General features: G+C 43.5%; 1 protein-coding gene across 3 annotated transcripts; it reads left to right on the forward strand.

Moving 5' to 3' along the window:
* The first annotated feature begins 8,203 nt into the window (after nt 1-8,203).
* lmo3 (LIM domain only 3) lies at nt 8,204-58,748 on the forward strand. Of its 3 annotated transcripts, none has more exons than XM_085251928.1 (4): nt 8,204-8,658; nt 13,039-13,252; nt 47,967-48,092; nt 57,228-58,748. In XM_085251928.1, the coding sequence occupies exons 2-4, from the start codon at nt 13,047-13,049 to the stop codon at nt 57,331-57,333; spliced, it is 438 nt and encodes a 145-aa protein (XP_085108054.1). In that variant the 5' UTR covers nt 8,204-8,658; nt 13,039-13,046; the 3' UTR covers nt 57,334-58,748. The 3 variants fall into 3 exon arrangements, with proteins under 3 accessions (XP_085108054.1, XP_085108055.1, XP_085108053.1); XM_085251929.1 differs by lacking the exon at nt 8,204-8,658 and adding an exon at nt 10,004-10,238; XM_085251927.1 differs by lacking the exon at nt 8,204-8,658 and adding an exon at nt 10,253-10,748.
* The last annotated feature ends 2,200 nt before the right edge of the window (nt 58,749-60,948 follow it).

The raw sequence follows: 60,948 nt of genomic DNA on the forward strand, positions 1-60,948 counted from the left end.
GCTACTCATTGAGCTTTTATTGATAATCTATAGGGTTTAATACGATGCTAGCCGATAATTTTTGACTACTCCTCTAGAACCAGATTTGTGAGGTTACATACTGATGTTGGACGAGAAGGCCTGGCAGGCCATCTCCACTCTAATAAACCCTAAAAGTGTTGTGTGGAGCTGCAGTCAGGGGTCTGTGCACATCAGTTAAGTTCTTCCACTCCAAACTCGCTCATCCATGTCTCTATGGACTTTGCTTTGTGCACTTATACACTGATGCACACATTGTGGAAGGCACCTCCTGTTCCAAACTGCTCCCACAATGTTAGGAGCATGAAAGTGTCCAAAATGTGTCGGTAAGCTGAAATATTAAGAGTTCCTTTCACTGGAACTAAGAGTCTGAAAAACAACTGCACACCATAATCCTCCCTCCACCAAACTTTACACTTGGCACAATGCAGTCCGACAAGTACTATTGTCCTGGAAATCTCCAGACCCAGATGCATCCATCAGATTGCCAAATGGAGAATTGTGAATCATCCCTGCTGGAAACAATGGGTGTGTGTGGGTGAATTAACCACACGCTTTTAGAGGCAGCTCTTTCACCTGCTCCTGCCTGTCAGTTTATGCACCTGATATGATTAACCCACCTATGAATAATTATAACTGCTTCCTAGTTAAGCTGGACGAAGACATCCATTCAATGCCTAATCATGAAACTGGAAAAAGTTAGTGGAATTGGCTCTAGTTTATCCGCTTTTTTATCTGCTTTGGCAAATAAATTACCTGACTCACTAGACTTGTCGGTAGCCATGTGTCTCTGGATGGACAATAACATTTGGGAACACGGATAACCTCGAGACTCGAGTTCATTTGATTCTGCTGGAAGTGGCTGGAGAAAGTTCCTGAAACGTTACGGTTTAGGCACTGGGTGGAACGTGACACCAGAAAATCACTCACTGCACCAAACCAGTATCTCTCTCTCAGGTAATCACTCAGATCAAACAGTGCTATACCTTTTTAAAACTCCAAACACACTTTTGGTTCTCGGTCACCCCTGGTTAAGCAACATAATCCCCAGATTGACTGACTGAAGTATGACTACCTGATCCTCAACAGGTAACGAGCTGATGAGCATTCAAACTAGCAGACTCCGTTCTAAAGTCCAATCACTGCGCAGCTGATTTTTAACTTTTGCTTTGTGTTCATATGTAAACACTAAAGAAAGATTGTTTGTGTGTCTTTGATAGCGTGCAGATTTGTGTTGGTGTGTGAGACTGTAGCCTAAAGTTTTATTGTTAACTGGTATTTACCAAACATACTCCTTTACTTTTAAGAAAAATAATAAATAATGTGTAATACATGATGTTTTTGAGTAATGTCTCGAAGACTGCTTTAAAAAATGAATTCGAGTCTTATAACCTTTAGCAACAATTAGCCTTTGAAGTAAAGATGAAAAAATGAAAGAAGAGTTTCCAGTTTACAGGACGCGTGTCTCTGTTGGCTTGTAACAGCTCATCTTGCACTGTGATAAACACATTTTTAGTTCCTGTTTGAGTTTTCTAACTAGTAATGCTAAAAGTTTCATTTTCAAGGGCAACAAGGGTACATACTGAAAATTAAAGAGTACATAGTATTTATATAAAATACTAAAAATTATGACTACAACAAACAAAACTAGCCAGTCCTGTTTGTTGTAGCCAGTTAAACGTCTCTAGTGCTCTATGTGCTGCTGATGTGCGCGTAGTTAGAGCAGGATTTGGGTTTTGCTCATAATAACAACACAACAAAACAAAGATTACAACACGGGACAGTCACACCATGTCATCATTTATGCAATGCAAAAGCAATGTGTGAAAAACTGAAACTTTCCAACATTGCTTCAGATCACTGACGTTTGCAGGCTTGTGTTTGTGCAGAGCTCTTTTAAAGTCCCATCACAGCGTCAGTCAGGCCGAGGTCCGGACTTTTACTGGGCTGCTGCAACCTTGATCATTCATTCTGTTGTCTGCTGGTGTGCTTGGGATCGAACAGAACAATAGAAATTGGGAAAAGAACAAAAACACTATTCACCTGACCAATAATGACACCACCCCCGTCTGAAACAACACAGTACGACCAACGAGGGTTACCCTGTGTCATCTCCAGCATAGGGTGATTATTCTTCCCAGTTCCCACACAGACCCTCTGTTTCTTCATCATTTCTATTCATATTTTCAGTAATATTGTTAAGAATAATACTAATTATTATTGCTATTATTATTCCCATAGTGAAATAATGCACATTGACATGACCAGGCAGTTTGTTCATACACAAGCTTTACACACAAACGTCGAGCTACATGTTCCACAATAAATAACTGATCGGTGTAGTTTTTTAGTCTTTTATTAGCATGTTTTTCTAATAACTTGGTTGAAAAAGAACAAACAAATTATTTCTGGTGTAATATTTGAGATACAAGACACGGGCTACTGGAAACATATCTGTAATAATTAAACATCAGAATCTTAAATAAATAAATAAATGAGCACAGATTACTGAAATATTGTCAGGCATGCTTGTTTTTCTCTCTTCTGCTGCAGGTGAAGCAGGTAACCACGCCCTGGGTGGAGCCAGACCTCCAGCTGGCTCTTTGCATACATTGTGATCATCAGCTGTGTATTTACCTCCAGCTATGCCTGAGAATCTCTGCCAGTTTTGCCCAGCGACTCAGTGTTTGTTGTTCTGGTTTCCAGTGAACTGACCTGCTCTACTCACCACCTGATTCAGTCCCACTTTGGATGCCAGCCTCTGGGAGTGTTGGGTTTTTGGACGGTTATGCACAATTGCATTACCATAGCATCCACATTTCTATAATTCACATAATCTTTATTTTTGCATAAGAAAAAAACATTCAAACATAAAAAGAATTATAAATCGTCCTTCAGTCTCATAATAAGATCAAAAATAAATCAGTCAGCTGATTCTGGGTCTGAATAATCAGCTGGTCTGAATCTACTTTACATGGTCCTTTGGACAAATGACTCCAACACAACTCAGTGTTTTTAAGTGTATTAACTTTGGCTTTTGCCTGATTTTAACCGCTGCCTCCTTTAGTGTTTAGTCTTAATTTATATCAGCAAGCAAAATTTCTTATATTAATGTTTTTTAACGACTTGCTTAAACAGGTTTACACAACAATAAACAAATATTTTTGGTTTAATATTTGAATATCAGAAGAAAAATTAATGTACAAAAATATTGGGATGAGAAGTTTTTTTAACCTGATGTTTGTTTTTATTGTAAAATTTAAATTTTATATTTGCAAATCCGTCCATATGCAGCGTGTTCAGAGTATTTCTACTTACAGGACAGTTAGAAACAAACGCCTACAGTGTGTGTGTGTGTGTGCGCGTGTGCGTGTGTGTGCGTGTGTGTGCGTGTGCGTGTGTGTGTGTGTGCGTGTGTGTGCGTGTGTGTGTGTGTGCGTCAGAGGTGGGACCAAGTCATTGTTTTGCAAGTCTCAAGTAAGTCTCAAGTCTTTATCCTCAAGTCTCAAGTCAAGTCTCAAGTAATGTCAGGCAAGTCAGAGTCGAGTCTCAAGTCACTGGTGTAAAAGTCCGAGTCAAGTCACAAGTCTGAAACTTTGAATTTCAAGTCCTTTCGAGTCTTTAAAAAAAACAAACGAAAAAATAATGTTGCAGTTATGCTAAATGTAAATATTAGACCATGTAATTTTAAAATCTGTGTTTTTCTCAACACATACAAAATAGTGAACTTAGAAAATATACACAAATTGTGAAATTGCACCTCTTTAAAATGCAGCTCAATTAAACCTAGCTCCAAGAATAATTTTCACCGACAGTTCTGAGATAAGCTGCATGTTATTCTTGGATGCGGTTGTAGGACCAGCTTTAAAATCGCATGACAAAAATATCATACACATTTAAAAAAAACTGCATCACCAACGTAGCCTGGACAACATTTGCTAGTTAGATGAAGTCAGCTATCTCATTGTAGCATATTTATATGCATATTTATAATCATACGGTTCTTGGAGTGAGTGCATACACTCATGAAGTTTAGTAACTTCAGGTCACTGCAACAAGCCCAGGTACAGTTTACCGACGGATGGGTGCAGGACCTTGAAATGCACCGTGTAGAAAGTAAAGACCATCGTATGTATCATAAGTTTACCAGTCTCACAAATCGTCGTCATAAATACACATTCATTAACCGTTTATTAATATAACCTTTGAGATCAACGGTAATTAATTAGTAGTGGAAATAATTTCTGGTAGCATCACAGAAATGTAGCAGTGACAATAATATTGTATGCTGTAATCGTACTGGGCAATTAGTGATACAAAAAACCTGTTTTATCCTGTGAATAAAAGTATATGTTTTTGTCAATGTACCATAATAACAGAAGCGAAACGCAATATTGTGTCAGGACAATTCACTATTTATGCACAATAAATAAAGGAGCATAGGGCGACAATTTCTGTTCAGCGCCAGACTTGCTTGTAACCTATATCACCAATTATGTTAAGAAAAATGACGCATTAACTACAACAGCAGACTGACCTTCGTGTAAATGCTTGGAGCAGACTAACCTGTGAGCTGGAGTGTTCTGGGACGTTATATTTGGTCTTTGAATGGCTGCAATCCAGGCCACCCGTCGCGTCTTTGTTACTTCGGAAACATGGCTCGAACAATTTCTCTTCAACGACGTAATCCGATAACAACCGATCTCTTTACCCGTCGGCTTCCCGTGGCTGTCATGCGACCGGCTATTGCAGTTAATAATACAACAGCTTCTTGACATTTTTGTGTTTCTTTTTATCGCTGTGTGACTGATTTCAATTGAAAGCCTGCGTGTGCTAGTACCGCTTGCCACGAGTTCCCAGAATCCTTTGCGGTTCTACCCGTGAATGACGTCACATTTTCAATCTCTATATAATATGCATGTTAGATTTTATATTTGGGGTAAAATATCAAGTCTTTTCAAGTAAACCGGTTCAAGTCCAATTCAAGTCCCAAGTCATTGGTGTAAAAGTCCAAGTCAAGTCACAAGTCTTAGAACATTTTTTCAAGTCAAGTCTAAAGTCATAAAATTAATGACTCGAGTCCACACCTCTGGTGTGTGCGTGTGCGTGTGTGTGTGTGTGTGTGTGTGTGTGTGTGCGTGTGTGTGTGCGTGTGTGTGTGTGTCTATAATGGCACATGTCTCTAACATGAACACTGAAGGTCACTGACACAGACTAATAACATGTGCTGAGTGTCAGGTTACCAAATTTTCTCGACTTGAACAGAATCGGCCAGCAAGGATTGGGATATGGCCCCTGCATGGCTTTGAAAAATATGAAGGCAGCCATGCTTTTAATTGGTTTTCTTTATAAATTTTAACAGCTTTTCCTGCTGATACCGAGCTCCTCCACAGTCCTTACATTAATTCATTACAATTAATAGATAAAGAATTAAAGGAAAGGTTCTGTTTTTCACTGTCTACTATAGAAATGTCCATCCATCCATTTTCTTCAGTTTTATCCGGGGCCGGGTCGCGGGGGCAGCAGCCTAAGCAAAGAGGCCCAGACCTCCCTCTCCCCAGCCACCTCCTCCAGCTTATCCGGGGGAATACCAAGGCGTTCCCAGGCCAGCCAAGAGATTTAATCTCTCCAGCGTGTCCTGGGTCTGCCCCGGGGCCTCCTCCTGGTGGGACATGACCGGAACACCTCACCCAGGAGGTGTCCAGGGGGCATCCTTGTCAGATGCCCGAACCACCATCGACCAGTAAATTGAGAGCTTCGCTTTTACACTCAGCTCCCTCTTCACCACAACAGACCGGTGCACCGTCCGCATCAATGCAGCCGCTGCACCAATCCGTCTGTCAATCTCCGGCTCTCTTCTCCCATCACTCCAAGATACTTAAACTCCTCCACTTGGGGCAGGCTCTCGTCCCTGACCCGGAGTGGGCACTCCACCCTTTTCCAGCTGAGGACCGTGGCCTCAGATTTGGAGGTGCTGATTGTCATTCCCACCACTTCACACTCGGCTGCGAACCGTTCCAGTGCGAGCTGGAGGCCATCACCTGATGAAGCCAACAGGACCACATCATCTGCAAAAAGCAGAGATGAGATCCTGAGACCACCCAAGTGGAAGCCTTCCGCCGCTTGGCTACGCCTAGAAATCCTGTCCAAACAAATATGAACAGAATCGGTGACAAAGGTCAGCCCTGACAGAGCCAGTATCTGAGGTTCGACTAACGGGCGGACTCTCCTCTCCAGCACCCTGCCATAGTGTGATCCCCCTGTAGTTGGAACACACCCTCCGGTCCCCTTCTTAAAGATGGGGACCACCACCCCGGTCTGCCAGTCCAGGGGTACTGCCCCTGATCTCCACGCAACAGCGGATGCTGTCCAAGATAAAGACAATGTTGGATAACACCTCCCACCCACTCCATGACATGCTGGTCAGTCACAGGAGCTCGTTCAGTGAGAGACTGAGATTACCGAAAAGCACCACTGAACGACACAGGAAATCATTCCTGCCTGTGGCCATCTCCCTGTACAACGCATCCACTTAACACACTGTTTGCTGCTACAGCTACTCATGTTTCTTTTCCAGCTTTTTATTAATGAGTGACTTATGTATGTATATATATGTATATATTGTACTATTCTTAGTTAGCGTATTGTCTGTCTTGTCTTAATGTTGGTTTATAATGGAGCACTGTAACAAAAAATAATTTCCCCCAGGGATCAATAAAGTATTCTGATTCTGAACGTTACAGAGGCGTGTCAACCAGGACAGCCCTACAACGTCCAGAGCCTTCAGGAACTCGGGGCGGACCTCGTGGACCCCAGGGGCTCTGCCACCAGGGAGTTGTTTAACTGCCTCAGTGACCTCGCCCCCAGAGATTGGCGGGTCTCTCCCCTCGTCCCCAGATGAAGAAGACGTGTCAGTGGGATTAAGGAGGTCCTCGAAGTATTCCTTCCACCGCCTGACGATTTTCTCAGCCGACGTCAGCAGCGCTCCGCCAGCACTACACACAGTGCAGGTAGAGCACCGCTTTCCCCTCCTGAGACGCCTGTCGGTTTGCCAGAATCTCTTCGAGGCAGTCCGAAAGTCTTTTTCCATGGCCTCTCCAAACTCCTCCCACACCCGAATTTTTGCTTCCGCCACCGCCCGCGTCGCGTTCTGCTTGGCCTGTCGATACCTGTCAGCTGCCTCCGGAGTCCCACAGGCTAACCAAGCCCAGTGGGACTCTTTCTTCAGCCTGGTGGCTGGAAATAGAAATGTTAGTTTTTAAATTTCATCAAATTTTTTTGAATATATATAAAACAATAAACATCAAAGTTTTTACTTAGACACATTTATCATGTAGAAAAATGAATGCATGTGTTTGAAACTGCACTTCTTTAGCTTACGTTGAGATCAGGGATTGAGTTTGATCAGTTAGGACCAAAGTGGACTCGATGTAAAATGAGTATGTGTCCCGTTTCCTGACATCCTGAAAAACTATTTTGTTACATTTGTGAAAACTTAAAGATCTGGGAACAATATTTTATTACTTTTCATCATAAACTGTTTTTTACGTGATGCAAAAGTAGGACATTCTACTCGACCGCTTTCTGTTTCAACATTGGGGCTACAGGAGTGACACTGACTGGCACTATTAAGCTACATTATCACGACTCTGTAGCTCCTGGCATCTCCACCCAACACCTTTTCTATTCCAAGTTGGCATCAGAGGAATTATTTGAGGTAAAAGATGAAGACAAATATTACCATTAGGATGTTTTATGGCGTATGCCGACTCAGTTTCCCCCCTCGCTCGCTCTCCCTTTCCTCCATCTGTGCCACTCACTTTCTCTCTGTCTCCCAACGGGGATGAAAAGGCAAGGAGAGAGAAAGGAGGAATAGAAAACTGAGTGAGCGCTGTCAATAGCAGTGAGTTCACTGCTAATCTGGCTACACTACAAAGGTTAGCAGATCTGACTGTCAATAGTGTCTTGTGGGGAGGAGGGAGGAGACACGGAGGTGAGGTGGTGTAGGGAGGGGTGGTCGCTTTGAGAGAAAGAGATACTTTGATATTTCGGAATGTTAGAAGGGTGAATGTGGAGAACTGGAGGTTGGGGATCTAATTACCGGGCCATAATTGGGGGCTGGGGAATAGGTTGCCGTCCTCTCAACTCGCTGCAGATCAATTATGTTAAGAGAACATCTGTAAGTAGAGCTTAATGAGGTCCATTAGAGCAACATGCGCTGCCTTCCCTAACGGTGCTTGTCAGCTTCTTGGATGAGCTGGAGTGTGCTGCTGACTGGGGACCTGGTGGAGGGGCTTAAATAGGAGAGGAGGCTCGACTGTGCGCTGCTTTTCCCTGTCAGAGAAACAGAGAGACACACAGAGATACAAGCAGGGAAGGAGAAGGGGGAAAGGGATGCTCTGTGACAGAGCTGCAGGAGCCACAGAGCAGCGAGGGGAGCAGAGTTTAGGGTCAAAGCTCAGCTATTAACAGTTATCAAACCATAAAACTTTGGCGGCAAAGTTTTCTTTAGAAAAGCGGGAGCTGGCCGAGCTCTCACAAAGTTACCTTCTGGAGATTTTCATTCAAAGTCAAGAGAACACAGAAGACGAAACCACGGCAGTATTTGTTTTGGGCATCCCTGGCTGTAGCTCCTTCAAGGTATGTGTTATCAGTGCTCTGCTTCTCTTGGTTCAAAGCTTAGCCCCAGCGAGGGCTGCGTGTAAAGAGCTGGTTGAGCTCCCAGGGAAGAGTTCGGATGGAAATGTAGCAGATTTGCTTCCTGCTGAAATGTCATGTATGCAAGGCTGTTCAGAGCGTGTCTGGTGTTGGTGCACGTTCGTTTGTGTCTTCATTACAGGCTGATGGTTGGGGTCATAGTGTGTAGCAGAAGTCCCCTTTCTCCGGTTTTGCGTTTGGCAGAGTGGTGCATGACAAGACCCGGCTAGCCGCGCGATGCTCACCGCTCCCCCCGCTCTCCACATACACTCCTGCTTTCTGTCTTCATCTTATATTCATACGGAGAATGAATAATTGGCTGAACACAGCAAGTGAAAGGAGGGTGGAAGGGCACCAGGAGAGGGGTGGAAGCCTCACACACACTGCAGCAGATTGCATGATTACCGAGATAGGCCTCCTTGAAATAATTCAATCCATGACAAAACCTAATTACTGGCAGGTAATACCCTGTCAGCTTTAATGCATCTCATCACTCATAATGGCGCGGAGAGCATTTTATGACCCAACTCATTATTGCTGCATTTTTGGCTGGAGTTGCATGCCAACTATTGACTTGTGTCTCCTCCTTCAGTGCCTTCCACACTTTCATTTGTCTATCATCATATTTATATGACACATCTGTGTGTGTGATAGGGAGCAGTGGTGCGGTGGGGAGGAAGGTATGGGGTAACCATACCGTGACACTCGGGCCTCCTCGCTGCCTCGTCTCATCTAAACTAGGTCGCTAATTGATGCACGACTTGACACGGAAACCTGGCGAATGCATTTGTCCTTTAATACAAGAATGATTAAAAGCAACTATGGCGAGATGATAATCAGAGTTGTTGATGTTAACCCAGCTGGAGACCTCCCTTTGCCACAGGCTGGTGTAATCACAGAGCCATTATATGCACTGTGATGTTTGCATTTTCTCACACTAGTCTTTTACCAAACAAAAGTGCAAGCAGTAGACAGTGCTTTCTTTCTCTTTTGGGGGCTTAAACTCGGACTGATCTTTTTAAATGTTAATAATTAGAACCCTGTGCAGATGTACTGTAGGCTGAAATAAACAATGCAAGGAGTTACCTCTGTGACTCTCTGAGAGCTGCTCATCTCAATATTAGTGTCAGTGTTAGGAGTAAACTGCTCTACCTACACGTGGACTATTGCATTTGCTTCTGTATCTATAATGTAGACCCTCCAAAATCAAAGAAAGTGGGCGTGTACGGGAGGCATCCTTTAACCAAACAGCTGCTAATAACTGATCATATCGTGTCACTGCTGAGAAGACTGGAGGTGGGAGAATACTAAGAGAAACTTCAGTCTCTGACAGACCCGAGCTCCCTGCAGCTTCCACCTGTAGCTAGCTGCTGACACACCAAGCAGTCGCTCCTGGAAGTCTTTGTTTCCAAGCTCCAGGTCAATGTGGCGACCTGCGCTGCCAGTTGCTCCAACTCTGGCAATCTGTAGCTGCTTCAATTCGCTGCTTTAGTTTAGGCTTCGGTTGAAACTTGCTGAGAGAGGTGAGTGATCAGAAGAATGAGCCTCACTGAAAACAAAGGTGGCAGAAATAGCGTCGAAAACAAGGCTTCATACGTGTAAGAGTTTGGGAAGAGCGCGCTTACTGCTCGGTGAGGGAGCCGCTGTGCGTAACCTCTGCTCTGCCTGCTGATGAGCCAAGCAGCATGCAGCAGGAGCCGCTGTGATGAGGTTGCCAGTGTCGTGGAGGGGAAGCATCTCTTTGTCGTTCTGTCATTCGCTGCCTGCCTCTCTCTGCGCACCGATAAACGTGCTCTCACACACTGTGCGACGCCCGACGGGAGCAAACGCATCCGCCTGCGTTTTATTAGCCGGCGTTTCTCCTTCTCTTCATTCCACTTTGGCCGCCGTGCTGGATTGTTCCCTCTCTAACAAAGCCTGATCTCAGTCTGCCTGCAGACAGCTGATCTCCGGTCCAGGCGGTTCCGGGTTGCATGGTGGTGCTTCGGCTGCTCCAGCGGCTCAACAAATGCAGAAAAGGGAGAAAAGTTTCGGTAAGACGCTTTCTTTGGCTTCGGCTTGTATGAACGGAACGTTTTCTGTGTGTTTGGAGTGTTCTGCGACGACAAGTTACAGCATCTCTGCGTCGAAGGCGACGCGTTCACATCTGACCTGCTTTTGCTAGAAACGATCCATTATCTAACTTGCCTCATTTTATCGAGATCGCCTCACGAATGCGTGAGAGCGGTGTGCGTTTGTCGGTAATTAAACGGCAGACAGGTCCACACGGTGCTGTTCCATGTGTTTGTGCGAGGTGCGTGGAAATGCGAGTCTGTGAAATCCGTCATTGGCCTCTAACGATAATGCGCTCCCACGACAACAGTGATTAAACTCGGGGTGAAAACGCGAGCATCAGCTCGCACTGGAACACCGTTGTTGTCTCTGTTCGCCGTCCTCCATTCGTTCGGGATTCACACGATGATGCTGCGGACGCGCAGCAGCAGCAGCTTAGAAGCCCACAATGAAGGGGGGAAAGGGAGGCTACGAGCCAGCAGCAAGTGAACAGATATGATTAGTACTCCGAGCTTTCTTTGGGAGCTTTTGTTCAGCACTTCCCCGGCAATCGAAAAAGCGAAGCGGCCACATTCCTGCCGTGCTTCCCCTCCTCTCTGCCGAGTTTATGGCACAGTAAAAGGGCTGTGGAAACTCTTGCTTCTTTTGGTTTGGTAATGAGTCGCGGGGACTTTGTAGTGTTAACGAGGCCGGACGGATCAGTGCCGCTGAGCGGGCGCGGGGGAGCAGCCATGCGCTCCGTTCTCTAAATCCAGCCAATTAACAAATCGGCAGCCCCAACACAACACAAACGAGCTGAGCCGCCTCCCGCACCGCGGCCAGAAAAACTAACTTTTTACAGAATTTGTGGGAGATTAAAAGGACGCACATCTGTTTTTACAGATTATTAATAGTTTGTAAACACATGTCATTCAAACTGCATCGTTTCCTGCTGCTGAACACATTCAACGCAGTTTTCATGTGACATTTAAACACGATAGAGGACGCTGTGTTTATTCCAGTGAACAGCAGGTTCAAGTTATCTGGTAATAAATACTGATCAGTCTGCACTTACAACTAAGCCAACTAACATAATAAAACTATGTTAGTAACCTCAAAGGACAAACGACTACAGCGACACGGTGCAGCCCTCAAACTCTGACAGGTTTTAATATTTAAAGATGACCCGAGCTAAACATGCAGCTTAAACACTGTGGTCTGTGTGTGTGGGCGGGGGTGGGGGACAAAGGGGAGTGGGACCGTGCCACTCCTCGGAGAATGGCAGGAGAATACTAATTCCAGCCTCATGCAAAAACTCAGTGACCCCCACCTTCTCACCGCCTCAACGGCCCAACAAAGGCTTCCCATAGTTAGCTCAGGCCAAACAATACAGGCCACTGCAAACCTCCTCGGCTCTAACCACACCCCCAAAGACTAAGGTGCAAAAGAGCTGGGAAACTGTGGCGTGGGGTCTGTGTGGGCATGCACTGAAACTCAGTGTTTTCATTCATGGTTGTGTAAAAGCTGCTCTGCCTGGACATAATCAAATGTAAGGCAAACATGTGTGCTAAGGTCAGAAAAGTGTCGGGTTCCTGTAAGAAGTGTTTCTTTAATCAGACAATGCACCACATCCTGCTCTGACTGATGTGCTAATCAGGGAAACTGTTGTTTCAGTCTGAATTATAAATGTTGCACAGCTCGTCTTTACTGTAACACCTTTATGGAAGCTGCTGCAGTCTTTGCACTAAACCTCATTCTGGATCTACTTTGAACTGCTCCCTGATTCACAGCAGCTTTGCATGTTTGATTTACCAGATTTTTCTTACAACAGGTGCAAAAGCCCAAAGGTATTTATGTCTTCTCTGGACGGGGCCGATCTGTAAACCACTACACTACGGAGCTCTTATTGTAAATATTCCCAAATAAAGGAAAACACCACACACACATACCTACAACATACATACATGTAGTAAATGTCATCACAGTTCCCAATTAAAAAACAAATCTGTAACTCTGAGCATTTTGTGATAACACTGACTGTACAAACACAACAGTGTAAGACTGAGGGCTGCATTAAAATCAAAGCACATTATCCCTGATTTTATGTCTTATTTCACTTTTCTTGTCAATGTTCTTAATTGCCATGATTTTAAACAGTGCATTACATGTATGTAACTTGAGGTCTAGTTCTCTGTTTATCCAGGTTTTGATTTTTTTTCATTTAATCGTTCTGTGATCCTTCATGTGTTTACCTGCTCGATGATTTTAAAGCTTTGTTTGTGCTTCTCCCAGGTATACAAATGCTTTCCGTCCAGCCGGACACCAAGCCTAAAGGCTGTGCCGGCTGTAACCGGAAGATCAAGGACCGCTACCTGCTGAAGGCTCTCGATAAGTACTGGCACGAGGACTGCCTCAAGTGTGCCTGCTGTGATTGCAGACTGGGCGAGGTGGGATCCACTCTGTACACCAAAGCCAATCTCATCCTGTGTCGAAGAGACTACCTACGGTAAGAGAGACCGCTGACGTTTTGGCAGTAAGCGAACGCAGCACACCAAGTGTTAAATGTTCGATTGTATTTTCAATGTGTATTTTATTTTTATCTTCTTAGTATTTTGTTTCATATATAATCTTTTTAAACAGGCACTAGTAACCATCACAGGAGTGTGAGCCAATCTTCCTAAATTGGTTCCAGGTAGTAACTGCATCGGTGTATCGGAATAACAAGGGTCAGTTATGTACATAATTCTTTAAAAAAAGACTGACAGCATGATGTTACAATATTAATGTATCTACTCGCTGAAATGTGATGATTTTATTGGAAATGGCAGCAACTCTGATATTGAAACATTATCATGATTAATAAAGTTAAAAGGTAATAAAGTGCCTGAAGAACTTTTACTTGATTTTCCGCGCAGTCCGACCCATAAATAGAAACGTTATTTCACATTAGCAGTGACACGTCCTTTATAGCTTCTCTCGCCTACAAACTGGGACATGGTGGAGTATTTTACTACTGTGACGGCAACTGCAACATAAGAACTGTTGTTACTAAATTTTAAAAAGGAAACTTATTCGTTTGTATCTAAAAATGTGAATATTTTATTTTCATTTTCAGACTCTGTCTCTGTGGGCACGTGTGTGATAAGTACAAAAACAGCAGAAAATAAATAAGTTAGTGATTCTGTAACAACAGTCACAAAGAGTCAAAGCACCGGAAACAATAAACCTCGTCACAGTAATTCATTATCTCTCGAACCTAATTGGTGCACAGCAACATTTCATTATGACCAAACGATTCATGCTCTCTTTTTGTGTAATATTTTATCTATTTATCAGTGTGTGCGTTTCAGTAGTACTGTGTAACCAAGTGTGTTCACGTGGTCTGCATATTCACTGGAACAGACTGTAGTTTCGATACGTACAAATAGAAATAGAAGATTTTATTTGGCAGAAATCGAGTGTTTCTGTGCTCCTGTATAGAAACACAATCGTTGGTATATTTGTAAGTATAACTGATAATAAAACACTGGATCATTTAACTTCTTTAAATGGGAATAAAATCTGGAACTAATCATTTTTTAATTTTACAGACAAGGTTTTAATTATTTATTTATTTTAACACTGCAATGAATTGTTTTTTCATCCACTGTAATGCAGTAAACATTAGCAACAGTAAGTGTTTCCCTTCTAACAATCATCTTTGTTAGAAGCTTTTGAATAAATCAAACATTAATTATCCATCAGGGTCGTGGGTGGCTGGAGCCAATAAAAATGAATTATTTCCAATTAAAATCTTTTTAAAGAATGTAACTATTATTATTATTAAAATTTCAAATATATCCATTTCTGACTTTATGTCATCACAAAGACGATTCTGAAGATACTGAAACACTTTAAGTTCGATCCTTTCTGTGTTGTCGTGGCCTCCTGTGGGCTGATGTCAGGAAACAGCTGCTGTTGTTTTTGAAGTTACGTTCATGTTAAATCAGCTTGTAGTTTATGGCGAGCCGCCATTACAACCTTGAAGTTTAATCTGCATGCGGTTTGTGAAATTGTTAAATTTTTGGATTTGTGAGAATTAAAGTTTTGTAATTTCACATCGATGCTTAGCGCTGTGATGAGGTCACTCTTCTGTTTTAGCTAAATGTTTTAATGGAGTTCGAGTAGGATATGAAGACATGAAGGTTTCTGACAGCGTTACGTTTCTTCTTTGCAGCTCTTCCATCAAAGTCGACTGAATGAGACTTCAGTCTCAGCTGATGCAGGTTTATAAACGGCACATTTGCATAATGACTGAAAGCAGCACCTCTGACTAACGGTGAGCCGCAACGTCAGTTTCATGGTCATTAATACGGAAATTATCATGACCATTGATCAACAGCCACACTGATCAATGGTCATTGTTAATCAGCGGTGCTGGTTTCAGATGAACAGATTCAACTTTTGGGACTGACAATAAACCGTTCATGGAAGCTGTAGCAGAGTTCATGCTGTCATAGCATCACAGGGGTAAAATGAGCATGTTGTGGGTGTTGTCCTCAGTAGTGTTAGAGTTTAACACCTGAGAGAGCATGCCCGGACCGAATCAGCATCACGTCCCACAAAACCTGATGTTAGCGGGTTTTGTTTGCAGAGAAGTGGCTGCAGTATGCTGCACTGTGATCATGTTCTCACATCCTCGGCCAGTTTGACAGCTATGGACAAATTTATTAATAATAGTAAACGGATTGTTCCTTATGCAGCGTTTTGGTTTGGGGTTTTTGTCCTGTCCAAGCAGAATTATGGTCTGAATCCTTTGTTGTGTCAAACATATTTGCTCTCCCGGGAGGAGCACCGTAGCCTCGCTGTAGGCTCCTCTTGTTAACGTTTTTGTTTTATTTATTTACTTTATTATTCATATTGTCTTGTGGATGTTATGCTGCATCAGTCGGGGGGCGAACACCAGACTGAACAATAAGCAAAGAAATAGAAAAAGGAGAATCCCCCAGAACAGATCCCAGGCCCCCAGGAGGCTGCTAGACTTACGCAGACCCCCAGCAAGAGACACGGGGAGCTGGGGCTGCAGCTGAGCACCACCAGCCACGTGATGGAAGTGATCAGTGCGGACCAGAGAGAAATACACTCGTCCAACCACTGAGTAATATACAAACTGGGCATAGGGCAGTGAGGACTGTATGTGTGATGTATTTGTTTCCATGTTAGCTTTGGCTACGATGCACAGCTTGGCTGAGGCTGGGATACACGTGTGGACAGCTGCTATTCAACAAACCTGCTGTTGTTCATTCCAGATTTTGAAAATGTTGTATTCACTTCTCATGCCATGACAGAACATTTAGTTGATTTAACCTGTGATATCATCTTCTGCCATATTTAGTAGAGGAATATAGTTCAATAGTGTTACGTTCTTTGTCTGGGCGTGTATTGAACGCAACAAGAAATTGGCCCACTCCCACTCCCACTCCACCAAAGCAAGAAAACAAACAGTATCTTTTAAAGTGCTAAGCAGCCATTTATTTGCTTCAGCAGTGAGCAGTGTTAAAAATAACAAACAGAACTCCCTGATGGTCCCTATGCTTTCCTACACAAATGAAAAACAAGACAATTCATTTACCAAAGTTTCTAAATGACAAACAGGAGAAAACTCAATCAACAAAAATGGCTCCTCACGCCTACCAGGCTGCTGCAGTGAAGGATATATACAAGGGGAACAAAATACACAACTGCTGCTTTACAAATCTATTACAGCTATTTACAAAATTAAGATACTAACAACACATACACACACACACACACACACACACACATACTGGAGGTGATCAACCAATTATCCAATCCCAGGACAGGAAGAGACTCCGCCCAGGTGTCCACCTCCTAAGAGAAGAAGGGGAAAAACCCACAGCCATCCTCTGGTGGGAGGAGTCACATAAACAAACACTGACAACATTGGATCATAACAATAGCTGGTGGAAAAATGTATACATAAATTTGTAATGTTACCCAGCTGCAGTGGGGTGGTGGAGGTGATCACACCGGTTGATTTACTCCAGCTAACAGAGTATTCTGATACTGATGAGAACTTATCAGTGTGATCGTTTTAAGAAGACAAGTTTATTTGTTCCAAAGGAAAAGCAGCACATTGTCAGCATGCAGGCTTATCTTATGGTCTGTAGTTTCATTTTGAATTTCTTTAACATCTACGTTTTTCCATACAAACACCCAAAAGTGAGGAGGGAAGTGTGCAGCCCCGTCTGGTGGCCCTCCTGACATTGAAGGTTTGGGAAGTAAGATCATTTATCCTAACACTGCATTTAGATTCAATGTATGAAGACTGAACCATCCAAATTTGTGCAGATTCTAATGAAAACTCCCAGTTTACCTGTTCAAAAGCTTTCTCTGCATCTAAAGACACAGCCATGGCTCCTAATTTGCTGATGAAGCAGTAATCTGTTACATTAATTAGTCTGTGTGTATTATTGGCTGAGTGTCGACCACTGATAAAACCTGTTTGGTCAGATGAATTATGAATGGAGAGATTGTTTTCATCTTTGCAGTGAGAGTGGGTGACAGCTGGGTGGGACTGTAGGATCTATGCCTGCTGTAAGAGTTCATGTTTGGATGCTGTCGTTGGCCAATGTTCTGTAAAACTCTGCTTTTCCTGCTCTGCTACAATTTTACAAAATCAAACTCTGAAAAGTGATACATACAACATGCATTTTTGCACTGCGTCATGTTTGTTGCATTCAGCACACAGTAACGAGTGTGTGTGTGTCTGCTGTGTTGCCCTGCTAGATGTTGCAAAGTAACAGACCAGAGGAGAGAGTAAGATGAGATGTACTTTATTAAACCCGAATTGGGAATTATTTTGTTATTGCAGTTAATACGACCAGTACTACTACTACTAATAATAATAATAATAATAAGTGCCTGGTGCGTGTATAGACACACACAGATATATGCAGATGCACATGTGTGTGTGCTATACAGTGTGTTATGAAAAGCACTATTGATTAGTCAAATCGGACTCAATTATTATTCGTAATTGAAACAAAAGTTTAAAAAGTATTTTAGTTTCTTTAAATTCAAATCGTCTTCCCTGATAGCAGTGGGCAACATCCTGTCCCACGATAGACACAGACATTGTAGTTGTCTTCCATCTTCCATCGATCATTTCTAATAAACCTGCTGTTCAGCTCGACTTTTCTTCCTCCTGTAGGATCGTTTGTTTCTGTTTGGGCTCCAAAACGTTGGACTCGTCCCCCTCTTCAGATTCGACCAGCAGCTCCAACAGGAAACATGTTCTCGACAGCGTTCTCACCGTCAAACTAGTTTGAACTCACTGTATTATTTTTCCCACTCTACCTTTGTGTCCACATCGAGTCCCGTGCTTCTAGAGTTTCTACTTTTAACATTACACTTAAAACTTGTGGATCACATGACCCTGAAAACTCCTTAGTTACAGCCTTTGCTCAGCCTGCTGTGAAACACAATGACTCTACAGCAGGTTCAGTGCTCTGTGGTTTCTACTGGGACAACTGACAGACTGCACTCCTGGAATTCCCTCGTGGTCTTGAGTAGCATTCCCACCTTATTGCTGAAAGACGTCTGATTGCCCAGGATGAGACTGTTCATATTTCCTCCCTTTTGCTCTTTAGCTCCAGCTCTCAGCTGTTTCCTCTGTAGATCATTCAGGACAGCAGGTTTGGTTCAGTCCAGTCACAGAGGTATATTCAGTGCCATCAGCTGTTCAGTGTAAACAATGCAGCTCACAGAAAAACAACCACATGAAAAGTGTGTGTAATACATTTCTTACTTATTAAAAGTAACTCAGAATGTGATGAAGGAAAAAACACAGGAGCTGCCTCGACTGTACTCAGAGTATTTATGCCTAAAACACTTGTTAACACAGTACAATGTAAATGTTGTTTTTTGATTACTTTAAGTTACATTTATATAAGCGCATGCAGATACTAAATTGCCCATAGGTGTGAATGGTTGTCTGTCTCTGTGTGTTGGTCCTGCGACAGACTGGCGACCTGTCCAGGGTGGACCCCGCCTCTCGCCCTGCGACAGCTGGGATAGGCTCCAGCGCCCTCGCGACCCTGAAAAGGAGAAGCAGAAGCAGATGGATGGAGTTAAATCTATGACAGTTTTTAGAGCAGGGCTCCGTGATGTGAATGACCCTGAATATGTGGAGTGTTTCGTGTCCACTTTGATAAGTGAAATATTACCCAAACCACAGCTTCAGGTTAGGTGGAGCCACTGTTTCATCTTTTAAAAACATTAAAGCTTAAGCTAAAAGCTGCAGTAGACTAAAGTACATTTCCATGTGACATGCAGTGGAGTGGTGTATGAAGTAGTGAGATATACTCAAGTACAAAACATGTACGTTACTTAAATGCATTCGACCGTCGATCATAAAAACGAGGACACACTAACGTTTTTTTCAAATCTTTCTCGTGTCCTTTCGGTGAGTTTCACCCTTAGCCAGCACAAATGAATCAACCATCATGTTAGTAACAATACTCATGTACTGATTGTTAGTGTTACTGTGCTGTTACTGTTCGGGACATTCTTCGTACCAGTGTGTGGAGTTATTGATGCTTGTGATCATGCAGAGGCGTCATTTCCATCCGGACGGTATTCTTGTCAGTTTATGGTCTTATTCCAGAATCAGTTGATTTGGTTTCTGGTCCTTTGGGGGCCTTTTGGAAAACTCCAGGTGTCACGTGGCTTTTACTTAGGAGTGGGTTCCCCCACACAGGCCTGATTGGTGTTGTGCTGTTTGCCCTTCCAGAAGGTTCTCCTCTGTCCACAGAGCCGTGCTGCAGCTCCGTCAGACTCATCGTTCTGAATTTAACAGAATTCACAAGAATTTCAAGCAAACTTTTTTCTTTTTAAACTTTGTCATGATGAGTTTTTGTGTGAAGGGTTGAGGTTACAGGGAAGCCCAGCTGTCACAGGAGGAGAGGGTATGGACAGGTCGCCAGTCTGTCACAGGGCTAACAAGCACAGACATTCACACTCACATTGACACTTACACTAACGTAGCCCTGCTGTGGGAGGAAGCCATAGCACCCGGAGAGAACCCACACAGGAAGCCCCGGCCTGGTGGATCTGTGACCTCCTGTGAGACAACAGTGCTAATCACAGCACCACTGTACTGTGTTTGAAGATCAATTTAATTCATTCTGGAATAATAACATGACAAAGTGTGAACTTGACCTCTGACCTTGAGGTCATTGAGATTGAAACTTGTCAGAGTTTCAGTAGATACAGCTGTGGTATCAGTTTCAAACATCTGCCTCGTTCCTGAGTTATCACTTTCGAAACGCCGCCTGCCTTGTGATGACGATCAACCTTTGAGGGTTAAACTCGACACTCGGGCGGGCGACTATGTGAACAGTGCAGTAACTGAGTTCAATGAGCAAACAGGACAAACCTCCTGTTTATTTAAATATTATATATAATATCATTGAAATATAAACTTTGCTCTTTCAAGCTGAATTCCAGCAAAGCACAAAAAGTGAGGAACAAAGAAGATTGTTGGTCAAGTCGAGGAGCAACAGCGAGTTTAGCAGCACAAGCCAAGCAGGCTCTGCCTCTAGTATCAGATCTCCAATTAATAACTGGAGCAACCTTAATAAATTCCCATTTTCATGGACATTACCTCCGATGGTCCTTACAGAGCTGTAGGTGGTACAGAGTGAGGTTTATTCGTTCTGTCTCTGCATTTATATAAAAGGTCAGAAGTAGTTTGTTAAGAATGTCAAGAGACAGTTTTTATAAACGAGTACATCAAGACTGGAATAATACCCAAGTCACGAACAGTGTCGGGAGGGTAGCCCTGAGTAACATGAAGATCAGATCGATTCTCATTACTACAAGTTCTCCGTGGCAGGTAGGACATGTATGTTATGCAAGTCTTCTGTTTGAGGGTTAGAATGATGGCAGGATGCTGTAAACGGACCAAACTTCAGTCAGGAGAACAACTGAGATAATCCATCCACATTACGAGGTTAGTCATTAATATACTGCAACAACATGGGAATTTTTTTTAATTCCTTACTTAGTTTACTTAAAGATTCCTTTATATTTTCTAAGAAAAGCAAAGACAGGTTACGGGGATTACTGGGAGCACAAGAGCTCACTGCGGCTCAAGACTGGCATTGAAAGATGCTCAAACACAATACTGTTCAAGCTGAGGACCAGTCCTGCTGACATCTGTCAGAGAACAAAAGTCCTTGACTGACTTGATGTGAACGGTTTGTGATCAACAGCAATCCAGACTGTAACACGGGGGGAGTATTTTGGAGCAGGAATGACGGCGAAGAATGAGATTAGTTACTCTTTCATCTTCAAAGTTCAAGGTGACTGAATTGATTGGATGTCTAGTGTCATGTGAGGTCCCTGCCTTTGGATTAATGAATGGCAAATATAGCAAACTGCAGCATCCACCATCCAACAAAGAGACCCAGGGCCCGCCACACCCAGGGCAATCAGTGACTGCACTATCACACACACACACACACACCAACCTTAACTATTTTATTTCTACTTATTTAGTTTATCTCAATCTGTCCACTCAGGTTAGCAACATCACAAGAAGATTTCTATAATCCGCTGGCTTTGTCGAGTGCATGATGCACCCACATCCTTCTCCACGTGAACCCCACTCTATTTAGCAGGGTGACACGTTATTAGGCCTGACATAATCAAGGTTAATAGAATTCTTCAGGCGTCTGGAACCCAGAACGATGTAGTCCCACCAGCAGAGAAATAGTAATCCTCCAGCACAACACCTGCAATAAAAACTAAAAACAACAATAATAAACACACCAGGGGAAACCTGAAGAATCAGCACAAATGCAAACACAGTCAAAGCTATGATCTTTGTGCTTCACTCTCTCTCTGAATGTGGGAAAATACAACAAGATTATTTTATGACCCCTGTGAAACCAGAGCTTACACTGGTGATACTGGTAATAGCATGACAACACTGTTTATGCTGATATTTGATTTCCACAGTACAGAGGGATGAAAGCTCGGAGGATGGAGAGCAGACAGACTGACACATGTGAGTTTAAAAATGTGCAGAAAAGGAAGACTGTGGCGTGCGTGTCGGTGCTAATGTGAGGAGTCCAAGGTTGGATGCAGGAGTGGAAAGGCGATTGGGCATCTGTTAATGGAAAACTGTAAATTGTAGGCATCCGTTTTAAAGGCAGCACCAGGAAAACACTCATTTATCTATCTGTTCATTCATTTTTTAATCCAACTTCAATTTTCCTCTACAGTGGTTTTAGTAAGATTGTAACTGCCAGCAAATGCACAGCACCATCAACACTGCTGGATTTATTAATGTTTGGAAAAGCTGGCTATCAGTGAGGGATAAGCCTCCATGTACATGATGGGTCAGTTTAATCGTTCACATTTTCTCCTCACTGAGATCAACTTTCTACTCCACAGTCACTGTGTAACCCTGTGTGTAAATACAAATGAAAAATGCATCATGCTTTTATCTGGCTCATGACGCATTGTCAGTTTCCATATCAGTGTCAGGCCTGACTGTGACATCAAGTCAAGCTTTATCTGCAGGGGCGGGCAGACGGCGAATAGAAAAGCCTCTCGCCTCTAACATTCATGTATTTTAAATCTCATTCGGATCAAATTGTTTCCATCATTACATTTATAATAATAATGTAACAAGCAGTTTAGTGTGTGATTACTTGTTTTTTAAAGAACAGGATATTCAAGTGAATAATTGAAGGTCGTAATCGACATTCTGAAATATTCAGTCTTTTTAGACCAACTCCACTGATTCATGGCTCCATCAACATCCATTCTGTCTCCCTTCTTAATGTGAGCATGTGGATGTAGGCCACATGTTGCAGTGAGTCGGCACTGATGGCCTTCTGCCCTGGACAAGCTGGATGTAAGCCTTAAGTGGCCCAAATGCAAAAAAGTAATTAGGAACCAAATATGACAAATGTGTAGTAAATATTAGGGGTGCTACGGTACGCAAAATTCACGGTTCGGTTCGATACTTTGGTGTCACGGTTCGATATTTTTTCGATACAAAAAAATGTTCATGCTTTTTTAATTTGTCATTTATTCAAATTATAAATATATATTTTAACACAAAAGTACAGTTTTTAATATTTAATGTTGCTGAAACAACAAAGGGATAAAAAACTAAATCTAACTGATTGAAGAATCACTCATCTTTGGAAAAGAGAGTTTATTACAGAGAAATGGCTCTTTCAAAATAAAAGCTCTACTATACGCTTCTTCTGGGCTATATTCTCAGCAGCATATTAAACATATCAGGTCCCCATAAGGAGAATCCTGTGCTAACGGCTGTCTAAATGACTCGGGTAAAGTTTGTAGCATGCGTGCTTGTTGTTTTTGTCTGCTTCCACTTGTCTTTGCACTAGGATGCTGTCGGAGTAAATGTGCAGTCATATTCGTTGTGTTCCCACTAGTGCTGTCAGCGTTAATCTGAAATGACGTTAACGCCACAACACGGCAAATCTCCGTTAACGAGCTACCGCGGATCGCCCCGTGCGTGGGGCTGGACGGTGTCAACACGTTAACGAGCTAACTGCGCTAACACACTAGTTCCCACCCATGTAATTGAGCATTGCGTGGCACATCCAACATACTGTTTTACTTTAGTCCATGACGCGCTTACCTTCAGGGTCATACGTCACATGAAAACCAAAATAATTCCAAACGCCAGATCTGAATGAGGGTGGGGGAGGTTCAATTTGCCATGTTGCAACGGGCTTAGCTTCTGTCTTGCTAGCTTGCGCTGCGCTCAGTGGATCTGCGCTGGACAGTGCAGCCTAGGCGGAGTAGTCGAACGCAGATCCACTGAGCGCTCAACACAGACAGCATCGTCAGAAGGAAAGTTGATAAAATAAATTTAAAATGCGACTGGTTCCTATACAGCACTTTGCTACTCTGAGCATTCAAAGCGCACAACTTGCCTTAGTCACACATTCACACAAGCTCTATTGTCTACAGTCACACTCTGATGGACGTATCAGAGTGCAGCTTTGAGTTTGTGTCTTGCCCGAGGATATTTGGGCTGCAGCCAGGGATCGAACTACCAACCTTCCAATGAGGAAATGACCTGCTACAGCCACCCCACCCGTGCAAAGCCATCTGTAAAACACGGTGGAGGCCACGTCGTGGTTCGGCACTGCAGACAGTAGTGTGGGGGATTGATTGACAGCGGCTTCGTTTTTCAGGATGACAGTGATCCCAAACATACTGCTGTGGCGTGGGTGTGGTCTCTGGCCGGCTGCAGAGGGGTGACGCAGTGAGCTCGGGGCGGCGCAGGGGCGGGGTGAACAGGTGTGCTGGGACATGAGTGTGATTATGTCTCTTTATATGTTCACAGTGACAGTCAGAGGGGCAGAGACGTGAGAGCGGAACAGGAGTGTCTGTGTCCCAGTGACAACAAAAACCACAGTGTGATCACATTCGAAAATAAAGTAGTGCTATCATCACGTCCGCGTCCTGTCTATGCTTAACGGGTCCAGCGTTACAACTGCCAGTGAGGTCAAAGCATACCTGGGTAGAAAAACAGGAAATGGGTTAGACATGGGCACCCCTGAGCCCAGACCCCACATTACTGAAGCAGTGTAGGATCAACTTATGAGAGCCATTTATGAACTACTGCATTTATATTGGAAAGGTTAGTATATTCAGGTGCCCACTGAGGAAACAGGGGAATGGCCTTTGACCACATTCTCTGTCGCAGGAATGCCACTAGTGAAAAAATGAAGTGTTGTGTAAGTGATGTTCAACCGGGAGAGGAATTGCAATTCATGTCCACTGAACAATAAAGAGGAAGTGGAGGCAAAGATGTTTGGACTTTGAGTCTTTGTAGCGCACAGCTGTGCAACACATGACTGCTGCGGTCATGTGGCACCAAGTACCAGTTTAATGGAAAGCCCTGGACCAGGCTTTGGAAAGTCCTTCAAGAAGCCTGGAGAAATAATCCTGAGTAGTACCTTAATTAATTACAAGAAACCTTGAGAAAGGGTCAAGTCTGGATTGGAGAATAAAGTGGTAATGGTGGAACTGGCAGTGAATTGGAAATACTGTGTTTTTCTTGTACACTGTATGTTTCAATACATTGCTGCACTTGTTTCCAAGTATAGAATAAGTATGGAATAAATAGGTGGCTGAGCCTTATACAGTATTGTATGGTTTGTCCTACGTCCTAAATATTCTATATCTACAGACACAAACATGGATGTCAAACCTCAACATTGAAGTTTACCTGAAGCCCACACACACAGGGACCAGTACCTCCTCCTTCACTCCCACCACCCTCTGGAACACAAACTTGGAGTAATCAGGTTCCCTCTGAAACATGCAGTCATCCTAGTTGGGCTTACCCCAGAGAAACTCAGGAGAGTTTTCTCCAAGCACGACATCCCAGTTTACTTCAGACCCAGCAACACGCTCAGAAACTGGTTCATCCCAAAGACAAAACTCCAAAACACAAACTTAACAATGTGGTGTATCCCAGACCTCTACATCGGAGAGACCAAACAGCCACTTCACAAACGCACAACACAGAAGAGCCACCTCCACAGGACAAGACTCAGCAGTCCATCTGTATCTAAAGGTCAAAGGTCACTCTTTGAGGATGCCAATGTTCACATGTTGGACAGAGAAGACAGATGGTTTGAGAGAGGAGTGAAAGAAGCATCTATGTCCACTGTGAGCGACCATCTTTGAACAGAGGCGGGGCTTACAACACCAACTGTCTTCCCAGACGCCTTAACGCCCACTCGCATCCTGGGCCATCTGACCTCAGGAAATCACATGATAGGGTGGGGCCAGGTTTCACAATGAGCTCACCTGAAACCCTGGCTTATTGTGACCCTCACCCAGTTTCACACCTTGGCTCATGTGATTAGGTAGAGGGTCAATAGGGGGTCCAAGACCCACTTAGGGACACTCCCATAGGGCTTCAAATCTGGGACTGTCCACCAGTTGCTCTTAGAGCTGAAGAAGCTTCCACGTCCTCATTTTAGGTTTGAAGGCGTTTTAGTAGATGAAGGTGAAAGGCTTCAACATGAACCGAGCTGCGGTCTGGGGAAGGCATCGAAGGGGGCTGGCAGCGGTTCCCGGGCCTGGCAGGCAGGGAGGGTGGGGCACGAGAACGAACAGCTTGTAGAACTGGGGGAACATATGTAGATGAGAACCGGGAAGCCATTCATGTGTCTGAAACTGGGTTCCACTCTTGTCATCGACACCAGACTGTCAGCTGCTCTACCTTCTGACACGACTCAAGCTCAGTTGAACTAAGTTGCCAGTGGTAGCTTATGTGGTTTTTACTCTCATCCCATTTATTTGATATCCTCTGTCCTTCCAGACTGACCTTTATGGTCTTAATAAAATGGTCTATATTGACATTAAAGGAATAGAAAGATGGTGCTATGGCTTATGGGCAGGTACAGGCTCAGCTCACCTTTTCACTGAACAGTGAATGTGCCCGTCCACTACAAAATTCTAATTCAAAATGCACTTCTGTCTTTTTAATTAAACTCTAGTGCAGTTTGGAGGCTATTTGACCTTTACTGCCCTATCTTTATGGGGAATGCCACAGGTCATTTCTATGCATATATTACTGGATTACCTGCCTCCCTTTTCCTCTTGATGATCCTTGAGGCTTTACAGATTAAGGACAGGTTTGGGTCTTAAGTATAGCCTATTTTTAATCTGCTATGTGGGGAGTATTTTAAGGCAGGAGAGCTCTAATATTTAAGGCTTTAGTTAAGACAATTAGGGAGAGTTGGGTTTTTTTTAATGTCATGATAGTAACATAAAAATGCAGTGCTTAAAAAATATCAACATCAGCAGCCACCAGAGCCAATAGTTTTTTAAAGAGTTTTTAAATTATTATTAAATATTTCAGATCTCTGCCTTTTTCTGGTGGCGCAGGCCTCAATCCAAATCACCACATCAAGTCAATCACTGCATTCCCTGAAGGACTTGACTGGCTTCCAAAAAATGCTGAGTAAAAAATTTTTCTTTGCAAAACGAAGTCAAAGTTACTAATTCAATTCAATGCAACTTTATTTATAGAGAAGCAAATCACAACAACAGTCGCTTTATGTTGTAAGGTACGTTATTACAGCAAAATAAGAAAATCAAAAATAAGATTTGTTCAGTTATTCACTGGAAAACTTTTCATAGAAACAAAAAGAAAAATTGATGTTATGCATTAATACAGAAAAACACACATACAGGTCAGTTTAGTATGAGAGTAACTGTGTAAACCGACACCAGGGATGCTGACACACATTTATCTGTGCACGATGTACAAATTTGTGATTATTTTTTTCCTTTGTTGAATCAGAATATTTCATTAATCCCTAAGAAAATGTGTGGTTACAATCGCTCCAAGACAATAAGAGCAGTAACAAACTGAAATAAATTATAGACAATCCTGAGCATCGTCCGACAGATGTTCAAAGATCTCAGACGCCTCCAAAAATAGAGACGAGTCTGGGCCTTCCTGTAGAGGGCAGTGGTCAGTCCAGTTTACTGTCAAAGTGTACTCTAAGGTATTAATACTCCTCCACATCGCCCCCCTCGACTGAAACAGGCGTCCTCCTAATGTCCACAATCAAATCTTTGGTATTTGTCACGTTGAACTATAGATGATTCTGCTTGTACCACATGACACAGCAGCCAACCACAGCCCGGTACTCTAGCTCATCACCCTCACTGATGCATCCGTCCACTGCAGAGAAGTAAAGAAACCAAAACTAAACTCAAAAGTCATTCGCGGTTACAGGATTAGACTTGGTAACCTGTGATGTGATGGACTCGCATTTTCCAAAACTGTTTCTTGACATCTTTTATTAAATTCAAGGATCACTTGGTCTTAACACCCGTTGGTTTGACACTGATTGAAGAACGACACAAAGGGCTGTGTGCCTTTACGTTGCAGGAGGCCTTGTAGCTGTAGCTTAGAGCAATTTTTGTTAGTTGGTTTTGTTTGTTGGGTTTTTTGTCATGTTTAATGTTGTGTATGAATAAAGTGCCCTGTATGGACACTGTGTAAGCCTGGGCTCCATGTCTTGCCTGGCTACAGTCAATGCTGGCTGCAGCACATTTGGCTGCCATTTCTCCTCTACAGGCATGTGAGAGTACGATAACACACTGCTGTTTAACACATGATGACATGCAGCATGGACCCTACTGCAAGCCCCTCACGTTCTGGCACAGGTGGTTTTTGTACTGTGGTGGAGAATCATCCACAGTTTTCATCCTGTATGCACGTTACACACACACATCACAAATGTTTTTCCCTCACTTCTGGAAAGTGAAGCGTCACATAGAGAGAAACTTCCACGTGGACCTGTACTTCTCACACTCTTTAGCTTTTAGTGTTTAATAGCTGCAGGTGACAGGAGGTTATTGTGACATCAATGCATCTGCATGATTCATGTGGCTTGCATGAATGTCCAGCAACAGGAGGATTGAAGAACTATGGAACAGATTGGGGATGTAGAGAGTTCCAGGACAAAGAAAGATTGACCCCTGTTAGCTAGCCATTCTGTATCAAGAGTATTTTGACTAACAGCTCAGTGAGGATCTGTGCAGATGTAGTTGTCGAGCTGTGGTTTGAGATTAGCTGGAGCTGGTTCGGTTCAGTGTGATGAGCACTGCTGCTGTGTGTTACTGATGCATCCCATAGCCTGTTTGTGTCTGATGAAAGCGATCACCTCATGGTAATAGAATTGATCAAACCTAGAATCTGCATGTGTTACAAATGAACATAAGATACAGACGTGGAAGCAGATCTGGCTACAGGTGTTAGAGGAGGTCGGTTTGGTTGGTGGCAGTCCCACCTACAGACAGTATGTGGGTAGCATAGGCATTGCTATGAGATCTGTACTGAACCTCTGAGTTCTCAGTTACTAGCTGGTCAGACACCACTGTAACCCTCCCCCAGCTCCAGGCTGTTCCCAGTGCACATGCCAGTGAGGTGTTTCAGATAATCAGCACTGCTCAAATGTATTCTGTGCTGACTTGGGAAGAACATGAAGTTCTGTTGTAAGGTGTTACAGTGTTTTTGATGTTGTACTCTGCATCATGATAAACGAAGAAATAAATCTAAAACCTCTGACACCTGGATCTGTGATAACAGATACTCCAAAGAGAAAAGAGCCTTGCAAAGCTAACTATCGGCAGTTATAGCGTCTTTCTGTGCTCCTGTAAAATGAGATGTAAATGTGGCAATTTTAACAGCCTGATTTATTCATGAAAAGGCCAAAGAGATGAATGCTAATACTGCAGGCCAGGGCACATTGACAAACAAGTGACTCAGTGAAAGAATTAACAACTTCATTAAGTTACCTGACAGCACATCCAGTTCTGCATCCCTTTGTGTGTGCTGGCTGCTGCAAGCCTTATCTGTTGCTACATAAGGTACCGAAGATGCGTTTTCTGACTTTAAAGAACCTGTAAAGGCGGAGCTTGAATGGTTTTAAGGAAAGATCTGAGAATGGTTGTTCAAGCTAAGAGCCTGAAAATGTAAGTCAAGCCAAAGTTTCACCACTGAGAGGAAATCCAGTGTGTGATTGGTTTGGTGGTATGAAATGATTAGTGTGTTTCTGCATCGACATCAAAACCCAAAGTGGTGAGCAGCTGCGAGACACAGTAGTGCTGAGGGGGTCCTGCTGTATTGATTGCTGATAGTAGGTATCAGTTTTCCATTGGACTTAAATCTGTGAAATGCTAAAGAGGCAGTCAAAGCAATCTGCAGCCATGCTGTCAGTCTGACGATTTCTCAGCTGCCATGACTTAGAGTGCTTGATCAATGAGAGCTGAGCTTTCTGTTTCACACAGACAAAGGTGGCAGATCTGCTGGCAAACATCACACACACACACACACACACACACACACACACACACACACACACACACACACACACACACACACACACACACACACACACACACACAGCTCTATTTCCTGTTCGCTAAAATAAGATTATTTATGATAACATACATTTTCTTTGTGTAGATTATGTGATCATCACAGTGCTTATTTGACTAAGGTCAGTTCACAGGACAAAGACAGTAAATGTGAGGAACATGAAACAAATCTCTGGACATTTCCAGGACAATGGAGGAGCCACAGAGTCTGCTGGCCGGGGGTGGGCTAACGACTTGAATCTGTTTTTTAACAGATTTGACAATGGCCCACTTATCACCTCTCCCACCCCCCAGGTTCCATTAACCCCCCCTCCATTTGCCGCCCCCCTCCGGGTGCAATGCCATTGTCACCTGAGCTCTCCTCTCAACACAACCCTGCTTCACCCCTATCCACACATCTATCCACAACAAAGCGAGCCCCACCCCCCACTCCAGCCCAGCCTCACATCTGCTTCACAGCTGATCAGGTGAGAAATCAGCTCAAGAGGACGAAGGCAAGGAAGGCAGCAGGTCCGGATGGAATCTGCTCCAGACTGCTCAGGGACTGTGCAGACCAGCTCTGTCAGGTGGCCCTGTACATCTTCAACCTGAGCCTGAGCCTGGAGAGGGTTCCTGAACTGTGGAAGACTTCTTGTGTGGTTCCGGTGCCACAAATCGCACACCCCAGGGAGCCCAACCACTTCAGGCCTGTTGCCTTGACTTCTCATCTGATGAAGACCATGGAAAGGCTCATCCTGCACCACCTTCAGCCACTGGTGGGCTCAGTGTTGGACCCCCTGCAGTTCGCCTACCGTTCTGGAATTGGGGTGGATGACGCTGTCATCTACCTGGTACACCGATCCCTCTCTCACTTAGAGCAGGCGGGGAGCACTGTGAGGATCATGTTTTTTGACTTCTCCAGTGCTTTCAGAATCAGAATCAGAATCAGAATCAGAAAGGGGTTTATTGCCAAATGTTGAGCAGGTTTACAACATTAGGAAATTGCTGCGGTGCTTCAGTGCAAACATAGTGTCATAAATAGCACTTAAATAGACATGAAAAAATAAAAGTAGGGATAAGAATTAAAAGTGCTACGTAGAAAGATATGTGCATGAGCTATACATGAGATATATACATGAGAATAAGAATTAAGAGTGCTACGTTGAAAGATATATACATGAGTGCAGGTGGTGATCAGTGCCAAACATGGAATGATGCAGTGACACAGCGTAGGGTCATGTGTTAGTGGTGGGAACAGTCATATGGTTATTGTTCATGTGTCCAACAGCAGAGGGGAAGAAACTGTTCTTGTGGCGAGAGGTTCTGGTGCGAATGGACCGGAGCCTCCTGCCTGAGGGGAGCAGGTCAAACAGACTGTGTCCAGGGTGAGAAGGGTCAGCTGAGATCCGAGCTGCACGCCGCAATGTCCTGGAGGTGTACAGGTCCTGCAGAGATGGGAGTCTGCAGCCAATCACCTTCTCAGCAGAGCGCACAACACGCTGCAGTCTCTGTTTGTCCCTGATAGTGGCTCCAGCGTACCACACGGTGATGGAGGAGGTGAGGATGGACTCGATGATTGCGGTGTAGAATTGCATCATCGTCCGTGTTGGCAGGTTGAATTTCTTCAGCTGCCTCAGGAAGTACATCCTCTGCTGGGCTTTCTTAATGACGGAGGTGATGGTGGGCTCCCACTTCAGGTCCTGGGTGATGGTGGTACCCAGGAAGCAGTATGAGTCCACAGAGGTGATGGGGGTGTCAGTCAGGATGATGGGGGGGAGTGGGGCTGTGTGCTTCCTGAAGTCCACAATAATCTCCACTGTCTTCTGGGCATTCAGCACCAGGTTGTTGTGGCTGCACCAGGACACCAGACGTTCAACCTCCCTCCTGTAGGCAGACTCGTCCCCGTCCGAGATGAGTCCAATAACGGTGGTGTCATCTGCGAACTTGATTAGCTTGACAGACTGGTGGGTGGAGGTGCAGCAGTTGGTGTACAGGGAGAAGAGCAGAGGAGAAAGAACACAGCCCTGAGGGGAGCCGGTGCTGATGGTCCGGGAGTCCGAGACATTCTTTCCCAGCCTCACATGCTGCTTCCTGTCCGTCAGGAAGTCAGTGATCCACCGGCAGATGGGATCAGGCACATTCATCTGGGAAAGCTTGCCTCGGAGATGGTCTGGAAGGATGGTATTGAAGGCAGAGCTGAAGTCCACAAACAGGATCCTGGCGTAGGTTCCTGGGGAGTCCAGATGCTGCAGGATGAAGTGTAGGGCCATGTTGATGGCGTCGTCTACAGACCTGTTGGCTCTATATGCAAACTGCAGGGGGTCCAGGAGGGGGGCTGTGAGGGTCCTGAGATGGGAGAGAACTAGGCGCCCAAAAGACTTCATGACCACAGATGTCAGAGCCACGGGTCTGTAGTCATTTAGTCCAGTGATCCTAGGTTTCTTGGGGACAGGGATTATGGTGGAGGACTTGAAGCAGGCAGGCACATGACATGCCTGCAGTGAGGAGTTGAAGATGCCAGAAAACACTGGGGCCAGCTCGTTTGCACAGTGTCTGAGGGTGGCAGGAGACACACCGTCTGGGCCGGGAGCTTTCCGAGCATTCAGGTTCTGTAACGCACTGAAGCACCAGGGCGACCATACGCGGCGCCATCTTGGTTCAACACCATCCAACCCACACTACTGAGAGGGAAGCTGGAGGGAGCCGGAGTAGGCAAACAGCCGACTGCATGGACCATCGACTACCTTACCAACAGACCACAGTATGTGAGGCTCCATGACTGTGTGTCCGAGGCGGTAATCTGCAGCACGGGGGCGCCACAGGGCACGGTTCTCTCACCTTTCCTGTTCAGACTTCTGTTATAATTCGGACGATTGCCATCTACAGAAGTTCTCAGATGATACAGCCATCATTGGATGCATATCAGACGGGAATGATCAGGAATACAGGGGGGTCATCAGTGACTTTGTTGGTTGGTGTGAGACCAACGTACTCCAAATCAACACCAGCAAGACAAAGGAGATGATCATAGACTTCAGGAGGAAGTCACCCCCTGCAACACCGGTGAACATCCAAGGGAAAGACATTGAGATAGTGGACTCTTATAAGTACCTGGGTGTTCACCTCAACAATAAACTGGACTGGACAACAAATACAGACGTCCTGTATAAGAAGGGCCAGAGTCGACTCCACCTGCTGAGGAGACTGAGGTCCTTCGGAGTCTGCAGGACTCTGTTATTCTATGACACTGTGGTAGCATCTGCCCTTTTCTATGCAGTGGCCTGCTGGGGGAGTGGATGCATGGACAGGGACAGGAGCAGCATTGACAAACTGGTGCGGAGGTCTGGCTCCGTGCTGGGATGTCCCCTGGAGTCTGTGGAGGTGGTTGGTGAGGGGAGGATGTTAGTAAAGCTGACATCCATCATGAACAACCCACATCACCCACTGCATGAGTCTGTGAGTGGGCTGAGCAGCTCCTTTAGTCAGAGACTGAAACACAGGAAGCTGCAGGAAGGAGCGCTTTCACAGATCATTCATCCCAACAGCAGTTAGACTCTAACTCCTCAATCACGATGTCATGAGTCACTGGACACTGTGAACATCCACGGTCACCACTTCATGCATAATGGACCCTCCATGACCTTCCAAGCTATATAGTTTATGTCTTCCATATTTCCAACTATATCCATAATCACATACTGTGTGTGCTACCATTGTATATAGTGTATCTTACTTTTTTTCATTGATTGTACTTAATTGTATTTTTGTATTTCCTTCATATACCTGAGCTGAGGTGACGCAAAAATGTCCCCGTTGTGGGATCAATAAAGTCTTATCTTATTCTCACTATTTTCTATGCGCATTTCTCAGTGTTCACTAAACACAACATTGATATCAGACCTCATTGTTAATCCTCATGGGCACCGTTTGTAGAGTGAAACATGCTGAAATTAACTGCAACATTTTTTCACATGTAGCTCAAAACCGTACAGAAAATGTTTTTTTCAAGTCATTCTTTACAACATTTAGCAAAATACTGGTAATACCAAAATCTGACCCCTACCAGCACACTTTTGCACCGGAGGTTTTCATAAAGCTTTTATTTATTTTAATTATTTTAGATTTAACATTAAAACTGTTTTTTAAATATAAAAACTTAGAATTATTTTACTAAATGTTGTAAAAAAATGACTCAAAAAAGACATGTTTTTGTAAGGTTTTGAGCTAAATGTGGAAAAATGTTGCAGTTAACTTCAACATGTTTCACTTTACAAACGGTGCGTCAAATAATCCTCATGGTGGCAAAAACATCTGTTTGGCTGTTAAAACAGTCAAACAACAGTCAGCAAGAACTGAAGTAAAGCTTGGGGTCCTCCTGGCTTGTATCAGGTTAGGCTCTTAACACGGTCTCTGCCAATAATGAAATATTACAACAATCAATGTTTTCACATCATGCAATAATGTACATTCCTACCAAAAATGTGCATATTCTGTGCAGCGATTCATGAGCCACTGTTAAGTTCAGAACCATACTCAGCTGGGAAAAGTGTTCTGAGTAAAGCAATGCTAACGCTAGTATCAGCCTTTTTTGTTCATCTTGTGACAAAAACTTGATCTACATTTGTGCTACAGAAAGCTTCTTAGAGGATTGTCATCGTTGGGTTTGACCAGGCCCGGGCTTTGCTCAGATTCATTATCAAGAATTCATTTGTCTGCCTTTTCTTTGTCACACATTGTGCTTCATCACCGCATTTTCAACCAATAAGGAGCCAAGACACTCCAGCAAATGTAGGTGTTCCTGTGCATAATGCCTCACTGTGATATATAGATAAACATAATTTCCTTCCCTAAAGTATTCTGATTCTGATATAAAGGCTGTTCGTACTTAGGAATAAATATAAAAAGACATTGTTTCTGATGGCTTGTTACAGTGAGAGCAACAATTGGTGTGTCAATCAATCATATTTATCATTTTTCAGGTCACAACAAGCTTCAGCTTCATTTTGCATCAAATTTGCTTTTAAGTTAAATTATATACATTTAATATTTTAAGCATAAAAGTAGTCTCATAACTTGTTTGTAAATACTGTGTGACTATGTCATGTTATGTCATATGCTAGAGGGTCACATGGCATTTAGCATAACACAAGCAAATTTGTCTATCTGTGCAATTTCCACCTTGCAGCTCAGTGAGGTGGCACAGAGATGTTAAAAGCACCCAAAACACCCTATAATTGTTCTGTTGTGTCAAGGGAAGCTTGGCTGCCATTAACCTCCCAATACCACAATTCACTTCACACATTTAGCGATTACCTTCCCAATAATGCTTCAGTCTGAGTGTTCTGGAGTTCCTGTAATTAAATTGGGCTTTTCACATGTAAGCTAAAATGCTAAAGGATCAAATTGGGTGATCTTAATCACAAGCGAATAACTTTGAAGGAGGGTCACGTGTGCTGGATGTCTGTCTCACATCCTGATGAGATGGGCCACATTAACTGAAGAAGAGGTCGAGAGCGGGACGCTTTTCTGTTTTGTATAATTTGATGGGGAAAATGGCACGCCTTCAACGACAGTTATTATTTAGCCTGTATTCAAACTATTAACCAATCATATTTTAAAGAGTCTTCATGAGAGACCCACGTGAAAGTTAGGAAGAGAAAGACACATTTTTCCTTCCACTGGATTTTTGATCATTGTGTATAGTGTCGTCAGTGATGTTTGGGACAAAGACACACTATTTGTAGTTTTTCCTCTGTGCAAACAGTCATTATGTGACTAAACTGAAGCTTTAATTCATTTTACCAAGATTGGAAGCCAGTTTATACCCTGTTCCCCATTTTTAGAGGTTAAAATTTTAGAGTTTTATGGCCGGGTCCGTCCTGACGCAGACATGGTATATGACGTGGTGAATTTTTATTTATAGTTTTTCACTGTAAAATGTAATGTAGGCTCCTTAGGAAACCCAAATAAATCTGTCACAGGGACACCAACAATTTTATAATAGGCCGAATAGGCCTGGATTCAGAGATGTGTGGACAGTCACATCAAAGTTGTGGGTTGACTCAGCATCCAGGGAACTGGAACTGTGGAATCGATACCCTTCAATCCAGGCTTGTGTCGGACGGGTTTCTCTGAGTTTCTGATGACCTGGGCAGGTGCACGGGGCAGAGATCTTCTCTGAAACCATCCCAACTGTACTGTGGGGCTCCACATGCCCCAGGTACCACACTGAGATCTGGAAAAATACACATTTTACAGGTGATCGTTTTAATCCAGCGGTCCCCAGCCTTTTTTGCGCCATGAACCGGTTTATGTCCGACAGTCTTTTCATGGACCGGCCCTTAAGGTGTCGCGGATAAATACAACAAAATAAAACCAGTACCAAAAAAAAAGAAGATTCATTCATAACACCTGGGAAAAGACCCAGGAAAACTGAGTTAACAATAAAAACGATTTTTAAAAAAAAATAACGATAAAAACTCTGAAAACCATAAATGTCACAGCCCGGTACCAGTACAACCTCCAACAACCTTGCTTCATGTTCTTTCAGGGTTTTGGAGAACACAGTCAACAAGTCATTGAGGAAACTAGTACCTCTTTCAACTGCCTATCCACCATGCATGGTCTGTTAGTCTTTGAAGTTTGCTTTGTGCATTTGTCAGACCTTGAGGCATGCAGTTAAATTCACAGAAGCCCAGGGGGCAGATGAAAGCAGCCTTGGGTTTATCTGCTTCCTCAATCTGATAATAAACAGACTTTAGGTCAAGAAAACCCCAAGCTGGCCCAAAAACCCAACCAAAGTGGCTTCCAGATTGGGAAGTGTGAACGCATCCTTTATTGTCTGAAAGTTGAGTTTCCTATAGCGTATGCACAACCGGATTACCACAATAGGTGAAGAGAAAGGAGACTGACTCTCTGATTACTTGAATATCAAGAAACTCTTGAACGTGCCTGCAGAGAGCTTCGATGTCCTGAGGCTGTATCGGACAAGCACGGTGTTGTTAACCTGTTGAGCCCCAACGCCCCCGGTACCGGGGCAGCAGGAGAACATCTGGTTTTACGAGCTGTGCCTCCAGGTCTGGTAGAAACATCAGAATCTCAGCTAAAAGCTCACAAAACAGTTTCCTTGAATTTCCGGGTCTTCAGGTGTGTGCTCACACACGAGGACCCACACCAGATTCAGATCATCATCACAACTGGGAGCTTAACCCTTAAAAACCCAGACCTATTTCTACTTTCATGAAAATTACGGGGGTTGTAAGTTATATCAAATGAATCATATATAACACATTTCTGAAGTTTTTTTTGTAATAGCTCCACCCACTGCCCCAGATCTGAAATGTCACATATGCGTCACATTGGGCATACAATTTGTTCCATATTTAGAAAGTAATTCTGTAAACACTTTCTTGCTTTTAAAAACAGAATTCTGTTCTGTGATGGGCCCCCCTGTGTGATTTCCAAAGGATCAGGCTTGTGGCAACTTCTGCCTGGAAGCTTCTTTCTTTCAGTGGCTTTTGGACACCACGTAGCTTGCAGTCACGGCGGTAAATCAACCATGCGTTGACAACACCGAGCATGGTGGTTTGCCAGAACAGGTAGAGATACCACCTCCGTGACTTCATGTGGTACTTGTACCTTGCAATGCAGGCGTCAAGCAGGTCGATACCCCCCATGAATGTGTTGTACTCCACAATGTGTGGCCTTTTGACCTCAACAAATGCCTTGCCCGATTTGCTCAAGTGACGGACTGTATCTTGAGGCTCAGTTGCACAATAGGATGAGATGAGGGTAACAGATTTGTTGTCATACCACTTCACAATAACCATGCTCTCCTCCTTAGTCACCCTGGCATCAACAGATCCTCTGCCTCTCTGGGCAAGACTTTTTTCATCTTCAAGCTGACGACCTGCTAAGCGATTTCCACGAAGTGTTCCTACAAAGTAGATCTGTCGCTGAAGAAGTGTGAGCACAAGTGGGGCTGAGGAGAAGACGTTATCAGCAAATCTTTGTAGTTTTGCTCAGCTGGCAGAGTTTCACACAACTTCACCACAACATCTCCTCCAATCCCAACTAAAGTCTTCTTCCCAGTACCACCTTGATAAACAACAAAATCATGGAGCATACCACAGGATGAGCACTGGGCCCAGATTTTCAATCCCCAGGGTTGGGGCTTTCCCTTCACATACTGCCTGATTGGGCCGTGTGTCCCCTTGAAGGGTACCATTTGCTCATCAACAGAGTTGTACTCCTCTGGGACGAAACATTTCAAGCCATGGACGGATCTTCCAGCACTTGTCTTCTGCATCTCTGTGTAATAAATCTGTATTGTCAGTGAAATGTAGAGATCCCAACAGGGTTTGAAATCGGTTGCGGGACATGTTATCTGCTACCATAGGACACCTGGTGTCATTTTCCCAGTATGCTCGATTTCCAGGCATTTGGCATAGACCCATCCTCAGAGACCAATGAGTATTTCTAGTTCTTTAACAGCGGTATTTACATTTCTCAGATGGTTGGAGTTTTGTACACTGTATAAATTTGTTTGTTCCATTAACAACAGCAGCATATCATCTGTGATGAAGTTTTTGAAGTTCTCCAGTGGAGTGTGGATCTCATCTGGAGGTTTGGCACAGGGTCCCTTGAATGTGATCTCAGGGGTTTCGAATGTTTTCTTTCTCCAGGAGAATTTTTGTCCTTTGATAGCTGCTTTGGGCTGCCCAGTGTCCAAATGGCTGTGGCTCTGTCTCTAAATCACTTGAATCACAACTGTCTGAATCACTGGATTCACTTGATTCATCACTCTCCACGTCTTTGTAGGGGATGTAATTAGGGTCTCCAGAATCTTTCACATCCCTCATACTCACTCTCCTCTGCAGTGATAAACTCTAGCGCATCTTGAACACTATATTTTTTCTTTTTATCCATTCTACCAAACAGTGAAAATGACAAAAAAAATGGGGGGTAACTGAAAAACGCCTCGACAAAGCTAAAGTAAAGTTCCATCACAAATTTAGGTAATTTAATAAATTAGTTATGCTTGAATTTAGTTAAATATGACTGAGAATTAACAACAAAGAATACGTTTACTTAAAATAACTGAATGAGCTAAACTGACTAAGCAAAGGATCAGTTTTTGTCTTTTTGTGACAAATATGTGACATCAGTTTTTTAAAGAAAATTTGGAGTTTAATGCCCGATGTGACATATTTGTCACAGCGATATTTAACAAACTGATTCTAGATCAAATTGTTTCAGAAATATTACCAAACTAGGTTACAAATGACCTATGACATCTTATCTAAAGTTTAGAATTGCTGAAGGAGTAAAAGCTTACCTTTGCAAAAAGAAAAGAAAGATTTTAAAATTAGCATAGTGATCTCATTAGCTAACCAGGTGGACCAAGACTTTGAAAATGGTGTCTTGAACACCCAGAGTGCCTCACTTGTCACATGACTGAACTAGTTTGTGCAGTAGACGTCACTTAGGGACTTTATTAGTTAAAAGTCAAAGTTAAAACCATTATAAATAGTTTTTCTCTAAGTGTAAAGGGGCAGTGACACCAGTGTCACTGTGGGTCCTTAAGGGTTTTAAAGTTGTGACAGCTCGACCAGACAAGTGTGCAATAATAAACCAGCAGTTAACGAGGCAGAGGAGGACTGCTCAACAACAACTGATCATTCTGAAGACCACTGCCTGCTGGGATAACATGAGACGTTCTGCCCTGCAGCTTCGCAGTACTATAGTAACTGATGCTGGAGTGATTGGTATGGGCAATTAGCTTTGGCGTTTCAGGGTAAATATCATAGTCTGTTTGTACCTATCAGTAAGAGGCACTCTGAGGCAGCCCAAACATCAAGAACTATGAAAGTTAACCTCAACAGAGACCCAGAAACTCTTGGAAAAGTTGTCTGTGTCTGTCCATTCACTCACAGTGTGCCTTAATGTCCTGCTCTGACATGTGCTGTTCATAGAAAGGTTGGACGATAGCAGTCACATGTGAGCTAGTGCCAAATGGACACACTTATTGATCACTTCAAGTTTGCTCCTGGTACCAGTCAAGACTTTAGAGCATTCCAGTTGTAAAAAACAATCATTCATGCTTCCTAGATTCATACTTGTGTGTTTGCTGTTAATCTTTATGTGTGTGCGACATTGCACACATTGCACCAGAGACTGGACCTAGTTCACTGGTGTTGCTGGGATAGCTCTGGTTAGAAAACAAGAAATAAACACAAGTTGTTTTTTTTTAAGGGTTTCATTGTAACTTAGCTTGACGCCACCAGTAGTTCATTGGTTCTTTAAGCAAATTCTGTAGACGGTAAATAAGTAACAATGTGGCTTCTCTTCTGGACATACAGGTCAGGGCAATGTTCCTCCATGTGGCTCCAGTCTCTGAAAGCAAGCAATAACTCATCGTTAGGAGCGTCCAGTTGCAGATAAGCACTAATAGAGCTTCAGGTTCAGGACTTCCTCAGGACTCCAGGAGGAGAGTCTCAGATTATTCCCACAGTAAATGAAATAAAAATGTGTTAATAACAATCAGTAGTCATACATGCAGGGTATGTAAACTGCGTGAGTCTGATTAGATCTTCCAACCTTAACATTAACATCAGCACCTGCAGCAGATCCATATTTCTGTTTGCCTTCTCCGTCTTGTGCCTTTCTCAACGTTTGTTTTGCTGGTTTTTGTTGTATTTTAGCATTTAAGCTTTTTTTGGCTGTGACTAAATTGCAAATCAGACAAAACTGGACAAAGAACAACCCCATTAAAAATCCTGTGGTGAGATGCTAGAAATCCTTTGGCTGTTATTAACCCGGGGTCTGTAATTATGCAGATTGCCATAGATTTCTTTCTGGGTGCCTAGAAGTGAGATCCAGGGGTTGTTCTCAGCACGACAGGCGGATGAGGGAATGGTTGTGCATTACTGAACTTGCCACATTCATCATGTTGACTGATGGCACAGGGAGTCAGTCCCCAGGTCCCGGTGGTTAATGTAGTGGGTAATTAACTGTCATTTGCCTAGTAATAGGCTGATGATCAATGGTTTGTTAGGAAACAAATTCTAATCCAGCAGCTGATGAATGCCTGCTGAGGCTGGAGCAACTGATGTGATAAGAGGGATAGAAGAGATTGGGGTTTGGGGAAGGAAGTGGAGAGCAAGACTGCTATCAGGATTTCAGATGGCTGCTTGAAGCTCTGCTGCTATCAGCAGCTGCTGTCCAAGCTGGATTAATCCAATTGTTCTCCTGTGCTGGAAAACTCAGACGAATGAATGATAGACGGGTCAACTGATGTCTCTTTATTTATTTAACTGTGCCTGCAGGTCAACAGAGAAGCCGTCACTAGAGCCGCTGTGTCACTCGACCGTTTTGGGCTATGTGGTGTGGGACAGTATGGTGAAGTCATGGAAGCTGAATAAATGAGCAAAAACGTGTTTTATCAAGAAAAAGAAACATTTGGCCTCTTTAAAGATACATTATTATTCTCAGGTATGAAGCATATGTGATGCCTGGTGTTCTCTTAAAGCACAAGCAACACTGTTCTAGACATGTCCAACCGCTGTACCACCGACAGTCTGGACAAGATGCAGATGACAAATCTGTGTGTAAAATAAGCAACACGTCACCAATTTTCTATTCAGTTCTCACCAGATGTCAGTAATAACCCATCCGATCCACACATGCAAAGAAATCCAACCATATATGTCCATAATTAAGTTAAAAGTAATAATGACACAGGGAAAAGTATTGAACACATGAAGAAAGGCAGATGCATAAAGGCATGTAGAGTCATGACAGTATCAGTGATTAGAAAGCAGTCCTGCCACTTAGTGCAAATTAAGATCAGCTGATGGCCTATAAAATGTGTCACACAAGAAACACCTCATGGTGAGCTCTCGTAAGACTGTCACAAACTTGTGGTTGCCAAATATACTGTGGCATTGGTCGCACAATAATCTACTGTCGTTCCAGCGAGCACAAGATTTCAGACAGAGTCAGAAAAATGGTCAGAAGAGTTGCCTAAGAGCCGAGGAGCACCTGCAGCTATGGTTGTTTCAAACAAACAATAGGTTCTGCATGTACCCTCACCGTGCAAGACTCCGGTGCTGAAACGTCATCGAACCTTCGGGACTTTGTGTGGAAGAATGGGCCAAAATCACTCGAACACTCTGTGCGACCAGTTTCACCATACAGGAGGCGTCGTGAAGCTCTCATCACGGCTTCTGCCTGAAGTCTTAAATAGATTCCAGTAAACGTGTTCAATCACTTTTACCCGTCATTGTTATACATCATTTATGGACATCAATGGTTTGGGTTCTTTGTATTCGTTGTTATTGACATGTGAGGAGAATTTTATGTGAATAGCACCTCAGTACTTATTTTACTGCTGTATTTGTTACCAGTGACAGTCTGGTACCATCAGGCCCGGGGTCTTGTACAACTGGTCTAGCAGTGAAAGACTGATGGCAGGTAAACTTCATCCATCCTCCTTCCTCACTGGGTGAGCCGAGGTCTACTGTGCACTACTTGTTTGAACAGCCTTTGGCAGCCAACAGTACAACAAAGACTGAACCCTGCTTAGACTCGGCTTTTTAAGAGACTCCAGGAAATGTTCAAACTGGTAATATGTTCCCATTAGTATAGGTTGGTAGAAGGTTTAGTCTTTTAAGGAGATGGTTGAAGTCATACAGAAAGGTAGGCGATGACGTTTGCATATCATTTTTGAAACATTTAAGTTTAAATTAATTTTTTTGAGTAGAAAATCAATTAATGCATCATTTCAAAACTAACCATTTTCATTCAGACTAATACTCTGTTAGCTAGAGGCAACACTTATAAAACACTGAGCTGCCGATTAAAGTGCAGCAAACGTTAAAGATTTTAACAAATCTTTGATAAGACAAAAATATTTTAGTTTAATAGCTGAATATTACTGTTTTGTTTTTTTGGTGGGGGGTGGGGGGGGTCTCCTCGAAACTGATTAATTTGATTTTTTCCCCATTTAGAAAAAAATAATGTTAAATTTATTAAATTTACATTTAATTATTTTCATTTGTTGTGATAACACCGTCTACAAACTTTAATGAGTTGTTGCACTCGGCTGATTGAAAAGTCAATGAAAAGCTAATTTATAGTGTATAGTTAATTCATCGTTTATAATATGCGGTTTACCAGGTAAAACACATGGAGAGATTCCCAAAGAGTGCAACTTTTTATATGAATCCTTTTTTTTTATTGAAATTTGAGTGATTATAGTTAAAGTTTTGTTCAAAACACACGTCTTGGACAAGAACCAATCATATTTGGGTGTGTTTGTGCAGCAGTCAGTTAATGTTTGTGCAAACATCACGAGGGAATTTAAAGGCTTTGTTTTAGCATACGATCTTGCACAGTTTGCAATCACTTCTGCATTACGTGAGATAAAATGATACTAATGTCAAGGTTTTGTGCTCTCGTGTTTCATTTTAATTCAATCAATCTCAGAGGAAAGTCGTCGGCTTATTTACCGATTTAACCATCCCTCATATCAAACCACCTGAGGACTTTCAGCTAAAGTTTTCTAAAGCAAAGTCCTCAGGTGGTGGTTCTGTTCCACTGCACAGGCTGCCATACATTTTCAGGAGGTGAGAAGAGAGCATGGACAGACCCAGAAAATGGCAAAACTGAATACCATTTAGATTCAAACAGAGTCCTGAATGATTTATTTTGAAGGGCAATCATTTATTATCCAAATACTGATCAGCTGCTGAATGACAAAGACCTCACATGTGCCCGTGTACAGTGTGAGGAAGCTACAGTGTAACTTAAGGTTCAAACAGTTGTTGTATAAAGCTGCTGTCCACAAACACTCAGTGTCTCTGCAAGTGGACAAATCAGCAAAAGCTTCCACAGAATCCAGTTTTCTGCAAATCAGAAGAGATGCCACCAAATTTTCATTTCTCCGATGGAAAGGCAAAATTCCTTTAATTAAGGCAACACTAATCCATCAAATAGGTCCTATTTGTTTTTCACCCAATTGCTGTGTAACAAGAGAGATGCTTCACTGTCTGAAGGTATGTTGACAACGGCCCTTAGTTCTGTAGATATTCATATGAGCACAATCTATCTGCTTCTTTGCCTCTGGGAAACATCCTTTCTGAAGGTTAATAAACAACCCTGCATATCCCACGAGTTCATTCATCAGATGGTGATCTCTTACAGACTGAGTGGCATGCTGTTTTATCATTTTAACAATGGAGGCTAAAAGTGCCTCCAGAACTCTGCCTAATAGGTTATTTTGTAATATGATTTTGTTATCAGATATGTGTTTGCTCTTGCTAGCCTGGTCTTGGTCACTGTGTAGTAACGAATACTCACATTAATGTCCCTGGAGCAGGGAACACAATAATAAGGTCCTCCCTGGGCAACAGAGCTGGCCACGTCCCATCTATTTCGATGGCACAAGCTGTGGCCCTGCTATTTTTCACTGTGGCATATTTTTGTGACTGGGGCCAAGTATGTCTCAGTGGAAAAATCCTCTCTGACGCCTGTCACTCTCGTTCTCGTTCACCAAAAGCAACAGAAGTATTTGCATCTCCATAATTCTCTTTAGTGAATTTCCCAGAATAATAAAATACATGCGTGAGATACAGATGGAGTCAAACTTGTTCAACGGTGAAAGTAAATCCTGAGCTCAAAGCAGAAATTTCAGTTGACTGTTTCCGAACACGTTCACCAACGAGCCGACCGCTTCAGCTGCACCTGTAGACCTGGTTTAACATCTATGGTCATCTCATCCAGATCAGAGGTGAAACGTCTTCAAGCAACTTAAAGAAGTCTAGACGCTTTTCTTTCCAAGCTCCTTAGACTACGATGAGCTGGATGACTGAGAACCTTCACAGATATTCTAACATCTATGAGACGACTAAAAACTCATTTTAAAAAGTATAACGATGTGGAAATAAAGGGAAGACAAATAATTAGGCCTCATTTATAAACAGGGTGTAAGAACAAATCTGAGCATGAACTGTACATACAAATATTTTATGTACAAGTTTGTGATTTGTCGCCATTGAATCGAATAGAATAAGACAGCAGGAATAAATAACAAACAGGAGAAATAAACAAAACAACAGGAAGGCCCATGTTGGAGTGCAGGTGGGAAAGATCTTGGAAGTAGTGCAGATGATTTGGTCTGAGTGTGTGAGCGGCCCGAGCGATGAGGTTACTCAGACCGTGGCTCAGATGGGTGGATGTTTGTTACTAATCCGAATGGCCCAGAGGAGGAAGCTGTGAGTCTGGAGGTGGAGCCGATTCACCTGAGGCGCCGTTCGGAGGGCAGCGAGTCAACTGTGATGCCGCTGGTTTTCCTGAGGCAGAAGAGGCTTACAATATCCTCCAGGGCTGGCAGAGGGCAGCCAATTACTTTTTGGGTGGTGTTAATTACCTTCTGCACAGCTTTCCTGTTCTCAGCAGTTGTCCCTGCGTAACAAACACCCAAGCAGTAAGAGTGGACGCTCTCCACGAGGAGCGGTACGAGGCCAGCAGCAGCTCCTGTTCTAGTTATTCTTCGTCAGGACACGGAGGAGGTCCATGATGAGTTCATTTGTTTCAAGAACGTTCAACATCAGGTTATTTTCGGAGGACCAGCGGGTCAATTCTCTACCGCTGCCTGTACGATGTGTCATCTCTGTCAGAGATGAGCCCTACCACGATGGCTCCAGCAACCTACTTGACGATGACGTTGGCTGAGTGGATTGGTGTGCAGTCATGTGTAAACAGGGGCTACAGTGGGGGGATGAGGACACAGCCCTGCGTCGGGGGGAGCCTGACTGAGGCCAGCTGGGGGATCTGAAGGTGGTCCAGTTTTGTGGTCAGGATGTTGAGGATCATGGAGTTGAATGATGAGCTGCAGTCCACGAAGAGCGTCCTCGTGCAGCTCCTCCTGTTCTCCAGATGGTTCAGCACTGAACACATGTAGAGCTGCCTCGGGTCACAGTAAAATCTGAATACTACCTACTATTAGTGGTGGTATAAGAAGTTGTGTTTCCCACTGTAACACTTTACAAAACACAAACATAAGGTGATGCATGTGTCCTCCAAACACACTTCACAAGCATCTCGATTCAGTCACTTAAATTGTATTTGTATCGTACCACATTTCAACATTAGTCACCTGAAGGCGCTCTATATCAGAATCCTCTTTATTTGGCCACGTTTGTGCACACTAATGAAGGATTGGACTGCAGGTCAGCTGCTCCTTTTTCTGTACGTGGACTCCTCATCGCTCTGGATCAGACCGATGGCGTTGTTGTCGTCTACGAACAGAAGTTTCGCAGATGGCTCTCCTGAGGTGCAATCGTTAGTGTAGAGGGAGAAGAGCAGTGGGGAGAGAGCAGACCTCTGGGGTGTGCGATGTAACGCTCCTCAGCCTCACCTGCTGCTGCCTGTCCGTCAGGAAGCTCGTGATACAGTCACAGGTGGAGGCGGGCACTGTAAGCTGGGTGAGCTTCAGATGGAGATGTCTGGGATTACTTCGTTGAAGGCTGAGCTGAAGTTCACAAACAGTATCCTGGTTGAGGTGATGCAGGATGTAATGCAATCCCATACTGAGTGCATCCTCAGCCAACCTGTTTGCCCAGTAGGCAAACTGCAGGGGGCCCAGCAGGTGCTCTGTGATGTAATTTCCATTCTTCCAATGAACTTTGTGACCACAGACTTAAGGGTGACAGGCCTGTAGTACTGTAATCTTGTGAAGGTGGAGCATTTGAAGCAGGAAGGAACTTCCCACAGCTCCAGAGATCTGTTAAAGATCCGGTTGAAGATGAGGGGGGTTGGTTGACACAGGCTCACAGGCATTAGCGTAACCGGTCCTGGACGCTTTCGGGTCTTTGTCTCTGGAAGAGCAGACACACATCTTCCTCACAGGAAGCGGGTCAGAGGGGCAGGGGAAGGAGGACTCCAATTAGTCTTTTCTGTGGGTGTGGGGTTAGGGTGAGTAGATGGGAGGTATGAGTGGTTGTCTTTCAAGTTTGCAATAGAAGGTGTTGAGGTCATCAGCCAGTCTGAAATTCTCATCAGGGGGTACTGACTTCTGTAGAGGGTGATGAGCTGTAGGCCTCTCCAAACTGATGCAGGTCGTTGGATCACTGTAGCTGTTAGTTACGCTGATACTGTAAGACTAAGACCCTACAATCATAGAGCCAATGAACAGAACCCCGTTTGTGAGAAACATGCTCTCTTTCTAGTCCCTGTCAGTATTTCAGCTGCAGCATTTTGGATCAACAGAAGACTTTCAAGGAGTTTTTAGGACATCCTGATATATCACTATTCAGCAAAGCGAGTCGGTATAACACTTTAGCCTAGAAGCAATAAATGCATGAACTAGTTTTTCAGCATCGCTCTGAGACAGAATATTTTTATACAAACTGGAGTCTATTAGATAGATATGATACAAACCACTGCAGTGCAGTACCTGTAATACCTACAGCATGTTCTAATCGCTCTAATAGGATATTATGGTCGACAGTATCGAACGCTGCACTGAGGTCTAGCAGGACAAGCACAGAGATGAGTCCACTGTCAGAGGCCATAAGAAGATCATTTGTAACCTTCACTAAAGCTGTTTCTGTGCTGTGATGAGCTCTGAAACCTGACTGAAACTCTTCAAATAAACCTCTGCAGATGATCTGTTAGCTGTTTGACAACTACTCTTTCAAGGATGTTTGATATGAAAGGAAGGTTGGAGATTGGCCTATAATTAGCTAAGACTGCTGGGTCTAGAGATGCTTTTTGAGTAAAGGTTTTATTATTGCTCCCAGGCATTTGATATGTAGCCTATTAATAGAGAGACTGTCATATTTAATGGCAGGACTTCTTTGGGCAGTTTTGTAGGAATGGGGTCTAAAAGACGCGTTGATGGTTTGGAGGAAATAATTACTGAAGTTAACTCAGAAAGATCGATCTGAGAAAGAGTCTAAATAAATGTCAGTGCTATTGAAAGTAATAATGTGTCGGTGAGACGGTTAATTTTTTTCTGTAATGATTAAAAGTTTATTTGTGAAGAAGTTCATAAAGTCATTACTACTTGCTTGGCTCAACAGCACTCTCACACTACAATTATCCTTGAATTAATGCACAAAGTATGAAAAATAAAAGCAGGCACGAATTAGAAAACAGTTTTGAGGCCAATTGCTAAGTTAGATATATAAGGAGTTTTCCACTGATTCCTTAATTTGATAACTTACACACATATTTTTGTTTGCATCTGTTCATTTGTGCCTCAGGTTGTTTGGTGTAACGGGGAATTGTGCAGCCTGCAGCAAGCTAATCCCAGCCTTCGAGATGGTTATGAGGGCCAAGGAAAATGTCTACCACCTGGACTGCTTCGCATGCCAGCTCTGCAATCAGAGGTGAGTGGACCAAACTTCTGCTCTTTTCTCATATCTGTACTCATACAAATAGCTGGTCAGGATAGCAAGGCACTGTACACTGTTACAATGTACTGCAGTTCAGTACAAGATGCACAAAAAGGAACAATAGCAACACATCATGATGCTCAAGATTTGTTAAAAACAGGGCCATAGTTAGCAGAGATTGGTTTAATTGAATTGCTATAGTTTTTTTAAACTCATTTAAAAAACAAGAACTGAACAGTTTTCAGTATTTTCTAATTCGCCTCGTTTTCTCTTTTGTGGGATGGCAGAGGCCACAGGAAACACACTCACAGTTTTATCTACTCAGATCAGAAGATGACTGAGTGGTGATGCAGTTGGTCCAAAAAGCCTTGGAATTTGTTGAACAGTCATACACAGACTCATGAGACATGAGTATTGAACGTTCAGGGGAGTCCATGAGGTTTCATTTCGCAGAACTTCATTACGATTATGGAAACAGTGGAGGGTTTCTGAAGACACTTTCTGGAGGCAATGGCAAAAACAGGATGTTGCCATAAGTATGTGAAGTGTATCGTATCTGTTTCCAAGGTCCTTATGATTCACTTGTTGCTTTTCCACAAATAGCTTTGTTGTAGCCACATGCACACACAAACCAGACATACTAAGCATCCTAAAGGAAAAGAAGTTAGTTATACACAGTTTGCACTGAGTAATTGTTCTGCCACGTCAGTCTTCAGCCTCTCCTATTCAGGGCTCTAGAGTGCGACCAGTTCGCACACACATTCACACACTGGTGATGAAGCTACATTGTAGCCACAGCCGTCCTGGGGCGCACTGACAGAGGCGAGGCTGCCGGACACTGGCGCCACCGGGCCCTCTGACCAAACCAACTTCATTCTAAGCCAAAGACTAGAAAATATGGTGAAGCATATCTGCCCTTTGGCCTCAGCTGCACGTGCCGAGGTAGGTCTCCCTGCAGGATTGCTTTTCCCTTCATCGGGAGCAGCGCTGGGCTGTTTAAATCACGGACAAACAGTATCCCACATTCTTGACAACATTTTTCTTGTTAAACAAAAGGGGGGCCTAGCAAAAGAAGTTTGGGAACCGCTGTATTAAGTTATGCAGGCTTGTTTGCACAACAAGGCTAAATAATTATATAAACCTTTCTGAATCTAAATAGTGTACTTTGGTAGAATTAAAAAATAAGTGTAGTGCAGGTCTATGGTGATTTTTAGTGCTACTATCATCGAGTTTTGATTCTGGTTCTGTATCGGTTAAGTCATAAGCAGTCCTGATTTTGAACTGTTGTAGTCCTGTTTTAATTCTGGATCAGTTCTGGGTCTGGTCTGGTTGAATTGGGGTTTAGTCCCACCATGCATACTACGCCCCGGGTGTATAAAATGTCTGGCTCCGCCTCTGGAGTCAACAGTGTCCATGAACACGACGTAACGTTCGATGATGTGTCATTTCAAAAGCATCAGTTGTAGGAGACGTGCTTACAGAGCGCTTTGTAGTGAATCAGAAGAGTCGACTCCCACTGAACGAGAGCTGCTCCTCACTTAATTTCCTTTGGCTGCTCAGCTCTCACACAGTGGCTCAGCTATGCTCCAATCCCTCCATATTGTGGCCAATCACATGCGAGGATATAGGATAATATCATCATGTGGGTGATGGACGCGACAGTCAAGTGGAGCGAGCGTCTGTCCTCTCAGTGAGTGAGACAGCGGTGAGGAGGGCTGTGCGAGAGCAAGAACACATAAATATGCCTGAAACACAGAAACGAAGCAGCACCTGGCTGCAGTTTAAAGACTTTTTTGTCTCGACTTGGTCTCGGTTTAGGCGGTCTTGACTACAAGTCTAGTGGCAGACATGAGGCAACTGAGACTCCAACCAGAGGCTGTATGGCAATGAACATACAGCATCTGGAAGACAAAAATATGAAAATGTTCAGATAGACAAATCAACTGTCTCCCTGTGGTGTGTGTATGTGTCTTTGTCATGAAAAGTAATTTATAACCAGCGTGGGAAGCCGCAGTAATGCCCCCCAGGAGCCAGAGGCAGAAAGAGAAAGATCCAGGCCATGCGCAGCCCCCAAGAGTACTGAAGACCTGAAGCCACACATCTCGGCAACAACTGCACGTCCATCCAGTTGGCTGAGAGTCCCTTAGAGCCAGAGGCAACCGCCAGCCAACCCTGGCCTCCCCAGGGTGAGTCCAGTCACCCTGGTGTGAGTTGAGAACAGGGCCCCAGGACTCCAGGTGCCCAAGAACCCTCCCCAACACAGAAGAGGCCCAAGCCACCACCCCCAACGTCAACAGCCACATCAGAACATCCAGCCACGTGCCCTGGAACCAACAAACATCCCAGGGAGGGCAGCAGCATCCAATAGGGAATGATGGGGAGGGCCAACCCCATCCTCCATGGCCGTAGAACCACCAGTGTAATTAAAAAGAAGAGGCAGGTCACCATGCAGTACAGCCAGCAAAGCCATGTGTATTGCCCTACCCAATGCAGCCTAAAACCTCCCCCACAACAAAGGGTAAGTCTGGAGTGTGCAGATGACTCCCAGTCTTGGGGCTCAAAGGGCCTGGAGCCCGTAAAGCACAGACCAGACATCTCGTGGGCCTGCTCCCCCCACACTGGAGAAATCTGAACACAGCTTAATCTTCCTCAAGCAAAAGTACAAGCCGCTCGTACAATCGATCACAACGTGACTCTTCAGGGAGTGGTCTCCGGGTCGTAACACTTCCAAGCTCAAATACACAGAGCAGCCATCAATAACAGCACTCAAGACAGAGGTGTGGCAAAACAGGTGGGCTGAACCAAACACGAGAGCCACATGACCACCGCTGCCTGTAGCCTTTTGTTAGCTAATGTCCGCTCTCTCAAAAACAAGATGGAGCGAAGAACCAGGGAAAGATTCCAACATGAAACCAGTGTTGTCCTGTCATTTTTACAAAAACCTGGACTGCTGCAAGTGTGCCAGACTCAGCCATCTATCTACAGACCCACTCCACTCACTGTGGAGACGACACACTTGCCTTGAGCGCAAATAAAGGTGAAGGTGTATCAGTTTATGTTAAGGAGAGATGGTGTGTGGATATTCAGGTGGTGGAGATTGTTGAGCAAACATCAAAATGCTGATGGTGAAGTGCAGACCTTTTTATTTACTGAGGGACTTCAGTGCTGTGTCTGTACTTCCTGTTTACATCCTGCAGTAGCCTGACATTATCACCAAACATGAGACTGCTCACCCACATGTTTGTTGTTTTAACAACTACAACTTCTTGACTGTGCTTTCAAAGTCCCGTCAGCGTTCTGTAGCAACATGAGAAGGCTGTGCCCCAAACCCAGCTATAGTTCCTCTGATACAGGCAGTTCCTCTAACAGCCCCTCCAGTAAATAAAATATTAAAGTTTGGAGTGAAGACACTGATTTGGTGCTTTAGGACGGCTTCAATGCCACAAACTCGGGTGTGTTTAAGATTGCTGCCTTAAAAAAGAGCAGTTCTGATTTACAGGAATATGAAACGGTGGTTAATAGCTACATCAGCACATGCACTGACAATATTTTCCCAGGCAAACGCTGTAAAATATTTCCAAATCAGAAAAAGCACCTCAGCAACTTTAACATCAGTGGAGATGAATAAACTCATTGTGGTATGAGTGGGACCATTCATGGTGGGGACGCTCTCTAGCACGTTTCTAAAGTGGCAAAATCGACTGCCTTCCCATAAATACAGGACACTACCCCAGCACACTACATTTCATTTTTAATGCACTTGAGTGTTATTTTTGTTTTTACACTTATTTAAATTTTGCTGATTTTTAGGTTTGTCTTTTAATGGTCTGGGGTCTCTGTGGGGAGGGGGATGACAGCAGGGAGGACCAAATGTCTGCATCCTGGTCCCAACTCTGGATACTTAACATGCTTTAGAAATGAGAGCTGCTCCACCTAAAGTGGGATTGATCTGAGACCAGGTTTTCTGCAGAAAGTTTCCTGATCATTTACTTTCTGGACATCATCAGCAGACCCGGGCAGGTCAGCCCTTCTCTCCCACATTAAAATACATTTAAGCCAGCGTACATATCTCCTCTTTATATTAGGGCAGTTCATAAACTGTCAAATAAAAGTAGTGTGTCTCATGTATGTTGTAGACTGAAAGCACCATTTAGATGCCTCTTCTCATGTTGTGTGTAGAATAAAGGACCCAAATTCAAATTTCAGAGGCAGACTTGATAAAACAAGAGTCGACCCGTTTATTTGGCTGATGGAAACATAACAGAAAAAATAACAAAAGTAACAGAAGCACAGAAACACACGGGGAACAGTTTGATGCATGAAAACACAACGAGACACAACGAGGCTAATCAAGAGAAGAGGAAACAGGTGGGCAACACAGCTAAAATAATTAAGAGAAAAAAGGTCATTAAAACTAAAAACTACCAAAATAAAACAAAGAAAAAGACAGTGCCAACCACAATGACAAAGCAAAAAATATTCTACCCGTCTACAGGTAGGCTGTTATTTTAGCATCAACAATTTTCAACAGTGTGTTACTGTAGAGACTACCTTACATATAAAGCTCCTGCCTGCCTGTTGTTGTGATTTCTGTCGTCTAAAAGTCTATAAGTCAACAATGCTGAGGTCAGCACTAACTGGTAACACGTTTTAAAGTCTGGTCTTAGCTGGTCTCTGAAGCATAAACCTGGATTAACTGGGTGACCTTTTGTTTTTTCAGCTTGAGATCTGTTCTGACATCTTACTGAAGTTTCTCTGAACAGTTTCTTTGCATTGTCAGCATGGAGATGTGTTACTGTTCTGTGTCTGGCACGCTCATCTGATGCACTGTTCACTTATATCAATTTTATCGCCTCCATCAAACATGAAAGTCCCCTTGACCCATGGACCCTTCAATAAAGCAATTTTATAAATGACCCAGAAATGTCTCAGTGGTGCACCAGAACATGTGAAATCTGATAAATAAACGAGCTGACACCGAGATCATTCGAGGTTATGAAGTCTAATTATTCCCCAGTCCTGCAGACTGGTTAGTTAGAGGCTATGCTGAAGTTTTAAAGCTGAATTCCTACACCCGGGTTTGGATGTACCGCTACTCATGCACAGTCATTCAGGCATGTCTTCATGCCATTAGTAGGTCTGTGAGTACACCCAGCCCACTGTATCCCACAGATTAAAGACAGAAAACTCAAAGTCAGTCATTACTCTGATTTCATACACATCTCACTGCAGGACTCTAATGGCCACTGCCATGTTTAACTGTTAAAGGGCCATGCTTATGTGATGGGGCTGTTAGTGCAGAGCAAAGATGTAGAGACTGGATTAGAGAACTTATTTAATATTAACCTTATTCCCACCAAACCCACACGCACAGCTCACTAGCTGCAACCACCAATATGGCTCTCTGCCCCTTTAGCACACCTTTCTCTGGCCTTAAATACTTCTAATTGCTGATGGGAGTCAGCTGTGCAAAAAGGCAGGAGAGCCAGCAGGACACACCCACACGGGCAGTTTCAGGAGGAGGTCTTGCTGGGTGGTAACAGTCATCACCATTATTAAACTGACAGCCGCACTTTCCATGAAAAAAGGATCTGCAGCTGAACCCACTTCAGGCATAACATGTTTGTCACAAGGAAAAGTAATTTCTTTAAAATGACATCAAGCTGAGGGACTAAAGGGGACTAGATGCAGTACGAGGTCTATCAGTGAAAACAAAGGATCCCCACAGTGGATCTGATCATTCAGCAATAGTGCTGTCCTAGAGCTAACAAGACACGTAGCTGGTTCTGAGGAGAGAAAAGATGTTGGCAACACTGGGTGTAAAGAATAGGGAAGGAGATATGAGGCTTCATCCAGCAAGCAGTTACCCACAGATCAGCCCTGGGGGACAGCTAATCAATGGGGCTGTTGTCAAGTCTCATCATCTCTCCTGTGCTGGCCCAGTTTCTCCAATAAGTCAAGGCCACAGCTCAGAGAGGCTCGGGAAGGTTACAGTTAGCAAGGCGCAAAGGAGTGCAGGCCTGATGACAGTCTGGGAGAAGGCCAGTGCTGATAAAGGTGGAGGCTCCACTCTGATGTGGTGGAAGGGAAAAAACAGACAGCATAGCTAAGCAGAGACACCGGCTAACAGACAATAAGAGGTCTCTGTCACTTTGTGCCTGTGCTGGTAACTGGGCATGTGCAGCCAGTGTGTAAAACAATTCAATGTTTAATATGTCGTTGCTGGCAGAAGAGGAAAAGCCTGAAACGACCGTAAAAATGAAATAGTTGCAAGTGTAACAGGTAACGAAAGGTAACAGTTTGACAGGCATAAAATATTTTGTTTTTTAATTAGAGCTTGTAGGATTTGAAGGTACAATCACTTGAGTAATCAGCACTGCTCTCCTACCTGGTGTCTTGAACGAGACGTGGGTAACCACTTCACTGCGGCTATCAGGCCCATCTCTCCATCTTTAGTCTTCTGTCTTCAAGCCCCTGAGGTCTCAACAGCAACATCTGGCATTGTAGCTATTACCCCTCACTGGTCGTTGCCCAGTTGTAGTTGTTTCTTTTGATCCACACCAGCTGCTGCAGCCTTAGTGACTTGACTGCTTCCTGGAAGACCCGCCCTCCCATTTATAACTGAAATCACCCCAAACGGCCGCAGCAGATGGCCCCGCCCCCCTGCACCATTCAGGAGGAGTTCTTCCTTCCCACTGTCGCCAAAGTGCTGCTCATAGGGGGTCATATGACTGTTGGGTTTCTCTGTATGTATTCTTGCAGGGTCTACCTTACAGTTGTTGTGATTTGGTGCTGTATGAATAAAACTGAATTGAATTCCAGAATTATTCCAAAATATTTTGTTCTCAAAATCAATATTATTCATTTTACCATCGTGTGTTCATTTGGCTTGAAGGGTGATCAGGGTGAATTTAAAAATGCAGTTTTGGATGGGGAGTGGGGGTCGTTGTTGTTGTTGTTGTTGTTGTTTGTGCTCGTACAGTGTGTTTGAATCACTGTAACTAAAGTTACCATTGAGGTGGATGTAAAAAATTATGCTCTGAACCTGCAATGTAGCCCTGAATAACTCCTGCATACAGGTGGGTCATGTCAGGTACCCGAGCTCCACTCACTGTGTGGAGGTCCCAGCAATGAACTCAGCAGTCTTAACACTAAAGGAAGTCAGAGGCTCACTGCCCCCCCCCCACTCCCCACATCCCAGCTCCACTCCCCCCTGGTAAAGACGGCACTGCAGCTTGCTGACTTTGGTGAGCCTGCACACTGAGGGAGATAAGCAGCCCTCAGGACAATACAACAAAACGTACTGCTCTTACATGTTCATCATAACCTTCATTGCCCTCTCACAACATATGGAGTTATTTTTGTGCCACTATTCTGAGCGCACGTAAAAACTATTTGCAGGTGCAAGTGTTGCATTCTGAGGAGAAATTTATTTTGAGCGAAGAAAAGCTGAATTTGAGTGAACAAAATTCATTCCTGCGTGCAGAAAATGTATTTCAGTGTTTGCTGTTATACACACACACTAGCAGCCCCTCTCGCTCAGTTTTTGCATTTGCGCTCGCTCGCCATGTGTTGTTTACACAGCAACATTCTCACATGAAAATATCTTAAAAGTTTATTTTGTGACCCAGACAGAGTAATATTTCAAACTCCGCCCCTCTGTGTTCCTCCGCCACTGCCTCGTTTGAGTTTTGGACGAAATGGATTCTGGGATATTGCATTTCGTCATTTCGAGCTGATTGGAGACCAGAACAGCCAATCAGATGTTTTTGCATCCAAGTCTGTGATTGGCTGGTTTTGTGGCACAAATATAACGGTGTAGAGAAAGAGTTGAAGGCACGGGCAGAAATGTTGAGAGTGCGAGCGACACATTGCGAGCGAGCGCAAATGCAAAAACTGAGCGAGAGGGGCTGCTGGTGTGTGTGTGTGTGTGTGTGTGTGTGTGTGTGTGTGTGTGTGTGTGTGTGTGTGTGTGTGTGTGTGTGTGTGTATAACAGCAAACACTGAAATACATTTTTTGCACGCAGCAATGAATTTTGTTCACTCAAATTCAGCTTTTCTTCACTCAAAATAAATTTCTCCTCAGAATGCAACACTTGCACCTGCAAATAGTTTTTACGTGCGCTCAGAATAGTGGCACAAAAATAACGCCATAACAACAAGGCACAGGAAGGTGGGGCTGCCTGGGTCAGTGGGGTTTTGTTTCTCCTGCAAGGGTAAAGGAACCCTGGCCAGAAACACAGATAATCTAGTTAGGATACACTAAACACTCCATTAGTAAATATAAACATATGCATCTTGATGCATCCTCAGTCATTAAGTAAATCTCCTAAAAATCTCCTAGAAACGTTTCGTCATCATCAGGTGACGTCTTCAGTCTCAGCTGACTGCAGGTTTCCAATCTTACAAACAGTACATTTGCATAATGACTGAAACCAGCCACTGAAGGAACAATTCTCATGACCAAAACAACCTCTGGTGAAGCGGACGGCACAACACAGAAGAGCCACCTCGTCAGGCCAGGACTCTGCAGTCTATTTACACCTACAGGCCAGTGGACACTCGTTCAATGATGAGGACGTGCACATCCTGGACAGGGAGGAACGCTGGTTTGAGGGCGGAGTCAAGGAGGGAAAGACCATCTCTGAATGGAGGAGGGGCCTAAGGGTACATCTGTCATCATCTTACAATGCTGTGATTGGAGCCATTCCCCAACTCTCTGTGAATGGGACTCATGGTTGTTGGTCAATGGTCATGAGATTTGTTCCCTCAGTGGGCTGGTTTCAGTCATTATGCAAATGTGCTGTTTCTAAGATTTGGGGAAAGCTGCAGTCAGCTGAGACTGAAGGAGTCGCCTGATGATGACGAAACGTTTCTCCCACAAAACGCTACGTCCAGATGAACAGAATCAACCTTTGGAGATAAACATATGCATACACACAAACACTCAAACCAGCCCCTGCATCATCTCCAACCATAGTCCCAACACTGCTGTTGAAAGGACAGTGTTGGGATACAGTAGTTAGGGAGAAGCGTTTGTTGTCGGGAAGCTTGGCCTGTTTAAAGCCTCACATTAATGAAACTTTGATGCTCTGATGTGAACGTTCTCCTTCTTTTCTCTTTGTGCAGGTTTTGTGTTGGAGACAAGTTCTTCCTGAAGAACAACATGATTCTGTGCCAGACAGACTATGAAGAGGGGCTAATGAAGGAGGGCTATGCTCCCCAGGTCCGCTGACCTTCACAGGCCAACATGGAAGAAGAGGAAGAGTGGGAGAAACTCCAGAAAAAGTGCTAATGCCTTCCTGTCCATGTTCCCCACGTGTACATACGTAAGAAAGACTCCCTGAGAGGGCAAACACACTGTTGTACAGAATAGCCATAAAGACACCGTGGCAGGGAAAAGCCCTGGAAGCCTACAACAAAATGTATCGTGTGAAAAACATTTTTGGATGCTGCCTTTTCCCACCAACCAACAAATACTGGCCTGAAAAGGAATTTTTAACCAACTGCTGGCATTGTTTGCTCTTTTAAAAAAGACTAGTCCCACCTACCATCGCACCCAACTGCACTGCACAGTTCAACAGTCTGTGATTGAATCTGAACTCGACCCGGATATCGTCAATCACTAAAACTGTGTGCTGAAGAACTGAGTATAAAAGTATGAAATCCATCCATTTTGTCTCAAGTGTGGCAAAATAATACTTTTGGGAGTGCGTGTGTCGGTCCATGGACATCCTTTCAGGCTACAGACTTCTGTCATACGTCCTTTAAGGCTTTGCATGGATCCTTTCAGAAACCTGAAACTCCAAACCTGACAAACAGTCAAGTGAGAAACACTTACCTTTATGCTGCCCATGCAGCATTAGCAGAGCAAACAGGGAAGGGAGATATGTCAGACTTAACCAGGGTAAAAATGAAGGTTAATTGTGGACTTGATATTGGACATTTTGAATAAGGTGGACAAACATCCAGCTGCTGAAGTTGCCTCATGTCTGGATGTGTAAATAAGCAATTGTTTGCTAACACCTCAGTCAAAAGATTTATTGGGGAATAGTACAGCATGTCAGCTCCTTCTGCAGCCCACAAGTGTGTAAAAACCTCTATAAGAAAAACTAAGTGTTACAGGATTATAAGTGTGAGATATTTCCATGGTTTGACAAGAGTTATCGCCGTTCCTAAAATGCAGTATTTTGGACTGGGACGCTGCCCCTATGATTCTGTGATGGGTTATGTTGTTTTCGGTGGGGACGGCTTTTCTTTTATTAAAAACCTCCAGTCAAAGTGAAATACTCATGGACACCGAGGATGTTTAAGTGGTTTGTAGAATTTTGAACATGGATAGTTTCAGTCATTTCACTCACACATGGCCACAACGCCTTCCTCCCACAGTGGGACGTTGTCCTCGTCAGCTGAGAGGAAAACATCTCATCTTTCTGTATGAACCCATCTGAGCTCATGGCACCGTTAGCAGGACGACAGGAAGAAGCTTCTCTAATCTGTAAATTGTGGATGTACATTCATTTCTGCTTGCTTGTACAATGATTTCTTTTTGTGTCATCCAGCATGAGAATCTTATTTTTAGGACAATGCCTGTAAATACTATAATTGTAATAATTTTAAACACAAATGTAATAAAGTTTTATTGTCTAACCAGTGGTTATGGTGTTTTTCTTCTGTTTCCTATTGATTTGACTGTTGATTGACAGTGTTTGCTGAAGCAGTGAGGGTTCAGTATCAAACCCAAAGATGCAGCTTTAGTTGTAAAGCAGCCTCAGGAATGAAGCTGTTCTCTGTGCCGTGTTACAGCTTATGATATACGAGTCATCAGAAGTGCAGTTATCGGTTTGTTGTCTTTGCTCCTTCTGATGTTCGGGTCACACAACCTAAGAGCAGAGAGCTTTGGTTGACAGTTACATTTTTCCACTTAGGTGAGTTTTTGTTTTGTTTTTTGTGTCAAATTTTTCTATTTTGATTATGTTTCATGGAGCAAAAGAAAAAACAAAGCTTCTTTTACATGTTACTCTTGCAGCCCTCAACAACACTGACAGTTTAGGATCATCTGGAAAGGTAAATTATTTGATGTGAAGTTGGACTTCACAGATGTTTCCATGACTTTACAGTTAAGCTAACTGAATCTGACAAAGAGAGAAAATCTTTGATGATGTTAAAGCTGCTCTGCTCTACATGGAGACGTTATAGTGTTTTTATTTTTAAGTGTGGCACCAATAAGAATTACTCACAGATGCTAAGTGCTCTTATCAACTTATCTGAAGTCAGATGTTCAGCCCTGAATCTCGATGCTGATTATTATTGGACTGTCTATGTTGTTTGTGTCGGTGATGATGAAGAGGAACTCAGTGATGGTCGGCACCATTCAAATGTTGATGAATGCTGGTTTTGTGATTTTGTATATTTTCCAAGATGTCATATCTTAACTCGGGAAAGGTTTGGTGTGGAGTTCTATAATCATCATTATAAATAAAAACATTTGAAATCACAATTAAACAACCAATCACCTCTTACCAATAGCAACAACTTAAATGGTAAATGGACTGATTCTTATATAGCGCTTTTCTACTCTCCAGGAGTGCTCAAAGGCTACGTTCACTCTGCAGGTCTTAATGCTCAAATCCGATTTTTGTGTGTGTGTGTGTGTGTGTGTGTGTGTGTGTGTGTGTGTGTGTGCTCGTTCACACGACAAATAAAATGCGACAGCAAACGCGGATTCAGGACCACATACGAAAGTGACCCAGGTCGGATTTGAAAATATCAGATTTGTGCCGTTCACACTGTCATAGCATGATCGGATAGATGGTCGCATTTGTCGGATTTGATGCGCTTTCGCCTGCAGTGTGAACGTAGCCAAAGCGCTCTATACAACATGCCACATTCACTCAGTCACACTCAGTCTCACAAGTACTTTCTCTATACGTAGTGCTTTCTAACTACATTCACACACATTCACACTCCAATGGACGCATCGCAGAGCAACTTGGGGTTAGTATCTTGCCCAAGGATACTTGACATGCAGACTGGAGGAGCCAGGGATCGAAGCACCGATCAGTAGGTGACCTGCTCTCTCTCCTTAGCTTCAGCCCCTCTAAGGAAAGTGTAACCACTAACACAGTGTAACACGCTTTTTCTTTGTGAGTGGATCTAACCCCTTGGTTAACCTTGATAAAGTCACTTGTGTCTTTTGCATATTTTTGAAAACCCTTTTCTCAGTAAAAGTTTGGATTAAACCAAATAAAATAAATTAAAATTTGCAAATTGCTTTAAACCTAAAGACGACGTATACATATTAGAGCACAATTAAAACTGTTGTTTTGACAACAGTGTCGCTAAGTGAGGAATTGAGCTGTTGCAGTTTAAAGACAAATGCATTAGTGTTTGAAGATAAAGAAATAAGTAATAGTTATTACTTGATTATTGTGCCATAAGACTGTACATGATGCTGTTATCAAATTCAAAAGCAGCATTTTTTTAAGTAAAATTTCTGACTGATGTGTTTTCTGTACCATTGTCTGCATTCTGTTATTTACATTTTAGGTAGCATCCATTCTTTTTTGGAGACTGTTTAAACACCTCGTTTTACTCCAGAGTCTTTTCTAATCACAGTGTAAGACGCTCTCAGTGGGATCTGCACTGCCCTCCCTCCTCCTGAACACATGTAACCTTGAGAGCAGTAGAAACATGTCCTTGACATTTTCACTGACCTTACAAAGCATAAAGAAAAACTACGATGCAGAACCCTTCACTCGTGAGCTTTAACAGCTATTAAGAACCTTCAAAAACGGATTCGCTCCAAGCCTGCATATTGTTAGCATCTTCATCCATGGTTTACAGCTGA

The sequence above is a fragment of the Mchenga conophoros genome, linkage group LG17 (genome assembly GCF_057382185.1).
Source record: "Mchenga conophoros isolate Kocher_MC1m ecotype Shallow Benthic linkage group LG17, M_conophoros_male_GT1.1, whole genome shotgun sequence".
Classification (NCBI taxonomy): Eukaryota; Metazoa; Chordata; class Actinopteri; order Cichliformes; family Cichlidae; genus Mchenga; species Mchenga conophoros.

Bases quoted from the DNA above. Each gene is read 5' to 3' on its own strand.
- lmo3 (XM_085251927.1), top strand. From the start codon at position 10,724: ATGCAGAAAAGGGAGAAAAGTTTCG. The intron at 10,749-13,038 runs GTAAGACGCTTT...TGCTTCTCCCAG, and splicing joins GAAAAGGGAGAAAAGTTTCG to GTATACAAATGCTTTCCGTC. The intron at 13,253-47,966 runs GTAAGAGAGACC...TTTGTGCCTCAG, and splicing joins TGTCGAAGAGACTACCTACG to GTTGTTTGGTGTAACGGGGA.